Source organism: Schistocerca gregaria, chromosome 2, assembly GCF_023897955.1.
Source record: "Schistocerca gregaria isolate iqSchGreg1 chromosome 2, iqSchGreg1.2, whole genome shotgun sequence".
Classification (NCBI taxonomy): domain Eukaryota; kingdom Metazoa; phylum Arthropoda; class Insecta; order Orthoptera; family Acrididae; genus Schistocerca; species Schistocerca gregaria.
In genome coordinates this window covers 510,581,009-510,650,825 of record NC_064921.1, presented here as the reverse complement: position 1 = coordinate 510,650,825, position 69,817 = coordinate 510,581,009, and the positions used below count along the sequence as shown (strand labels likewise).

Genomic DNA, 69,817 nt, shown 5'->3' with positions numbered 1-69,817 from the left:
TAAAGTATGTGTAGGAACTGAAAACATTAAAAGAGGCGTTTGGATTAGAAGAATCTGAATTACTTTACAAATCCCCGCGCACAGATCTCGAAACAAATAAAAGCCACATTCTCAAAACATGCCCCATATTACAAAACGCAAAATACATGAGTATTTCCATCTACATTACGTTCTTGTGCTTTAACATTTCTTATAGAGGTAAAAGCGACCACATTGTACACATTCACTCCCTTTCATTTTTTCGCAGTTTATGTAATATGCATCAGAATACTTGAAACATGTCCATTATTTAATATAGGTTATCTGAATTTGCCCTGCAATTTTAACTGTGGCGACGAAAGGTTCGCCAAATACGGAAAAATGCGCTACATGTAGTGCAAACGTAAACATATTGACAGTAATCAACTTACATAGATACTGTGTTTCAAAAAATGGTTCAAATGCTCTAAGTACTCAACATCTGAGGTCATCACCCCCCTAGACTTAGCACCACTTGAATCTAACTAACCTAAGGACATCACACACATCCATGCCCAAGGCAAGATTCGAACGTGCGACCATAGCAGCCACGCGGTTCTGTACTGATGTGCATAGAACAGCGGCCGACCGATACTGCGTTTTAATTTTTACAAAGAAGAAGTTACCAGAAGCACAACACAGAGGAGATATATATTATTATGACACAAGAAGCAATAGATGTATTTATACTCCATATCACAGACCGTCAAAATCACTTAATAGCGATGAACTCAAGGGGCACAAATTATTTAATGAGCTTACCCAAACTGTACAAGATTTACCAGAACAAGCATTCGGAAGACACTGCAGGACTGGTTAGTAGCCAACCCATTCTACGATATAATGGAATTTTCGAACTGTTATATAAAACTGTAATGTTAATAACTAGGCTGTCGTTTCTTTTAACTTACCAACTTAATTGTATTATGTGTGTGACGTTGTGTATTGCTATAATGGCCTAATGACAATAAAATTATTTCAGCTATTAGGTAACGCAACAATCTGTTACCACAAAGTTTATTTAGCTTTCACATTCATTGGCTTCACCATCTCACAACCAAAACTATCACCTTCCACCCTATTCTATTGTTTGGCCTAGGCTACACATCAGCCTGTCTCCACAACCAAAACTTCAGTAGGAGGACCCATATCACACGCTAGCTCCTTTTAATTCATTGCACTTTTCTTTAAATCGGGAAACACGATTTTGTGTGATACACATTCCAACATATTCCTTTCAGCAATGGCATTCATTTCGAGTTGCGAGCTTTTCGAGTGAACATTCAAACTGTATGCATATATATTCTACAGAAAAAGACAGTACCAAATCATGCTGGCCATCATGTCAATTCATGTTATGTCATGTAAAGTCCTGTCGGTAAGAAAGCTTTGATGACCATCATCTGTCCGTTGCTGATCATGTGACACCCAAGCTCATTTTCTCCAGATACACCGCAATTCGCAAATCTCCATATTTCGTTTCGTCGTGCTTTTTGTGGTTGATATCAGTTGTTTGTTGTTCGTTATTTATTATAAATTGTTTCATTACATTATTTCTTTCGTTAAAATTTATAAAGAAGATGAAGGATTAATTGAAGCAGTGAGGCAACAGTCAGAATTGTACAACATGAGCATACTAAATTACTTGCTCTATACTACTTTTTATAGTGGATTTTTATACATACTGGTATAATATTTCATATTTAATAATGAAATGGACTGCAATATGTTAAAGTACTGTGGGTAGTATCAGACTGACTAGTAGGGGGAAATTATTTGTATGTTGTCAAGCATTTGTAGTGTTTCATAAAGAAATGGACTGAGACGTTCAGACACTGAAAGTTATTTGTTTATTATTAAGTAGCTCATTGGATAGTGTGTGAAACAGTTTTGAAAGCATCAGTGGTCAATATTTATGTGGTTTCAGTAACTAACTCCAACACAAAGAAGGTCCTTGGACTACTAAAGGCCAAATCCAAGATGTAAATAAAACCTATAAATCTTAAACGGAAAGGTACTGAGGGAGATATGACTTCACAAAAATTTGCACTGGACTAGCATCTAAATTTTACCTTAAAGAAACCAATTTTCCATAGGACGTGATGGCAGCTCGTAATACTGTGTTCTTTTTAGTAACTCTGTGTGCAGTTTCACGTAACAAATGCAAAAACTTGTGTTTGTCTCTCAAAAATATAAAAGGCAGATTCCTCTTCCTCGAGCTTCTTAAAGGTGTGTGAAATTCCCCTTCTGTACTACATAATGATACTTTTTGGACCCAAATTCTTTTTGGTCTTGATTTGCATGTCTGTTTTTTGTCTTAATATACAAGCTATCCCTGTATGTTGCAAACCATTTGAGCTAAATAAATGCTATCTCTGTAAACATTCGGACTCCAACATGCACATATAAACTACTGTATTGTGTATGTACACCTTGCACATAAAACACTTGAAAATCATCTTGTGAATATTGTAGTTCCCACGAAAAAAGAAACAGCTGAGAAAAGCCGTGCAAGTTGACATCATGTGACTTGAATTGACTTGACATGCCATGACATGATGGACAGTGTGAGTGCACCTTAGCATGACAATGTTGTGACAAGAAGGTGCCATGATGGCTAGTATGAATTGGCTTTATCAGGAAATTTGAAAGGTCTAACCTGTTTTGTAAGCTGATGCTTTAATTAATCAGTAAGGGCTCACTGTAGAGTGATAGTAGCAACATCTATCAGTTTACCTGGCAGTTGAGGGTCCTTTGCATGATGTTGGTTCCAGAGTTTTGGATAAAAATTAGCAAGGAATTCCCAATTCTGAGCTAAAATGCAGTTAAGATCCTGATACCTTTCGCAACAACATAGTCTATTTGTGCGAGATTGACTTTTCAGCTTGGCAGCTGCAAAGTCGAACTATTTCAAAGTTAAATGTAAGGAAAGAACATAAAGTGGCTGTTTCTACTATTACACTGTGTCTTGAGAAACTTTCCTCTCAAAAGCAAGCTCATCCATCACATTGAACTTTGAAATTTAAAATTATAATGATCTTGCCATTCTTATTTGCTGCATTGTAAATATTGTTCATTCCATAGTTTTTAAAAATGTGAATATGTGAAAAAATTTGTTCTGTAATTTCTTTATAATAAATCATGTAATTTTGTTTTCTGTTGTGAAAAACGGATTTTACATTCAATTTGGTAAAATAGAGAATAAGGCACACAAAATATAAAAACTTACTATTGTTCACATCATGTAAGAAAGCGGCATAATTTTCAGCCGTTCTGTGCATCCCCCTCCATTAGCCACTGGCGGCCAATAAAATTCATCATCTTTCTGAGTGGCTAGTAGAGAATTACAGCTAGAGAGCGAGAATCTCGCTCTACATGCTGCCCAGTTGCCGCACTTTGCGACATCCTAATTATTCATTCAACTATCAATTTCTTTGTTTCCTTTTTTTCTTGCAGCAGTATGTGTATGTTGTAAATGTTTAAGCGCAATTTAAAAAAAAAAGAGTTAGGTGATGGCAATAAACGTGAAGTGCTCTCCACAAGCACACGAGGCTGATTATTTACCACATTTGTAACTATTTCAGACGTGAATTTAAAAACAGGTCTCCTATTGCTGACATTGGAAAACACAAGAACGGCAAGAGCATTGTAAAGGAAAATGTCAGAGCTGTAGGAACCGTAGAAACAGTTGGTTTCGTGTCGGCTGGAAAGTATCGAAATCGCAAGGAAGCTGTAACACAACTGAATAGTTTTAGCAACGATGTTTAAAAGTCCCCATGTGAATGATGAATGTCGGACAAAATAAAAATGTGTTACAATTATGCAGTCTTCAATGATAAGCGCGTCGTCAAGGTAAAAAATTTTTAAAAGATGTTGGTTGCAGATATGTTAAGAAGAGATTGTCTAGGTCAAGCAAGTGACCTAGGTGCAGCATGAACTATATCCCAAGATTCACGATACAAGAGGTAGTTAAGCAGTGCATCATCTTGTTTAAACATGGGTAAATTAGAATCGTTCCAATAAGATCTCATGAAAAATGAGTGATGATTCTGGCGATTTTAAAGTTCTCATAGGGATAAGTTTTCAGATAATTATTCTGCATGCTGACTCGTCTTCTGGTTTTATTTCTGAGAATAAATTTGTATTCACGTGCATGATTACCATTCGGCAATAAATGCAGTCACTTCCGTGGTGTGATGTACAACTCTTGTCATACCAAGCTTCGAAGTTAGTCATGGCCAGTTATAATTATTGGTTTATTTATTTTGTTCCAACATCAACTGATTACAAAAAGGTTTTTTTTTGTTCCAGTCTTCTGGATAAGTCAGAGCCTTACTTACTAGAGCTACATATGATTGCCTGGCACTTTTATCTACACAACTTTTTCTAAATTCAATTGAGAGAACAATGTTACATATATGGGCTATACATAAAAACAATTTGTTATTGCAATACTTAGATTAAGGAATCTACAGTTTGTGACATAGTATTGAGATTCAAATATTTACAGTTTGTGACACAGTCTAAGATCTGAGATTACATAAATTTTTAGATAGCTGGTCTCCCATCATAAGTGTGTACTAAATCTAGAAACTCATCCATTGAATATACAGGATTGTTTAGGAGCCATAATTTTAATTTCTTTTTTAGTTTTGTAATGGGCAATTTGGAGATATTAGGATGGAAGCAATTCAGTAGTTTTATGACTGCATAGCGAGGGCTTTTCTCATAAAGTGTTGTTCTATGAGAGATGAGGTGGGGTCTCTCTGCCTCTAGTGTTGTGATTGTGTATTTCTTTATTAAGTGTTTTGTTACTGTTTACTGCCATAATGATTATCTTCAGTACATACAGGTTATGAAGTTAGTATTTTAAATTATTTAAACAAATTTCTGCAGGACTCCCTGGCACATTTCTTTCCCATAATTCTAAGAGCCTTTTATTGTAGGATAAGTACACTTTTCATATTACCTTTACTGCTGGATCCCCATGCCTCTATCCCATAGCTTAGATGGGATTCAAATAGTGCAAAATACATTTGCCTCAGAGTGGCGATGTTACAAACAGGTGTCAGTTTTCTTAGGACATATATGGTAGTACATAGCTTTTTGCAAATATCATTTACATGGTCAGATCAGCTTAACTCTACATCAAGTGTCAGGCCAAGAAATTTGGTCGAATACTGTTTTTTAATGTATTCGTCACCCATTAAAATTTGGTTTTCATGAGCTTTTTGCCTCCCAAGATCAAATTCAATATCGACAGATTTACTTGTGTTTAATTTTAGTTAGTTTTCATTAAAATACTGCAGAATTAAGCCTGCTGCAGTATTGGAGTCCACTTTGAGCTGTGAATAACTTGAATTGCGGCATATTAACATGTTATCATCTGCATATAAGATAGCTGTTGCATGGTTTGTTATGGACTGAATATCAGTAACATAAATAATAAAAAGAAGTGGTCCTAATATTGACCCCCGTGGAATACCAAAATTTATGTCTGTGTTTGATTTGTATGGTCCATCTGTAGTGCTAATAGACACAAACTGCTTCCTATTTGTCAAGTAGGACCTCATCAAATTATGGGCTGTGCATCGAATACCATAGTTCCACAGTTTGTCCAGTGATATGGTCGTATCAATACAGTCAAATACTTTTTGTAAGTCTAGAAAGATGCCATATACATGTTCTTTATTATCTATTGCTTGAGTGACACCTTTGATTAAGTTGGATGCTGCTGTAATGGTGGGTGACCTCTTGACAAACCCATACTGACACTTAGAAATAATATTTTTGCATACCAGGAAGTTCCAGATTCTTATGTATATTACTTTCTCAAAGATTTAGGACATTATTGGAAGAACAGAAATGGGTCGAAAGTTTTCTACTAGATTTCTGTTTCCTTTTTCAAAAATAGGCAAACTCGAGCAATTTTCAACTCCTCTGGAAATAGACCATCTTCCATATTAGAGTTGATAACTGTTGATAAAGGTGATGCAATTTCATGTATACATTTCTTGTGTGCCCAGACTAAGACCATCATATCCTGCTACATGGGTATTCTTTAAGCTACTCAGTACTTTAACTATTTCTTCTTTACTTGTTGGCATCAAAAATATACTTCTGGACACAGGTGTTCCTCTGAATTTGTATTTATGATTTTTAAGCTGATTGTTTATAATGGAGCCAACAGAATCAAAGTAACTGTTAAATAGATATATCTTATTCTGATCAGTTTCTATTGTGCCATTTATCACAAGTGATTTTCAGTCATAAGTTTCCCAGATTCACCTATTTCTCTATTTACTAGTGACCATGATGTTCTGGAGATATTATTTGTGAGTTCACTTGAGAATCTGCTGTAACTATGATGTGTCATTAGAATACTGTTTCAATCCACATTCTATAGCATATTATTCAAATGAGTTATATTTTTGTCTGTATTCATCCTAATATATCTACAGCAACTGTGTGTAGGAACCTTATTTATGTGGACACTTAGTTCTACTGCATGGTGGTCTGACAAAGCACTTATAATAACAGAAGATGTAAGATCATAAAGATGAATACCAGTGATCATGTTATCTATTGCAGACTGTCATGTTTCAGTCTCCCTGGTTGCACTGTTTATCAGGTATCTTTTATTATATTCAAGCACAGTATACTTGAATAGTCTAGTGTGTAACTTATCTGCTAATACATTTCTGTTGAAATCTCCTATAATTACTAAATTGTTCAGGTGTGAAATAAAAACATTTTCTATCATGTCACAAAACTTTGCTAAGAAAATTTAGAAGTTTCCACCTGGCAGTCTATCTAAATACATACAATTCCATCATTTGGTACCTTTATACATGCTGCACATAATTCAATTGTTCCTTCTAATGAATATTTACTTACATTTACAGAATTAAAATCAAATGTGCTTTTTACATACATTGACACACCCCCACCTCCGATAGAAGATCTGCAAAACTTACTAGCTAGTACCATGTTTAGAGGTTTAAAAAGTTCTTATTTGGCATCAAATAACCACTGTTCACTAATACCAAGCACATAAGGCATAGTTTCATTTACAAACATGTCTAATTGTTCATATTTCTTGCTCAAACCCTGTACATTCTTGGGGATTATTTTAAAGTTATAAACACCTTGTTGTAGATTTTTCATACCTCTGTTTCTCTTGTGGGCTTCCTCCTCTTTATGGTTTCTACTAAAAAATCATTTAGATGGGATGGAGGCACTAGCTTCTATCTGCTGTCTGAAGTTTTTTTTTTAGTTGACAATACTGGTTCAGCTAATGTTGGAGTTGATTCTGCTGCTGTTGTGGATGGTTCTGCTGTTGTTAATGATTGTTCTGTTGCTTTTGCTGTTGATTTTCCTGCTAGTATTAGGGCTGGCTCTGCATTTGTTGTTGTTAGTGGATTTGCCCTTGATGTTTTTACTACTTTTGGTGGAGCTGGTCCTGCTACCATTGATTCTGTTGCCGCTGCTGGTATCAGGTGGCTCTGCTGTTGATGTAGCTGCTGTTATTGTTGTTGTTGTTACTGTGATTGTTACTGATGCTTTTAGCATTTTTGCGGAAATACTTCTGCTGGTGCTTGCTTTAAAACTGAAGGAGGTAGGGTGCTCATCACAGTTTGTCCTTCACACACGATTTCTGGCCCTGCTTCTTTTGTGTCTTTAATGGGAGGAGTATTTGCTGAGAATTTATGCTTGGAAGAATGGGCTGCTGGAGCTAATGGTAATGACATGCTGTCACTGTTGTGGTTGTCAGGAGAGCCAACACCGTGTTACTAGAGGAGGCCGAAAGGCACACATTTTAGCTCAAGCAGGCTGGTTTGATGTCTGGAACAGGACAAGGAAATTAGAATTTAGAAAAACGGACGTAGGTGGTGGAATACCTAACTTTAATCCATTAATGATGAAAATTGCTCTTGACGGTACATAGTTCACAATATCAATAGTAACTAATGACGCCTTGCTAGGTCGTAGCAAATGGCGTAGCTGAAGGCTATGCTAAACTATCTTCTCGGCAAATGAGAACGTAGGTAGGCAGTGAACCATCGCTAGCAAAGTCGGTTGTACAACTGGGCAAGTGCTAAGAAGTCTCTCTAGACCTGCCGTGTGGCGGTGCTCGGTCTGCAATCATTGATAGTGGCGACACCCGGCTCCGACGTATACTACCGGACCGCGGCCGATTTAAAGGCCACCACCTAGCAAGTTTGGTGTCTGGCGGTGACACCACAGTATCGAGCGGATGGAATGAGACAACGTCATGAATCCATGGTCTCAGCAGGGGACTGTTCAAGCTGGTGGAGGCTTTGTAATGGCATAAGGCGTATGTACCTGGAGTGATATGGGACCGCTGATGTGGGTAGGTACGACTCTGACAGGTGACACAACTGGGGCGAGTGCTAGGAAGTCTCTCTAGGCCTTGCCATGTGGCGGCACTCGGTCTGCAATCACTGATAGTGGCGACACGCGGGTCCGACGTATACTACCGGACCGTGGCCGATTTAAAGGCTACTACCTAGCAAATGTGGTGTCTGGCGGTGACACCACAGTCACTATGTTTGTCGAGTGTGTCTAACATTTCACTGATTTTCCCACACAAAAGTTTCTTGCCTTTTTGCTCAGATGCATCCCATGTTCCGTGAAGCAGTCTCTCTTAAGAAAATATGTACAAAGAAAGGTTGTATCTGGATACATTTTGCAGATTTCCTAATTTCAGCGTTTACACACGAAGTGGGGATGAGGTCATGTCTACAAGCAATGCTAGTGACAATCACTTCCTGTTTCTTAGTACTGTCCAGAAAATTCCTTAAGTTGTGCACAGCATTCAGTAACTCATTCCTGTACACATCATTGGCACCTCCAATTAATAAAATAGAACGATTTGCGCTTTTTTGTTGTCTTATGATGTCCTTTATAATTTCCTGCATTGGAGCACCTGGTTTTACGCAACTGTGGACTTTTTAAGTCATGATGATTACTGAGAATTTCCGCAAGACTGCGTCCATGGCTATCAGAGTAAATACTTAGGCCTACCTCGTTTTCTGTGTTTTTGGCAGAGTACGACACTTTTGGCGTAAATATTGATGTTTCAGGAGAGAAAACATCGAGTATAAACAGCAAAGATGCTGTTATTTTTCCCCAGCTTAAAAATATAGTAAGCGCCGTATAAACCAGACTCGTGCTGATCTGCTGCAGCTCGTTAATTTGTACTGTACAATGCACGTGAAAGAACGTACAAACTTGACTTCCTTGCATGTGAATGGAATCTCTCAGTTTTGCTTTTACACACGTGTCACTGTCATTGTAGCCCCATAGAATTAATTTGAGCAAAGAGTTTTAAGGCTATGAGAGAGAGAGAGAGAGAGAGAGAGAGAGAGAGAGAGAGAGAGAGAGACCAGAACTATTTCAAGATTACAAAGTGAATCGGTTGTACATGAGGCAATGTGCAAAGACGCAACAGACAACAGCCCACCTGTAGTGTGAGCAGCTGGTGTGTGTGTGTGGCATGCTGAAAAGCTTCAGAAAGAATAATTTGAGCGGGAAATGATGATGGATGCGAGACTTGAACCTATCATCGTGAATCTAAAATCAGATTGTTCAGGAACAGACTCCAATAGAATGACAATGGTATTATGATGTAGACTTTGGAACAAAGTAATAATATTTCTTAGTTTTAATGACTCGTGGATTAAAAAATTTGTTTGTCAACATATCAGTTTCATACATAATAATGAGAATTTCCTAGCCTTTTTGATTAGGACTTTTTATCCTGTTGATTATGTTCAACTTATTGCCCAAGGAGAAGTTAAGCTTCTCGAGCACATTGTTGTAAGCCTCTGTCATTTTCAATCACGAACTGGATAAGGCCCTAAAATGACAGTAACTGTTACTTGTCGAGATTTCGGTAGTTTTCGATGTTATCGGTCAGATTCTCCTGAGTTATTCAAAGACGATGGTGAATTGTTTGTTTGTTCAATGGATTATAAATGCTGTCTCACACTGTAATGAACATATTAACACTCAATGCCCGTTAACACCGAAAACTACGACAACTTACAGACCATTTTTACGATAGTCTTTTACATTATTCTTTTCTACCACTATTTTTTTTTTTTTTACACACAGTGATTACACTTAACTATCGTCAAACACACACACTCAAAAATTCTATTGAGCAGAACCAGTTGTCAAGAAATAATGCTTTCGGTTTCTGCTTGAAGTTAATTTTGTTGTGTATTATAAAAATTGTACTTACGTCTTCACAAAGCGTGTCAGCTGCTCTTGGCTCCCGCCATCACGCAGGGTACGAGGTGCAACAGTAAAGTAATGAGACTGACGTGAAAAAATGTTACTTACCGTTTTAGTTAAGTTTAGTGTTGTCTCCTTCACAGTAGTTCCCTTCTGACTGCACACACTTTTTGAAGCGCTTCTGCCATTGATGGTAACATTTCTGGAACTCCTCTTCAGTAATATCCTCCAAGACCCTCGTCACAGCTTTTTGGACATCTTGTGTTGTTTGAAAATGGTGTCCCTTAACCGCCATTCTGACTCTTTGAAATAGAAAAAAGTCGCACGGAGCGATATCTGGTGAATAAGGTGGCTGTAGTACTGAAATTTGTTTTTACGTTAAAAATTGCTGTACTGACAGAGCAGTGTGGGATGGCGCATTATGGTGATGCAGAATCAAATTACAGTATCATCTATGTTGGCACGGACACAAAGAACTCTTTTATGAAGTCTTTCCAAGACACTAAGAACTCTTTTACAAAGTCTTTCCAAAACTTCGTTGTAGTAATATTGGTTAACTGTTTGTCCAGTAGGCACCCACTCTTTATGAACAATACCCTTGGAATCAAAGAAGCACACAAGCATGCATTTCACTTCTGGCTTTGACATGCGAGCTTCTTCTGGTCTAGGTGACCCCTTTGAGCACCAATGCTAACTTTGGCGTTTTGTCTCTGGATCGTACTGAAAAAACAACTTTGATCATCAGTGATAACACGGATCAACAATTCTGCATTGAATTCGGTTTGCTCTAACAGATGGGCTGCCACATTTTTCCGTGTTTCTCGCTGTTGTGGCGTAAGATTTTTTGAGGATAATTTTTGAACAAATCTTTCTCGTACCAAGATCTTCAGTTATTATTAGACGAACCGTTTCTCGATTGATGTTATCTTCTGCAATCATTTTCACAGATAATGTTCGATCAGATCGTACGAATTCATGCCACCCTGGCCAAGTTGACATCTGTCTGCGAGGTTGATGGTCGTCCATTGCAGTCTTCATCTTCAACATTTGTCCTGCCTTCACTAAACATTTTATGCCAACGAAAAACTTGAGCTCTTGACATAACCTCCCCTGAAGCTTACCGTAAGTTGTCGCATTTTCACCCAATTTAACGCAAAACGAAAAGGCATACCATTGCACAATATTATGCAGTTCCATTTCCATGAAAAGACACAAACACGTGTTAACTTATTGCAGCACAACTCACAACTGAGCAATTGCATTGATGTGCCACTTGGACTAGAAGCAGCTTATAGACCAAGGTCAAAGATACTGTGCCGACGAAAGACTGCTGGGTTGCCACATCTTGCAAAGAAAAATCAGTCTCATAACTTTGTCACACCTTGTAAATCTGTGGAGCAGTAGACGCAAATTTGTTTTCTCTCATGATTGTTGTTCACCCGCACTCTGCTGCCGCACATGCGCAGTTCTCACCCTCCCCCCCCCACCCCCATCCACCCGAAGCTTCCTTTTCACTCCACCTCTATGCACAGAACACCATCCTAGGTGAGGCAGGCTTGAATTTTGTTAATAAAATAGGTTGAGCAATTGGGCTGATACTGTTTTTCCTCATGAAAGGGGGGGGGGGGGGCATGAGGAAAAACGTTTGAGAACCACCATGCTAGTGAATAGCTATCTTTAGTTGTAAGTAATAGTAATGGCAATAGGTTATTGGCTTAACAGTAGAGCATTTTGAACTGTGTAAATGATATGGTGTTAAACTAATTTTTGCATGTGACTCTTATAATACTGCTGCACGAGTTTTGTTTTGGAGTTATTCTCCCACATATTGCCAGCCAGCCAAACTACCTAATCGTATCCAAGCAAGTGGCTCATGGGATGTAACCAAAATCACAGCACGTGCTGTTTATAGTTCACGAGTTTTCTAGGGGGTGGCGTGATAAGACATCCATGCTACGGCGATGGCCAGCACTGCACCTAACTGTGCAGCAGTTATCTCCCATCTCCTCCCTCTCTCTCTTGTAAGCATATTTGTGAGTGTTTCCTTGTCAACTCTTCCATATGCGTCAGAGCAGCGACGTGAATCTTTGAATCCATGTGACTCATTTATAGTGTTGGTAAGGTTTACAGAACGCTCACCAGTGCAATAAAAGTGTGCGATACAAAGCTACAATGCAAAGATGCAGATATTTAGATATATCAAACGTCAAGAAGCACTGCATGCCACCTGCCAAACGGTGCTCCCTTCTCATATTTTTTTCCAACACTTCTTTTATTAATAATTAACTCAAGTGTATTTTGATTGGAAATATTGACCTTTTTGTGCAGACCTATATTTGCCTATGTCAGCATTTCGTATTCTCGTACGACTGTAACAAGTATGAACATTTTGGGTCCTTCAGACAAAGCTAGTTCATTTTCATGAAGATTCTTTCATGAATAATTTCCAAAGTATAGTGAGATGTGCTAGTATCTTCAGCAAAAAAGAAAAGAAAAAAAATAAAAGAAAATTTAATCACAATTAATTAATACGTCACTGGTTGACATACATGTGATTGAGTCACAGTTGCTAATAAACATAAGAAGCTGAGCACTATAAATGTGCCTGTTAATTGAGTGAAATTTACGAGTTTACTGGTAAAGCCAGAGTCATTTCAACTTTAAAAATATTTGTGTGGCTAGAACCAACCCAAAGTGCATATTTTAAAAGTTTGTCAGTGTCCTGTTCTGTTGTTTCCTATATGCCGGGGATCAATTGAGAGCCGGGAACAGGTGGGGATCCTATATTAAAATAGAGTGTCATTTACTATCGTTTCCTACAGTTTAGAGTTAATTTTTCGATCTGTTTAATCACAGTGGATGTGTTACAGATACTACTGGTATGCCATGGTAGAATTTTAAAGTAATCTTTGCCAGCTAACAATGATCTTGAATACAGTGATTGTTGTTGCTGAGTGCCAGTGCTGGGGGACCGTTTACAGTCTGCAAGCAGACTTATGTCGCGCGAGACGAACTATCGATTTGAGAATATAAACGGGCTCGCACTATTTGGTTTAAGTTGCCAATCTCTTTGGTATGATGATTCACACGGCTTTAATTCATGCGATAATTTGTGTGGCAAGATCGATGTCGTATAGTAGCATAGGGAATATTAACCCGGCAGTACATGTAGGTGGTCTGTCGGACCAAGGAGAATATTTTCACATTAATGCAATGCCTGTAAGATGTTTCGAAGAAGCCATCCTCTCAATACATTTGAGTGAGTAATAGGAGTCGTTTGGTAAGGTGTATCTGGTATTTCAACAATAGCACTTCCGGTTAGCTCACAACAAAGAGGTCTAGGGTCTCTCAGGCCAACCGCGTGCACTGGTGTCAGTTTATTGTTAACTCCGCCAAGGTTATTCACACGCGCTCATGTTTGCGATATCTGCTTAGTGTAGTGGTAGAACATTTTTTTTCGTGCTTTGTACCTTATTTTAGTGTGTTTATTAGTGTGCATGCCACCTGCCAAACGGTGCTCCCTTCTCATCATGGCTTATTCTTACAAGGCACAGGAGAAGAGAATTAGGAACTTGGTTGACGAAGTAATGGCTGAAAGTGATGCTGGCGATTCTGAAGACGGAGAAACTGACTTTGAAGAAATCCAGGCCCCAGAGTGGAAAAGTGATTCCGGCCCCGAACAAAAAATGTCGAGTGATGAATCAGAAGACTGATTGTGGTGCTGACAGTGAAGTATTTGTCGGTAAAGACGGAACAGTATACTCGTTGACTGCAGTAACAGGTACATTCAAAGTATCCAGGAAAACTTTTCAAGGGAAAGAGATGCACAGCAAACTAATAAAGCTGAAATAAAGGCCTTATTGGGATTATTGTACTACACGGGTGTAATGCGTGCCCATCTACTAAGTCTACAAGATTTGTGGCGACAGATGGCACAGGAGTTGAAATATTTCATCTCACAATGGGCATAAACAGATTTCGTTTTCTCCTTCGATACCTCAGATTCGACGATAAACAAACAAGAATGGTAAGGGAGAAAACACATCACATGGAGGCGATTCCGTGGAAGATGCACATTTCAACAGTACATGCCAAATAAGCCAAAAAAGTATGGAGTAAAGATTTTTACATCAGTGGATGCCAAAATGTTTTACACATTCAACATGGAGGTGTATGTTGGCAACAGCCTGAAGGCCCTTACAGACAGGACAACAGACCAGTTGAACTTGTTCAGAGACTTTGCCAACTTATCCTGAATACAGGCCGCAACATAACTTGCGACAATTATTGTACAAGTTACGAGCTTGAAAACAATGATACGAAGAAGACAACCACTGTTGGTACCCTGAGGAAGAACAAGAGACAAGTCCCAAGAGGATTTATTAATACTAAAAACTGACAAGAAAAGTCATTGTATTTGGGTTTCAGAAAAATTGCACCGTAGTCTTATGTGGCGAAACGAATTACCACTGTCAACGATGCACCACAATGGAAATATTGACGAAAATACAGGGAATGATAAAACCAGAAATTATCACTTTCTATAACATTACTAAGGGGGGTGGAGTTGACGTTTTAGACGGAATGAGTGCAACATATAATGTAGCTAGAAACACAAGATGATGGCCAACGGTTGTTTTTTATAGCATCATGAACACAGCTGCAATAAATGCTGTTATTATTTTCAACTCAAATCAGAAAGAACTGATAAGGGGAGAATTTTTGAGCAGCTTTCTTTTGCGCTTCTGAACGATCATCTTCAACAAAGAGTGATGTCAAAAATACTGCCAAGGAAGATAACAGAGAATTGGAGAGCTTTGCAGTGTCAAAATTTCAGAAGTGGAATCAACTGCGACTTCACGAGGATGGTGTGTGGACTGCAGAAGCAAAAACCTAAAAATATATATTTCTAAGAACTGCAAGAAATACATTTGCCTTGAACATTCTGTTACTGTGTCGAAAAAATATCTGATTGAATACATAGTTTGATAACAGCTAAATTTTATGTATCTCTATTTGTGTATGTATTTTTGACCAAAATATTATATTTATGCCTTAACTATATTTACTAAACTGATTTTTAATTATATTACTTCATTTAATAACGCTTCCCTCCATAATATACATATATAAGCAAATTCAGAAAGATAGAAACTGCAAGGGGGCTGAGAGACCAGCTGCGTGTACTGCCGTGTTTCCAGGTGCGTGCACCGCCGGGTTAATTACTTGTGAATTTTTAAAAGTATTTGCTGTGTTGTGCTTTCCACAATAAAGAGTACTGTTCGTATCACCTAACAATAACTGTTCTTCGTAGTACCCGCTATTATCCGTTTCCCGAGATTAGCAATCATTAGATTATAGTTCTCTGTTAATTACTGAAGTTGGCTTCAACAGGCAGAAGACTTGCTTTGTTGGTGCTGCACATTTCAGGGATTTTCATCGATATGAGCTTAACGCTGGTGTTATGTCTGTTGGTCGATTTGGAATAACCGTGCAGCGAGGCAGCCCAAGAGCTAACACAAAGAGTATGAATCGGCACGAAATTTACGTAATGAGAGATAATTACTAGTTGCAGTACTGGAATTAAAGGATAAATTCTTGTTGTAACTGAAACAGTGCCATGAACAGTCTTCCACGCAGCGTAAGAAAAATGCAATGAAGCGTACCAATACTGAATTCACACAAACCTTATTTTGCAGCAAACTTGGTGCTTAACAAAAAGTCAATTGTTACTTCCAATCTTCTGTGGCTGCCGATCATATAATCCATCAACTAAATCTTGATTAGCACATATATATTTTAAGATGTCTTGCAAGATGGAAGAAATTACTGTCTTTTTCCTGATAGCAGGCAAAAGTCATGCTCGAGAACTAATACTGGCGTAACAAATAAAAATATTCTTGAGTCTGTACTAACAATATATGTACTTTCTTGTCTTGTTATCACACATCATTTACTACGCATTTTTGAAGCACAATTAAAAATTACACGTCCTTTTTGGGCGACATTTAAAAAAATGTATTGTTAAAAATTAAATATTCCCCGAACATTTCTCTTTTGTAACAAAGACAATTTTAAAAGGCCATCTTTGCCATCCTCTGCGCCTATGTGCAAATTTCTTATTCTTAATGAGGAAAAGAAACCATTCATACAAATTAATAACGAGAAAAAAGTTATGATATTGGGAGCTGCTAGTTTGGGTATTACACATGCTGCAGTGTTCTGCTTCGGCATGGTAATGTCTTGCTTCAGATCAAATACAGCTCACCGAAGATAGAGAGCAGCATTTGTCATCTCGAGACGTCGGAATCTGCGACTGCGGCCGACGCTGGAATTAGCGGCACTGCTGACACAGCTGTAATAAACTGGAGGTGCATTGACGCTGTGACAAGATGATAGCAGCTTACAGCCGACACGTACTTTGTTCTTCCCACTCATAGACTTATTTGCTCCTTTTAATGGGGCCAAATTTGAGGGATTCACCAATTTCCCTTCAACAAATTTACTTTTTGCAGAATTTGTTTATTCTCAGCGCAAAAGACAGTTCATACGATCCACTATTCCAAGTTGTTGCCTCAGTCGCAAGGGCCGAGGATGTCATGTTTTATTCTTTTATGCTATATTTGGATTTTAAATCAAACTTATTTCTTTGTCTCACTTAAATCCTCATGTTCACTGGTAGAGGTGCTTCCGCCTACCTGTTTCAAATGGTGCCAGAATGGAATTCAACGTTGTACCTTTGTGCATGCATCATATGGAACTGGACTGTGTAAAATTTTTTATGGTCACCACAACTAGCATGTATTAAATGTTTCACTATATCTGGATGCAATAGAATCCTATTTCTAAGATGCCAAGTCCACACCAGCTGGAAATCTCAAACACCCACTGCAAAATGAATTCACATGCTATTTTTCCATCATAGTGGATGTCTTTCACCTCCATTACATAATTCCATCTTAGATTATTACTGTAGCACACGACTACAACAAAGTTCACAATAAATACTAGCCTTTGTCATTTGTGCTTGTAACAAAACTGTTTGGTGCGTGCTATATTAGAACAATGATGCTGCCTCTCTACATCTACGTCTACATCTACACTCTGCAACCCACCATAAGGAGCATGGCATAGGGTACGTCCCATTGCACCAGTTATTGGGGTTCCTTCCTGTTCCATTGGCGCATAGAGCATGGGAAGAACGACGCATGGAGCATGGGAAGAACGACGCATGGAGCATGGGAAGAACGACGCATGGAGCATGGGAAGAACGACTGATTTAATGCCAAAGCGCATGCAATAATTATTCTAATCTTATGCTCACAATCCCTGCGTAATATTTAGGGGATTGTATAAGTAGTACATCACTAGAGGAATCATTTAATGCCAGTTCTTTAAACTTTTTAATAGACATTCTTGGGATAGCTTACATCTGTCTTCCAGTTAAGATTCTTCAGTATCTCTTACACTCGCCCACAGATTAAACAAACCTGTGACCATTTGTGCTGCCCTTCTCTGTATACGTCCAATATCTCCTATTAGTCCCATCTGGTATGGATGCCACAGACTTGAGCAATGTTCTAGGATGGGTCACACGACTGATTTGTAAGCAATCAGTCTGACTGCACTGCCCCAGTATTCTACCAATAAAATGAAGTCTATGACCTGCTTTACCCACGACTGAACCTATGTGATCATTCCATTTCATACAAAGTGTTACACGCAAATATTTGTATGAGTTGGCCGATTCCAACAGTGACTCATTGCTATTGCAGTCATAGAATACTACATTTTTTCCGTTTTATGAAGTTCATAATTTTGCATTTCTGAACAATTAGAATAAGTTGCCGATCTCTGCACCATGATAAAATCTTGTCAAGACCTGACTGAATATTTATGCAGCTTCTCTCAGTAATGCATTATAAATAACTGCATCATCTGCAAAAGGCCTGATTTTACTAGTAATATTGTCAGCAAGGTCATTAATATAAAACATGAACACCAAGGATCCTAACACACTTCCCTGGGCTACACTTGACGTTACTTCTACGTCTGACGATCTCCATCCAAAATAATATGCTGTATGCTCCCTACCAAAAAGACGTCCCTCCAGTCACAAATTTCACTTGATACCTCCACCCAATTGTACGATTGACAATAAGCTTAAGTGCGGTACCGAGTCAAATGCTTTTTGGAAATCAAGAACTGCTACATCTACCTGGTTGCTGGGATCCAAAGCCTTCAGTATGCCATGTGAGAAAAGTGGGAGTTGGGCTTCACATGATCAATGTTTTCGATAACCATACTGGTTGGCACCAAGAAGGTCATTCTGTTTAAGATACCTCATTATGTTTGAGCTCAGAATGTGTTCCAAATTCTACATCAAACTGAAGTCAAGGATATTGACAGTAATTTTGTGGATCACTTCCACTACCGATTTTGTAGATGGGTGTGATCTGTTCCGCTTTCCAATAATTGGGCTTTGTTTTCTTTCAAGCGATATATGACTGACTATAGTTAGAAGAGGGGCTAACTAAATATAAAATCTGACAGGGATTCCATCAGGCCCTGGGGCTTTGTTCAATTTTAGCGATGTCAGCTGTTTCTCAACACCACTGTCACTAATACTAATTTCACTGATCTTTTCAGTGGTACGAGGATTAAACTAGGGCAATTTTCCTGGTTTTCCTTAATAAAGGCACATGGAATTAAGCATTTCAGCTTTACTTTGCTATCCTCAATTTCAGTTCCTGTCTCACTCACTAGCGACTGAACACTAACTTTGGTGCCACTTTACATACGACCAGAATTTCTGTGAATTTTTAAAATGGTATTTGACAACACTCTGCTATGATTGTCACTGACGGCATAACACATTGCTCTCTTGACACCCAAACACATTTTATTCAGTATCTCTCCTTTTGCTTAGAGGTTTCTTTACAGGGACTGTATACCCTGGAGGTTCCCTCCCATTATGAATTGTTCTACTGGATACGTATCTATCCTTGCAAGGTCACATTTTTTTTTTTTTTGAACTTTTATGCTCCTGACCTGTGCTTAAAGTTTCAAGTTCCTCATTGAGATATGGAATTACTGACTGCTCTGTGTGTTTTAGTTTTGTCCTTTGCATTTTGGTAATCACTGTTGCGACAACCGCATCATGGCCACAAATACCAGTTTCGATGTTGACATCCTGAAAGTGGTCTTATCTATTTGTTGCCATTAAATCCAAAATCTTTCCGTCATGAGTGGCGTTCCTAAGTATTTGTTCTAGGTAGTTTACGGAAAAAGACATTTAATAAAGTTTTACAGGTTGTCTTATCACACCCACCACTAACAAAGCTGAAATTTTCCCAGTTAATTGTCGGACGATTACAGTCTCCACCTATGATTACAGTATGACTGGGGAACTTAGTACAAGTGAACTGAGTTTTCTCTGACATTTTCAGGTACATCAGATGTGTATAGTGGGCGGTAGAAAAACCCAGTTAGCATTTTATGCTCACCCCTAGTACTGAGTCCGGCCCAAACATCTCATGCAGCTTCAAAAATTTTATCTAGGCAGATTTGAGGTTTTTGTCTACTGCGACAAATACACCATCTCCATTTCCCATTTGCCTATCCTTTCAATATAAATTTAAATTTTTTCCAAAAATCTTCAATCAGGTTGCAACCAGCTATTTGTATCTAATATTACTTGAGCGTCACTGCTTTTCACGAGTGCTTCAAACTCTGACACTTTCTTGCAAATGTCTACTGTTACCATTAGGATTTTAATACTCTAACATTTGGGAGACATTTCTTTTGATCTTAAACTGATACTTTTGGGTTTCCTACAGCTGTTGTCATCTGGATTGGATGGAGAACCACCTAAAAAAAGGGTGTGTACCCCACACACAGTAGCAGCCTCTGATATGTAGTGCACACCTCATCTACTTAGGGGGAACCTACAGTTCTCAACCCTATGGCACAAGTCCAGCAAGTCACAGCCTAGCTTTTCACAGAACTTTCGAAGTTTCCAGTTCAATCCTTCCTCTTGACTCTGATACAAAGGGCCATTATCACTTCTAGGAAAATTACTACAAATTGTGAGCTCCATCAAAACTCCATGTGCAAGGCTGGCCTTCTCAACCATCTCTGCCAGTCATCGGAATGATCCGAGAATGACCTCAGTGCCCAAACAGCATCATTTGTTCCAACGTGTGCCACAATCTGCAGAGGGCGCACCCTGTTCTTTCAATGGCTGCTGGAATAGCCCCTTCAAAACATTGAATGAAACCCCCAGACGTACACTGTGAGTGCACCTGGTGGCCTTTGCTGTCCCTTGTTGCCATTCACCTAAGAGGTACCATCATTCACCATATGTTGGAACTGCTAATGATTAATAGACACCTACCCTTTCACATTTGTCTCCTCCTGACACTGGACAAAACAGGTTTCCCCAAAACAAGTGAATGTGTCCCACTGGCTCAGTTTCAGTGAAAGACAGCACCTCAACCTGGTTGGCGAGAGGGATCAGTGCAACACCTCGAGTCCTCCCTGGTCCCCATCCACCCTCTAGAAGACTTGTAGATCTACCATTACCACTCCACTTACAGTCAAGTGGGTGGGTATGACAGATTTTGTACTTGCTGCAGAGGAGGCAGGATCCGCAGGAGAGAATAGTACTTGAGGTACCTCTGATACAGGTAGTATAGGCCCGACTTTCAGGAGCCCTTCCAACATACCGATTCACAGCAGCTTTCAACTGCTTGACAGTAGTCAGGGTAATTTCCAGATGCTGCGTTTTGGCTGTTTCCAGATGCTGAGTTTTGACTGGTGCAATGTAGTACAAGGCAGTGAACAAATGACTTTAAATTACACCTGCTGAATATCTTAATCTGTTGAGCTAAAAAGTTGCTAATTCCCTACAAGAATTGAAGCGGATACACAAAATTTCTTAAGGCAACACAAAACCTGTGGTTAAAGTTACTAGTTTCCTAAAGTGTTTTGACGTTATTATACTTACTACCAAACTCGAAAACGGAGGTAATTTACGACAAATACAGATAATATCTAAGGCTATTCCACTTTACGGGAAAACTAGACGTAACACAAAATTTCAGTTGGAAAATCTGCTATAGTAATGATATTACACACCCCGATTTGTTACAAATTGCTTGTACATTATGCAATGAACAATGGCAGCTTCCGAAAATTCTTAAAGATATTTCTCAATTGTACAATGAAATTAGAGAAAGATTCTTTTACAAGGATAAGTCTCTAGTCTTTGAAAATTTTAGAAGAGCTCAATTTAATTTAAGACTAAAATTAACAATAAAAATACTAGTTTATCACTGCACTTGGGAATGTTTAAAATGTTACAATACATCACAATACAAATGTGTAAAGATACAATCAACGGAAGATTACGCAGAAGAAGCGATGCAAACAGTAAAATATGTGAACATAGAACTTTAAATCGATACATGATCTAGTACAAGCAGTCCCACACAAAGGAAAATTCCTAAGTCAGCTTTTATATATAAACAAACATGCTTATTGGGTGAATTTTTTCACTTAGCTGAGTCAGCAGTGCTGCTAACTCCAGCGTCAGCCGCAGTTGCAGACTTTGATGCATCGAGGTGACAGTGTGCAACTAGCAGTGGAGAAAAGGATTGGGGGGGGGGGGGGTAGAGGATTTGGGGGGGGGGGAGAGGACTGGCAGTGGAGAAAAGGATAGGGAGTGATAAGAGTCTGAAGGAAGCAGGATGTAGCAAAATTACTTATTCTACAGTTATTACCTGAAGATGTCGGCAAACTATGCTGTTGAAATATTGTGTTATCCAAGCGACTGCATCAGGTTCGACACTGAACAGTACAAACCTTCTAATATGTTAGAAGGTGTTCATCCAACTCACCCAATTAGAATCCTCTGGTAGTGTACTATTTTGTTAGTGCATGCCAGCAATAACCAAGCCAAGGCAACAAGTGTCCTTGGATAGTTATAGGATCTGAGTAAGAGTACAGCTGATTTAAAGAACAAAATGAAACTATCAAAACTGTTTAACATTCTGTATTACTAACTGAAGAACCAAATTTGGAAAGATGAAATCAAGTTGAAAGGCACGTATTAGGGAATCTTGGCAAGAGTAAAAATGAAATAAATGCTAAAATTACAGAGTTGCAATCAAGATGTTAACTGAGGAGTTACATGACAAGGCACATAAATAGTGCAATATAGTAAAAATATGGTCAATGAATAATTTCTTGATATAAATGACATAAATAAAATGTTAATTTACGAAAGAGTAATTTAAAATAGTAAAACGGCAAATCTCAGACACAAAACTGAGGTTGACTATACTACAGCAAACCAAAGAATCGGGTTTAACAGTTATTCCCATTTCCTGCCCACTCGGACAGACATGGGGAGAAATTCCATAAAATCTGGGGCAAGCTCAAGAAAGCTAATTATGAGATAAATAAGCAGCAACTAATGGGTGGTAGCAGATTGTAAGGTGAGGGATTGCAACTAGGAAATAGAACAAGTTTTTCCAAACAATTTTGTGAGTTCAAACCAGAGGAAGAAGCACACCTGACATTTTTTGAGTGTATTTTCTGAGCCATTGGCTAAACAATGGGATCATTCAAGAAAAATTCCCCTTATTGTGCCATGCATTCTACAGTCTATAGATGTGTTTTATTTACTATGAGTTGTTGAACAGCATGATAGGAAGTAAAGGCTTAAGACTAGCCTATTGCCCAAATCCTGGCAGTAGATATGTCGAGTGCACTGAATCATCAAAAATACGGTACACTTGAAATCCCAATTTTTGGACAGCTTAAAAAGTTGAAGCCACACTTGGAAAAGTGTACTGAGTTAAAACGTGACTATGCTAGAAAAACAGAAAAACTACCAAAATATGTTTTTCTAGCTTTTCTACAGACTTAATGAATGTCCCTTATAATGCCTGTATATTCATAAGTAAGAAAAAAAGGGTTGCTCTATGTGACTCTGTAAGTATGCTGGGACATACATTACGAAAGTCCATCACAGCCTTTCATAAAATGACCACCACCTTTAGTCAGCCTCTGACTATCCATCACCACCCACAGTAATTCTAAAGGGAACAGAAAGCGAGTGCACTAGTCATAATAAACAACTCACTCACCAGTCAAAATGCATCCACTGAGTACCTCTAGCTATCATGAAATGTGTAGGCATTGGATCTTTTAGATGCCTTCAACACAAGGATGTATTACAGGTACCTCAATTTAGGGAAAACTAGCACTGCAACAGTGAACTGCTGCTGGCAGATTGTAATAGCAGATACATCAGCATTAGACTACCGCAAATCAATTTAACTTCAATGCTGTGCTACAACAACAACAAAAACTGGAGATCAGCAAATCCATCTAGAATTACCTTGTTATGGGATATATGTCACCACCATCCCACGTATCTACACTCACTGAACAAAGACGAGTGTGTGTGTGTGTGTGTGTGTGTGTGTGTGTGTGTGTGTGTGTGTGTGTGAGTGAGTGTGTGTGTGAACACTGCCGTTGGGCAGTTTAAGCATGTGGAAAGGTCACTTGGACTGACAATTTGTGGTATACATCAGATACATGGCACAGTACAAAACATCAAAAACCATGAGGTGATTCCTCCGTTTGCCAACAGAATGTCATTCAGGTAGGCGGTGTAAGTATCCTCATATGGGAATGTTTGAAAGGGATAAAATGGGGCACCTGGTGCCTCTGCCAGTGTCTTTAATTGGAAAACAATACAGGAAATTCTGTGAAATAATGTGTATCTTTTTTTCTTACAGCAACCAATTAGTGTCCTGTACTTTCAGCAAAATAACGCCTCATCTCATTAACCACTATTGTAATCCATAAGGCACCCTGTTAATATTGTGTGTGTTTTGTGGCGAGTACTGTTTTAAGAGGTAATGGGGAACATCTGACATTCACACTCCAACAATGGTGTACATGAAGAGTGAAAATCTCCACTACATAATCATTTGCAGTAATGTTTTTTTAGGTGCACAGCAACTCTGGCAGATGTAATTGTGTTTGGACTATACCACTTTCCTATAGAAGCAACTTTAGGATACAAAGGATTTCTTGTTGAGAAAAATTTAACATGGAAGGCGCTATTAAAACATGTTGTTCAGAAATGTGAGGCTACTATCAAAATTGTGATGATGGAATCTGGATTGGGATTGAATATCAGCACAGCATATGCTTTATTGGGCTATGATACATCCAGTCACTTATTTCAGGTCTGATGCTACATACTTATCTGAGACAGCTGCCTTGACAAATGGCAACACGAAGTTCAGTGTGTTGCAGAGCTTCCCACCCCAATAATTAATTATTTGTCGAAACACTGATCTTTCAATTTATCTACCTCAGTACTAATTTTCCTAGTTTTCTTTCAATAAAGAGCTAAGGCAAATCATTCATCATATTTTAAATTTGTCCATAGAGCTACCAAGTCACAAGGCAACTATTCCTAAGTAAATGTTTAAAATTCCAAATCTTATAATTTTTGTGTAGGGCTTCATCAAAATAACTGTAAAATGCATTGGCATTACTCAGCAGCAGTTTAGACTTACGGAAAAAAAGTGCATATACTAAGTACATTTACTTAGGAATAGTTGCCTTGTGACTTGGTAGCTCACTCACATGTATTACTTTGGCAACTCATTCTTCTGTGTCTCCATTTCACCAATTTTTAGTTTACTATAAAAAGGGCAGGTTTGTTCAAAACAATTCTCATTTTTTTGTACCAGTAGTATTTTTAGTGACAAATCTTCATAATTAGTTCACCGACATCGTCTAAATGCTTCAGACAACTTACATTCTGAGCCTCTATAAGCCAGAAAGGTGTTGAGCAAGTTGCTGAAATAAATTAGTTCCTGGTGGTACATATTAATGGTGGTAAATTATACTAAATAGCTACAAAATTTAAAATTATTTTTATTTTTATCAACAAGTTTGTCTATTACTCAAAAACTGAGGAAAAACTGAACGAGAATGTATTTTGTGAGATTTCGAAAGAGCAGTCAAATGCAGAATGACAAAGAAACAATACAAACCGCCATTCACAGCTTGCTAATGACTCAGCTGTTCTGTCAATAAATACTGCATTTACTAAAAAAAGGTAATTTATGTGTAAAGGATATAAAACAGAGTATCTATAACATCTCAGAAGGCACAAGAACTTTCACCTACCCTGTTTTAAGAACAGGTTTAACAAATGTTAACACAGTCTGAAACCACGAAGAGGGATATAAAATTTGTTCCTCTCCTGTACTCAAACTCCAGTGACAAACACACACAGAGATTCACACACATTTGAATCTCACAGATATAACTGAGCACAAAAATGTTTAGAAAACTCTCACATGTTGATATGATCAGGAACTATACTCTCTGTTCACAATGTGTTAAAGGCAAATCATTCGTTGGGAACCGTTTTATGAATGTTATCTGTATCATCACTATTCCGGCAGCCACCATGAACAAACATATCAGGAATCTCTGATCCATAATAAATTTTGTTGTTATGACTTATAGAGTCGTATTTTTTCAGTTCTAGATATTCTTTCGTTAAGAGTAATTTATTGGCTTCTGCTTGCTTGTGCAGATTGTAAAATTCTGCATCTGCAATACTCTTCTGTTTTGCTAGATGCATTTCATCTGGAAAAAAGAAATAAAGGAAAATTTACTATTTGAGAATATATTACTCTTTAGAGACTATTTTGCTTCTTGCATCTGTAAAAACGAAGTAAATAATCTCATTATTAGAAACTGTGTGCCGTGATTGGTTTCCCATTATTGTTTGGAGTAATGTGAAGGACAGTCTACGCAATTTATTACTGAAAGAGCTTTTAACAGAAATACAATCTAATAATTGACAGTTTATAACAGAACATAGCAAACCTTCAATCTGCGACATTCTTTGAAGAGATTCTTTTTCCATGATTTTCTGTTCAAACTGAATTTTTGCTACAACAGCTTCTTTTTCTGCATCTATGATAGCTTTCTTCCGCTCTGTCTCTGCATCTTTTTCTACTACTTTTTGACGTTGAACAGCAATTAAAAGTTTAGTCTTTTCTGCTTCCCTGAAAATTAAGTATTTCACAAGCTATTTGTATACAATGAAAATTTAATAATTGAATGAATAAACATATCTTGTAGTTATAAACTACATTACTTTCATTTGACTGTCACATACGTACATGAGTTCATAATTTTTCCTAATTGCTTCTGGAATTTTTGGCTTGGTAACACGCACAGCTTGAATAAATAACCCAGGTGCCATTTCATTCAAATCTCTCTGTAGAGCAACTTTCAAGTTCTCATCAATTTGATCAAACAGATCAATATATACCTAAAAATGAAACAGAAGACATACTGCTGAGTAACTTTCATATTACGAAATGCACACAAATACTTCACTGAAGGTAAATTTCGTATTTATTCTTCCATTTGTCAGTTAATAAAAATCTTTCCTATGCCACTGTTTCTCCAAATATGAGACAGTGAGTGCATTAGGTACATTGCCATTTAACAACGATCAATAAGCAGCTTCATGGAATGTAAATACAAATGAATGACATATGATTTAGTATTAGTGTCTAAAATGTGTTCTCACATGATAATTTAAGTAGAACAGTACATGATAAATTGTGTTACTGTTACTGCCTTCAATCCGTAAACTGGTTTTACGCAATTTTCCACATTACTCTTCCCCGAGCAAGCCTCCTCGTCTCCGAATACCTACAGCAACCTACATCCTTGCTTTTGTTGATGTTCATCTTGTATCCTCCTTTCTAGACACTGCCCACTGCATTCAATGGCTCCTGCAAGTTCTTTGCTGTCTTTGACATAACTGTATTGTCATTGGAAAACCTCAAAGTTTTTGTATCTTCTCCCTGAACTTTACTTCCTTCTCCATTACTTTTTTTTCCTTTACTGCTTGTTTAATGTAGAAATTGATATACAAATAGAAAATCCATAAGAGTGCAATCCTTTCATAATCTCTTACTTCTTTCTTGCAGCTAAGTGTTAAGAGTGTTAAGTGTGTTAAGAATTGAGTTAGGTCACAAAAACTGAAGTTTACAAAGGAAAAGCAAACAATCAATAAAAACAAACCTCTTGTAAACTGTGAACACTGCAGAACTGATTCAGTTCATGATGTACTTTATTGAAGATTAACGTCTTATCATAATCAGCAGTGTAATTTTTTACAATATCATAGACTGAAAAAGAAAGACAGGAAGAAAACAGTTTAGTTTCATTATGCAAAACTTTTTAAAGGAGTAATGGCACATTTTAAAAGCACTAATCATTGCTATTCAAATTTAATAGATGTTATTCAGTCTGCTTAAACAAAGGACAAATCATTAGAAAAGGGAACTGGACTTAAACATCAAGATATTTAGTACAGCATAGTGGAACAGGTACAATATGGGACACCAGTGTTTCTGGGCCAAATATCCAGATGGACATTTAACTTACAGGTATAATTGCATACAAGAACTAGAACGCAGACAACTTGCCAAGTGGACACGTTTGAAGATTCAATAAATTTGTTCCATGATTATCTTATCTGTTTATTTTTTTATGCAATACAAATAACTGTCTGGAAAATTTATGTCATTACTGAATTTGAAGAGCAGGAAGAAAATAATTCGAAAAATTTTGATGAGAAGCGGGAAAATAATGTTAGCATTCTGCTAACACAGCATTCAAATTCGTAAAAAAAAACAAAGGATAACCATAGTCAGAGGATGTACTTACCACTAGAGGCACTTAGAATATTAACAACTTCTATTCGATCAAAATATATCATGACACCACCACTGGTACCACATGGTACATTTTTTACCTCATCAGTTTGAAGAGTAACCTGCAAAACATCATACTGAATTAACAATCATAACCAGTATAAAGGATTTCTTTCTTATCAGAAATGTTTACCTACATTAATAGCAAAATAGAAGTCAGCAAAATACACTAAACATCACACCAAAAAGCTGGCAAACTGCAGAGCTTCTACTAAAGCCACAAGCAGAGGTAGCTTGTGGGACTAAAACTTATCAGAATAGTAAATAGGAAAGAAAAAGTGCTACGATGAGGCAATTTTAAGAGTGGTATAAGGCATTTTTTAATACATCATTTCGGATCTGTTCCGTATCAGACTTACAACTGCTTTTAAACTAACTTACTGATGATCTAAAAACTTTTAACATAGCTGAGAACCAGATGACAATGCACATTAAAACCGTTTGGAGTGTGGCAGAGGATACTTTGTGTTCCACAGCCATTTCCTTCTTTTCCTGTTCCACTGGTGGATGTTTTGTAAGAAGAACGATTCTTGATAAGCCTCTGTGTGTGCTTGAATCTCTCCAGTTTTTACCTTCACAGTATTTTCACAAGATATATGTAATAGGAAGCACTATACTGGTTACCTCAAGTGAAAAAGGGGGGGGGGGGAGGGGGAAATCAAATTCACCCCACACCTGTCACAAAATCTTCAAAATGTTTGACATCAATGGACTGAACATTATAAAATTTCTCCTAGACCCACACAGATCCCTACCACCATATTGATAATCCTCAAAATTTGTGACTGAATTGTTATAGTTATGAAAATACTCTTAAGATTCAAAATATAAAAAGTGGGATACATACAATATACAACTGATGTCACGAATAGCTAACCGCCTCATTATCTCCCCGCCCCACATTTCTTGCTTTGAGTCTTTCAAGTACTTTCATAGCCATTGAAAATTCAGTCGCAAAGTTTTAGAACTGTCAGTACTGGGTCAGGAAACTATACGGGACTAGGAGAAACAGAGGTGTTCTCCGAAATAACAACTGAAATATACTCATACCAAACCACAGAGCATCAGAAGTTTTAAATATTTCAGCAACTAAAAATTACTGACCAATTTGGATTTCACTTAAGTCATTATACCAGAGAATGCCTCTATTATTTTATACTTTTTAGACCTATTTATAACATGGTATATTAAATCCAATTTTTATTTAAATAATTATTTGCCTTTAAAAAGCAATGTCATTATGTTGGTTCCTTTCCATAGTGTCATTTGGGTTAGTACACAAAGACATAAATTTAACCTTAGTACTTTTTCTCTGTGGAAAGATTTGTTATTGTCTCACAGCATAAATTAAATTTATTTTTTAAAGATGCAAATATGAGTGACACACTGTGTACACAGTGTATCTGTAGCATCTAGTCAGTAATAATAACGAAGAATGTAAGAAAATAAGAATGTGCTTTCTTTATTCATTTGTATTTGATTCAAATAGTCAGTAGGTTTCTGCACTGGGATGCAATGGATGACTAATACTACTGGTAACTAAAAGCAAAACAGTCACTATAATTTTCCCAATGAGGTATTATTGTAATATCTTTCAGTTACGTTGTTAATAACCATTACTCATGTCTTTCTGGAGAATACCTAATATAATCAAGACTGCTCTAAGACAAACTTAACAATGGTATTTTGTTTTTCATTTGTGCACATGTACAACAGGTATTACTGTATTGGAGTTTTCTAATGGCTGTAACCTCTGTGTATCAAACATAAATTTTTATTTTTAGGATGCACAATGTTTCAAGAACTGAACATTCATTTCACGTTTCACTGTCCACCAATACATTCTAATAAAAAAGAACTGCTCAAAAAACTGAATTATGCAACTAGAAATAAATTTTGCTTCGTGTGTTCATCTACTTGTAAGCAACTGCTGCTGCGCATGAGAAAGAAATTAACCTCTGCATTATTTGGAGTGTTCCTTGTGGCACAAGATAGCTAAAATGTTTGAGTAGCATAGAAATCTTTAACTGTTTCTGACCATTTATGCACAGAAGAACCAACTTGCAAATGTCAACCAATATCAGTGATTTGATGCTTGAATAAACCCTGTACTTTGAAGGTCATGGAATACACAGGAACAATTTGAGTGTAGCAGCCTACTGTAGATACATCAAGTGATAAGCACAAGTGACTTAGAATAGATGGTAAGCAACTTCAGCAACAAGGATGTCATAGAAGTGTGTACACATCTCCTGCCACATTTCTGAACTATTGTACAGTTTTCGGATATACCACAATTGACACGAAACGCTAATGACTGGCTGCAGGATTTTCTAACTGTAAAGTAAAGTGCACTGTGTTGAACTTCAAAAATAATTAGAACTCTGAAATATCTGTGAAGTAATTCCTTTATTAAGTGTCTTGTCTACTGTAAAAAACAATAGTTTTTTTGGCTGTCACAAATACAGCTACACAGCGTAATATGAAGATAATGATAAATTCAAACTGAAGTATCTGGTATTTATGTTTTGTCCAAATTAGGTAGGTTACCAAATCTTATAACAACTCAATTAGTAATTTATATACAGACTGAATGGGTAAGTATTAGAACATGTGCCAAGCTTTAAACATCTCAGAAGCAAGAAAGAAACTAGCTGGAAGAGCAGCACAGAAATTAAAAACAAACTAGCAATGGTGAAAGAGGTATTTTATAAGAAAAGGAGAAGTTCCTGCAGCAACATGGACAAAGATTTGAGGAAAAGGCTAATAAAATGTTTTGTATAGAGTGTCTTCCTGATGCTCAAATGTAGTTATTGAGGAAGAAAGATACAATATGGCTTGAGATTTCTGAAATATGGACGTGGCAGAGGATAGAAAGAATAAGTTGGATGGATAAAGTGAAAAATGAAGAGGTACTGAGAAGAGTGGGAAAGCAAACAATTACTGGATGTAATAAGAAGAAGGAAACAAAACTGGATTGGACATATATTAAGAAACAATGAGCTGTTTACAATTTTAAAAGAAGTCTTAGAAGTGTACGTGTAAGGAGGTGAGAGAGGAAGAGATTTCAGATCCTGGATGACGTGATGCATGGCAACACATATACTAACATTAGGGAGGAAGCAATAGATCGAAGGAAATTGAGATATAAGGACCTGCTAATATAGTTTCAACTGATAATGATGATATTATAATGACCTTTAAACATTTGAAAATGTGGTATAAATAAATGGGTAAACATACTGGAACAAATACATTACATGACAGACAAGACAAACTCTTAAGTTTTTCTTTTAATGTGGAGCTGGCAAGTTAGCTTTGAGAACTGCTGACAGGTGTGCTACTGGTCAGAATTGCTGAAATGGTGGTGAACCAGGCAGAGAAAGCACTATTGTAAATCATTAGTGAATGTCCCAAGAGCTTTCCACAGCAAGTTTCACATGATACTACCAGTTTACAACAGCACAGTGAAGTGGTGCATAAAATTCAAGGATAGTTGTTCAGGTGTTGCAAAACATGAGGGCTGACTGGTCATCAGAACCGGCAGTTGACTGTGTTAGGAACGTCAGTGTGGGAAGTCCCAAAATGTCTACCTACTGAGCTAGCACAAAACTGACCATCACTCAACCAACAACTTGAAAATCCTTTGAGGTGATTTTGAGTTAAGTTCACGAATTACGGTGGCATCTGTCTTGACCACTGCAGTTGTGGCTTATACCACAACTTAGAACTGATAGCAGGGCTTTCAAGTTTCAACACCACGATGAGTGTCCATATTTCTACTATTGCATACGAGATTATCTGGAGGATATGTTACCAGATCTCTGGATAGGTCGTGTTGCAGCTGCCGACTTGGTGCAGCTCAAGTGGGCACTATAGTTACTGGACTTTACATGGTTCAATATTTTCTAGCAATTTACATCAAGAATACTGTTTATGTTTCACCTGTGCCAAAAAACCTCCACAAATTGTGAAATTGTGTAACAGCAATTCTTAGCATCATTCCTGATATGTTGTGTTGAGTATGGGCAAAACTGCTCTACTGATTAAATGCATGCCATCTGACAAAGGGTGAACACACAGAATATTTAAGAACAGTGTAAAAAAAAAAAAAAAAACAGACAATATTATGAAAAGAAAAGTTGCTACTCACTGTACAGTAAAGATGCTGAGTCACAGATAGAAACAAACAAAGACTGTCACAAATAAGCTTTTGGAGAATGATGTCTGTCGAAAATAGGTGTATGCACACCCACGTGCAAGCACACCCACCCACGTGCACTCTCAGGAGCATGTGCACAAATGCAGGCAGACAGCTTGGTGGTGGTTATGCCCACATAGAATGCAGCACAGTGTTTCCAGCTTAGCTTTTAGATCACTACTAGTTTCACAGATAGCCCTGCATTTGGTGAAATAGCTGATATTTGTGACCAGAATGGAGTGTGTGTTGGTGGAAGAATGTATAAGACAGGTCTTGCATCTAGGTCTATTACAGGGGTATGAGCCAGGAGGTAAAGGGTTAGGAGTAAGGATTGCGTAGGGATGGAGGAATGCTCTGTGGCCAGAGAGACTTTGGGAGGTGGTGGGAGACCGAAAAGATAAGGCACAGGAGATTTATTGTTGTACAAGGTTGGGAAGATAATTACTGTCAGTAAAGGCTTCAGTGAGACCCTTGGTATATTTCTGAAGGGACTGCTCGTCACTGTAGATGCAAAGACCATGGATGCCTAGGCTGTATGAAAGGGACTTCTTGGTATGGAACAGGTGGAAGCTGTCAAAGTGGAGATATTGCTGGTGGTTAGGAGAGTTAATATGGACATAGGTACTAATGTAGCCATCTTTGAGGTCGAGATCATTGAGGAAGGTGGCTTGTTGGGTTGAGTAGGACCAGGTGAAGCAAATGGGGGAGAAGCTGTGGATAAGGTGTCCTCACCCTCAATCCATATCGCAAAAATGTGTAAATGAATTTGAACCAGGTGAAGGGTTAGAATTCTGGTTGTTCAGGAAGGCTTCCTATATATGGTCTGTGAATAGCTTGGCACAGGACAGTGCCATGCGGGTGCCCACAGCCATACCCTGGATTTGTTTGTAGGTAATGCCTTCAAAGGAGAAGTAACTGTGGCTGAGGATATAGCTGGTCATGGTAACTACAAAGGGAGTTTTCAGTTTGGATTCTGTCATGCACTGGGAAAGGTAGTGTTGAATAGTGGTAAGGCCATGGGCATTAGGGATGTTAGTGTAAAGAGAGATGGCATAAACTGTGACAAGCAGGGCACCATGTGGTAAATGGACAATAACTGCAGAGAGTCAGTAGAGGAAATGGTTGGTGTCTTTTATATAGTAGAGTAGGTTCTGAGTAATAAGTTGAGAGCAGAGATTCTCTCAGTAGGGGAACATTAACCAGCCAAATGGGGCATCGTGGGTGGTTGGGTTTATCGACTTGAGGAAGCACGTAGAAGGTAGGAGTGTGTGAAGTGGTAGGGGTGAGCAGAGCGATGGACTCTGAGGAGAGGTTCTGGGATGAGCCTAGGTTTTGGGGAGTGACTGGAGGTCCTGCTGAATTTCTAGAACAGGGTCGCTGTGACAATGTTATATACTTGTCCATCCCTACACAATCCCTGCTCCCAACCCCTTACCTCCTGGCTCATATTCCTGTAATATGACCTAGATGGAAGACGTGTCTCATACATCCTCCCACCACCACCACCATCTACTCCAGTTTGGTCACAAACATCACCTATCCCATCAAAGGCAGGGCTACCTGTGAAGCCAGTCATGTGATCTACAAGCTAAGCTGCAAACACTGTGGTGCATTCTATATGGGCATGACAACGAACAAGCTGGCTGTCCACATGAATGGCCAATGACAAACTGTGGCCAAAAAACAACTGGATCACCCAATTGCAATGCATGTCACCCACCATGACATTCTTCACATCTTCTGCCATCTGGGTCCTTCTCATCAATACCAGCTTTCCTGAATTGCGCGCACAGGACTCTCCCTGCAATATATCCTACATTTTACCGTAACCCTCCTGTCCTCAACCTTCGTTAGTCATTGTCTCACCCGTACACCCTCTTCTCATCCATGTTCCCATTCCAGCACTACAAGGCATTCATTCCACCAAGGTGCCCAGTCTTTCTACTTCTCTCTTTGCTATCCCCCCCCTCCCCTCCCCATCTCTACCCTGCCCTCCGTCTAACCTCCCTACAGCACCTAGATGCCCTATCCTCTTCACCTCGTCCCTACACACTCCCCAGCTGCTGCTCACAGTGTGGCTTTAGCAGCCAGAGACTGCAGGTGTGTGTGTGTGTGTGTGTGTGTGTGTGTGTGTGTGTGTGTGTGTGCATATTTTCAACAAAAGCTTGGCCGAAAGCTTATTTGTGACTCTCCTTTTGTTGTGCCTATCTGTTACTCAACATCTCCACTATATGGTGAGTAGCAACTTTTATTTTCAAAATATTTTTACATTCTATCCTGGATTTTCCGTTGTTCAAAAAACAGAGTTTGTCTTCCACATATTGTATCATTGTTCTCTGCTATTTATCTGTACTGATTTTTTTGAAATTTTTCATGGACTTTATAATTACCCTGTGTAATTCATGTAAGTGAATTTCATTTAACACAAAATTAATAAAAAAAATTGCTGTTTCCCCTGACGAGGTTTGCAGAAGTTGACTTCACGTTGAAATGGCGAGCCATTTTCTCTACTTAAACATGTGTAACAGCACAATAAACAAGAGTCGCTGACTCCTTTTAGCAACACGTTACTGAGTGTAGTATCTGGCTCTAGTGGTGGCCTGTTTTAAATGGATCGATGTACTCACAGTATAACTGTGACACAACAAGACATGAAATGCCCAGCAGCTGCATGACAGACATTTTTATATGTCTGGAAAAATTCCCTGTTTAAAGATGCAATACATAAAATGCTGATGACATAGAACAGTTACTCAGAATACTGCACTCTATTCCACAAACACCATGTTGGAGCCTCTATAGTGCTAATAACTTCAGAAACGGGGCTCTGTACTATTTCTAATAGCTCTGTTTTGTGGACTGCTATTTTAAATATATCCTCTTTTTCCTTCAGTGGGACTACTTCCTTATTTTTCTGCTACATTTAGAAAATCAATTTAAAAAATGTAGAATAACCATAACAATCATTCAGCTAGAGTGTGATATCATTGTATTCCTTGCTTGGCTATAGTGAGCTTCCTTTCATTAGTTCCATATACTCTGATCACAACACTAGTTGCCGTTATCAGTGTGGAAGAGGCAATGGGCAAGGTAACTAGCACTAACAGCAGTCCTCTCACTGTCAGTGTGGCAAGTAGGCTGATGTCTAGAGTTCAGACTATAGTGTTGGCACCAGCTGACATTCCAAAGGCTGCTTTAACTTCTCCTGATTGTATCCTAGCATTTAATATTTTTTTTTTTTTTTTACTAGAATTACTGATTTACCACGTGTCAAACAATAAGAGGAATTTTCTCTTTCTTACAGAATCTTTGTCCTCTTCAGAGTAACCCCTCCTCAGATATAATACACTTGTGCAAGCTCTTCCCACCTCAGCAGCACTTCTGGAGCATTATTTTAATTATGGTAATAGTGAGCAGGAGCACTGTCATATGAAATTTCCATGAGTAGTCTTGCTACAATTCTGGTTGTTTTCTTCAGAATGCTTCACGCATACCCTCATTTCATCACCTTCTTTGCAAGTTCTGGATCATTGACAATTTCATTCAGCAATTACCAAGCAATGTCGATGCAACGTCATATTTGGCCGAAATTCAACAATTTTGGAACATATTTTGCTGCTACATGTTTCATATTTAAAACATTTGGGGGAAAAAAATTGTTTGGCATGAGCCAAATGATATTCCAACATCAGCAACTTCTCTGGTGGTGATTCAGCAACTGTCCAGAACCACTTTTCTTTATTTCTTACACATTGTCATCAGTAACTGAGGTGCTAGGGAGTCCAAGGCATTCATCATCTTCAATGTCTTCTCGACCCTCTTTGAAATATTTATACCATTCACAAACACTTAGTTTTATTCACAGTAGTTTCGCCAATAGCCACAGTCACGATTTTGAATATGGTGCTGCACTGTATTCAATTTTCCAAGCAAAATTCAATGCAAAGTCTTTCATCCATGTTTTTTGACAGTAAATGTCCACAGAGCACTCGAAAACACACAGAACCTTTTCGACTGTCAACAATAAACTAGATATTCAAAAAAGTTGAAAATGCAAACATACATCATGAACATATGTACCAAGAAGATAAAAAATAAAATAATACGAATTGGATGTATAAAACTTGCAAAATTAAAACATACCTGTTAATTTTTAATTACATCTTTTATGTCATAGCTTCCACAATGAACCAGTCCACTAATAAAACAATGAAAACAATATACATTACTGTTCAGAGGTGAATTTAAAGAAAAACTAGAAACTGCTCAGATATACTGCACAAAAAATGCAGTTCACTCCTACACCTGAAAGAGTGCACAACAGCTCCAAATACCTTTTACGTTACAGTGCTCTATAGCGACTGCTCGATAAACAATAAATAGAAACTAATTTATTTTAAAAGCTTTTCAGGCAATTAATATTTATTATCCTTTGTTGAACTTCAAAAATGATATAGTTAAACAAAACTACTTATCTAAACTGAATGACAGAGTAAACCAACTTCAACAGTAATTTCAGGAATAGTTTCTATGGAAACAGAATGACCTTTTTCTTTCCCTGCCTCATCCCGTATCTGCACAGGATCAGCATGTTAATCTGGATATGGCAATGTTAGTGCTACACTGTGAAACACTGCCCGTGACTAGTGTTTCCCAGAAGGAAGTGTCAGAATGTTTTTGGAAATGTTTGTGTATCATGTACCAGAGGCGGACCATGTGTACCAGCCTAGTACAGTATTCCCTTTGTCAAATGTGGAAAACGGCCGAAAGACTGCATCCATGCTAACTGGCGCACCAGCCCTTGTTAATCTGTTGGACAGACTTAAGCTGGTCAGGGATACCTCCTTGAATCCCGGAAGTGACATGCTAACAAATGCAGCTATCTGAGTGGGTTATGGAACTACAATGACTACTTACTAAGACACTAAGTCACTTTTCCTTCAATACTGGTAACTGATCACCAACTACAACTAAAATGGGATTTTGAATTAAGAGTAAAATCTGAGCAGTAGAGTTCACTTCAAAATTAAGTTACCGTCTATCCTGACAAAAAGTTTAATACTCTACGGGCCCCAAGAGTGATTTTTGGTGATACTGCTGCAACTGTAAGAACCAATTTATCCTTGATTAATTATATTTGTCCAGCATTGGTTTAAGTTGTATATTACATAATTAGACCTCTGATCCATTTGTTAAAAGAAATAAAAACATTCTTGGATTGCTCGCAGGACCCACTTAGTATACTACATTACATATTTTGATTTCTCTTTTTGTTATTTTTCATAATGTTAATGTCATAAATTTTCAAAAATACCCCACAAGCGAATCTCAGACCATTACGTTCTTCATATGTTGGACGAATGTGATCTCAGGGACCTGAATGATGTCTCGAGTGAACCTGATGAGGACTTCATTTCAGAACAAGATGTGTCAGAACTGGAAGATAACCTTTAAGTGAATTCAGAAGAAGGTGATAAAGCTAATGAAAATTCTGATGAAGGAGGCGAGTTTACAGCAAAATCAGGAGGAAAATGAACATGTTCAGTTTTCCCAGTGACTCACTGTTTCCAATATGACACTGTCAAAGGACCTCCCAGGATTGTACACACAAGTGATCTTGCACTCACAATGTCCAACGATTTCAACAGTTCTTTGATGGCCTAACTGTAGATGCCAGATGTACGTTCACCAGTCCTGTACTGTTTGGCATTACAAATCAGATAATGCTCTCAACTGAATGATAATTTGGATGGATGTAAATTCTATCAAACTGAGAGCATCTTTTGGTTTTCTACTGACGGCTATGTTCTTTGCTGCTGCAAAGAATCAATTTCTGAAATGTGAAAAACATATTCAAACATTAGTCGTGCAGTTTTTAAAACATTTGTCTTTCCGTTTTACTGCTGCCAGGGTATGGAATCAATTTGCATGTGTTTTTCAGTTTATTAGGTTTGACAATAAAGCAATACACCCACTATGCTTATTTAATTTAAATACAATCTTAGGCATCCAAAGAACCTAACCTAAGTAAACTTCTACACCTCTATGTTCAGAAACGCAGGAAAAAGGGGGGAGGGGTGGCAGCAGCAAGAGGACACCAGCTTTGTAAACAATATTGACTACTTAGGCTTATATGTTAAGCGTTAAATATGAATTATCATGCAAATTTCACAGCTCAGACTGCACCTCTGACTGCCATACAGACATTTATGAAGCCATAAAAATTCGTTGTGTGTTTTCAACCAAGTTATTTCTCTCTAATAGTACAACATACTTGCAAAAATTAATCTTTCAAAATAATACAAAGAACAATGTGAGGGCTTAAGACTCATAACGACATATCTAGAAAGTTTTATATTTTTGACATATTGGCTTTACTACTGCCTTAATGTTAAAGCTGGAAACTGTTGATTGAAGGTAAACTCTCTCCAATAACCATGAGATATCACAATTATCAGCAATTTGGATTTGGTGGTAGTAGTGAGTGTTTCTAATGTACCAAATTTCTTTTGCCTTCATCTCAAAACATGGATTTTGTAGATGACTCTTAATCCCTGAATGTTAAGTACATGAATTACTTTTTTATACATGGTACTGAATGATACTCCTGCTACAACCATCTATTGCATGGTGTCTTCAGTCCTGAGACTGGTTTGATGCAGCTCTCCACGCTACTCTATCCTGTGCAAGCTGTTTCATCTCTCAGTACCTACTGCAGCCAACATCCTCCTGAATCTGCTTAGTGTATTTATCTCTGTCTCCCTCTACAATTTTTACCCTCCATGCTGCCCTCCAGTACTAAATTGGTGATCCCTCGATGCCTCGGAACATGTCCCACCAACCGATCCCTTCTTCTAGTCAAGTTGTGCCACAAACTCCTCTTCTCCCTAATTCTATTCAATACTTCCTCATTAGTTATGTGATCTACCCATCTAATCCAAACTATTTATCGTCCATGTTTCACTTCCATACATGGCTACACTCCATACAAATACTTTCAGAAACGACTTCCTGACACTTAAAACAATACTCAACGTTAACAAATTTCTCTTCTTCAGAAACACTTTCCTTGCCATTGCCAGTCTACATTTTATATCCTCTCTACTTCGACCATCATCAGTTATTTAGCTCCCCAAATAGCAAAACTCCTTTACTGCTTTAAGTGTCTCATTTCCTAATCTAATTCCCTCAGCATCACCCGACTTAATTTGACTGCATTCCATTATCCTCGTTTTGCTTTTGTTGATGTTCATCTTATATCCTCCTTTCGAGACACTGTCCATTCCGTTCAACTGCTCTTCCAAGTCCTTTGCTGTCTGACAGAATTACAATGTCATTGGCGAACCTAAACGTTTTATTTCTTCTCCGTGGATTTTAATACCTAATCTGAATTTTTCCTTTAGTTTCCTTTACTGCTTGCTCAATATACAGATTGAATAGCAACGAGGAGAGGATACAACCCTGTCTCACTCCCTTCCCAACCACTGCTACCCCTTCATGTCCCTCAACTCTTATAATTGTCATCTGATTTCTGTACAAATTATAAATAGCCTTTCCCTCCCTGTATTTTACCCCTGCCACCTTCAGAATTTGAAAGAGTATTCCAGTCAACATTGTCAAAAGCTTTCTCTAAGTCTACAAATGCTAGAAACGCAGGTTTGCCTTTCCTTAATCTATCTTCTAAGATAAGCTGTAGGGTCTGTATTGCCTCACGTGTTTCAACATTTCTAAGGAATCCAAACTGATCTTCCCCGAGGTCAGCTTCTACCACTTTTTCCATTCGTCTGTAAAGAATTCGCGTTAGTACTTTGCAGCTGTGACTTATTAAACTGATAGGTAATTTTCACATCTGTCAGCACCTGCTTTCTTTGGGATTGGAATTATTATATTCTTCTTGAAGTCTGAGGGAATTTCACCTGTCTCATACATATTGCTCACCAGATGGTAGAGTTCTCAGGACTGGCTCTCCCAAGGCTGCCAGCAGTTCTAATGGAATATTGTTTAATCTTGGGGCCTTGTTTCGGATTAGGCATTTCAGTGCTCTGTCAAACTCTTTGCGCAGTATCATATCTCCCATGTCATCTTCATCTACATCCTCTTCCATTTCCATAATATTGTCCTCAAGTACATTGCCCTTGTATAGACCCTCTATATACTCTTCCACCTTTCTGCTTTCCCTTCTTTGCTTAGAACTGGGTTTCCATCTGAGCTCTTAATATTCATACAAGTGGCTCTCTTTTCTCCAAAGGTCTCTCTAATTTTCCTGTAGGCAGTATCTATATTACCCCTCATGAGATAAGCCTCTACATCCTTACATTTGTCCTCTAGCCATCCCTGCTTAGCCATTTTGTACTTCCTGTTGATCTCATTTCTGAGACGTTTGTATTTCTTTTTGCCTGCTTCATTTACTGCATTTTTATATTTTCTCCTTTCATCATTTAAATTCAATATTTCTTCTGTTACCCAAGGATTTCTACTAGCCCTTGTCTTTTTACCTGCTTGATCCTCTGCTTCCTTCACTATTTCATTCCTCAAAGCTACCCATTCTTCTTCTACTGTATTTCTTTCCCCTATTACTGTCAATTGTTCCCTTATGCTCTCCCCAAAACCCTGTACAACCTCTGGTTCTTTCAGTTTATCCAGGTCACATCTCCTTAAATTTCCACCTTTTTGCAGTTTCTTCAGTTTTAATCTACAGTTGATAACCAATAGATTGTGGTCAGAATCCACATCTGCCTCTGGAAATGTCTTACAATTTAAAATCTGGTTCCTAAACCTATGTCTTACCATTATATGATCTATCTGAAACCTTTTAGTATCTCCAGGGTTCTTCCATGTACACAACCTTCTTTCACGATTCTTGAACCAAGTGTTAGCTATGATTATGTTCTGCTCTGTGCAAAATTCTACAAGAAGGCTTCCTCTCATTTCTTAGCCCCAATCCATATTCACCTACTGCATTTCCTTCTCTTCCTTTTCCTACTGTCAAATTCTAGTCCCCCATGACTATTAAATTTTCGTCTCCCATCACTACCTAAATAATTTTTTTTTCTCTTATCATACATTTCATCAATTTCTTCGTCACCTGCAGAGCTGGTTGGCATATAAACTTTTACTACTGTAGTAGGTTTGGGCTTCTTGTCTACCTTGGCCACAATAATGCGTTCACTATGCTGTTTGTAGTAGCTTACCTGCACTCCTGTTTTTTTATTCATTATTAAATCTACTCCTGCATTACCCCTATTTGATTTTGTATTTCTAACTCTGTATTCACCTGACCAAGATTCTTGTTCCTCCTGCCAACGAACTTCACTAATTTCCACTATAACTTTAACCTATCTATTTCTATTGCATATTATTTTGAATCAGTGGAAAATAACATAGTTGGGAAAAAAAGCGACAAGGTTTATCCACAAGTTAAGGTAGGGTTACAATGTTTCAAGTCTCTCTTATAATTAATTACCTGTAGACACGCTGTGCTTACTTGCAGGGGAAAAAAGTTTCATAACAAATCCACATGACTATTTTTTGTCAAGTTGGATAGAAGCATACAGTTCTGTGAATTCCTCAATTCAAATTGTATAGCGTGTGGAACAACACTTACACCAATACTCTGCATAAAGAAATGTGATTGACGACAGCTGGCAGTGCTATTTGCAATTTCCAAGCATGAGGTGCAGAAACCTGAAGCCAGTACTGTCCAAAATCCATGAATGCCGACAACAGCACCAACACTGAGGGAACATAACCAACAATTTTTTGTGGTATGCATGGGAAACAGATGTGCCAAGCCCATCCTACCTTTTAGGAGTGCAACTAACGCTTCCCTGTCAATTACAGTTGATTATCAGTAACGTTTAAAAGCCTCCTAATAAGAGACCCCTCTAGCCACAGAAAATAATTGTTCCTTTTGAATCTCTCTTCACATGATTCTACATGATCGATGTGTATGCATTCTTACAAGGGAACGTTATGGACTATCCCTATTATTTCAAATGAAATGTATTAATATTTGTTTTTAAAGCCTCTCATTTCAGTTTTGAATACAAAACTAAACATATACATATTTATGTACCATTTATGCCATTAGCAGCTGATAAAATCCATTAAAGACACAAATGCAAACAACCTTAAAGTATGTTTGATTAACTTATGTTTTATTAAATTACTTTTGCAGGTGTTGTGAAGATAATTATTTCAAGTGTGGACCATTAAAAAAATTAAACACTTCATAAATTATTGTTTGATGCTTCATGCCTACCTGTACTGCTCGAAACGATGTTATGAATGGTATCATCATATGAAATCCTGGCTGGCTTACATTGCTCAGCAATGCACCACCCTGCAAAATGATGGGTAACCTGCTTAAAATAACAACTACAAAATACTACAACCTAAGTAATGCAAAAGATACAATTAAATATGGTTTTAATCAGAAAATGTGCACTGAAGATAAAAATTTAGTTACAAAACAAACAAGAACATGAAAGGCATAAAAAACATGAAATTATTATGGTATATGCTACCTATGGGGGAAGGTAGAAATACAGAAGAAAGTATAAAAGTAAGAACAGAAGTTTTTAGCAGTAACTCATGAAAAGCATAAATAAATGCTGACTGAGCATGGCAAAGTAACAGAAGTGAGGAATGTGGCTGCAGGGTAACAACTGGAGACATTTCACACTGGTTTGGTTTGGTTTGTGGGGGTTAAAGGGACCAGACTGCTACGGTCATCGGTCCCTTTTTTTCAAATACTAAAAACACCCACAGAGAATAAAAACGATCAACAGACGATAAGACAGACGACACGGAACAAGAGAAACGTAGACAAAGACCAGACAAGACAAACTAAAATCACACAGAGTGTGACGGTGGAAAAGCCAACCACTGAGAAACATGAAAAAAAAAAAAAAACTGACATATCGTAGGCCATAGGCCAGAATCAATACAAAAACTCACACACTTACATTAAGCGATAAAATCCCCCTGCCCAAATAAAACGCAGAACTATGTCCGCTATGGAAGAGTCGTCAGATAAAAGCGCAGAGAGCCTATCAGGCAGCGCAAAAGTCTGCCTGAGCACAGTTAAAAGGGTGCACTCCAACAGAATATGGACCACCGTCAAGGACGCCCCACAACGACAAAGAGGGGGATCCTCACGACACAGTAAATAACTCTGCGTGAGTCGGGTGTGGCCAATGCGAAGCTGACAAAGGACGACTGATTCCCTGCGATTGGCTCGCATGGATGACCGCCACACAGTAGTCGTCTCCTTGATACGAGGGAGTTAGTTTCGCACGGGCAGGTTGCGCCAATCAGTGTCCCATAAATCGAAAACTTTGCGGCGTAATAGTGCCCGCAAATCAGTCGCGGGGAGGCCAATCTCCAGAGATGGTGTGCTAGTGGCCTCTTTCGCCAGGCGCTCAACAGTTTCATTTCCGGTTATCCCAACATGGTCCGGGGTCCAAACAAAGACCACACATCTGCCGCAACGGGCAAGAGTATGCACGGACTCCTGGATAGCCATCACCAGACAAGAACGAGGGGAACACTGGTCGAGAGTTCGTAAACCGCTCAGGGAATCGCTACAGATAACGAAGGACTCACCTGAGCAGGAGCGGATATACTCTAGGGCACGAAAGATAGCAACCAGCTAAGCAGTGTAAACACTGCAGCCAGCCGGCAACGAACGTTGTTCAGAATGGTCCCCTAGAGTTAGTGCATAACCGACACGACCAGCAACCATCGAATCATCGGTATAGACAACGCCAGAGCCCTGATATGTGGCTAGGATGGAATAAAAGCGGCGTCGCAAGGCCACCGGAGGGACTGAGTCCTTCGGGCCCTGTGCCAAGTCGAGCCGAAGGCAAGGGCGAGGCACACACCATGTGGGTGTACGCAGAGGGGCCTGGAAAGGAGGTGGTACAGGGAAACACCCAAGCCCGTAGAGAAGCTGTTTGACACGTACGGCAATCTGACAACCCGACCGGGGCCGACATTCTGGCAGACGGACGACTGACTGCGGGAACAGGACACGATAATTTGGATGCACGGGCAAACATGGGCAGCATAAACAGCCAGTAATTGTTGGCACCGTAACCGCAGTGGAGGGACACCTGCCTCCACAAGTATGCTGTCCACAGGGCTGGTCCAGAAGGCACCAGTGGCAAGGCATATCCCGCTGTGTAGTATTGGGTCCAGCACCCGCAACGCAGATGGGGATGCTGAGCCACAAGCCAGACTCCCATGGTCCAGACGGGACTGGATTAACGCCTGGTAAAGCCGTAAGAGAGTAGATCGGTCGGCGCCCCACTTGGTGTGACTCAGGCATCGCAGTGCATTTAGATGCCGCCAACACGCCTGTTTAAGCTGCCGAATATGAGGCAGCCAAGTCAACCGGGCATCAAAAACCATCCCCAAAAACCTATGTAACTCCACCACTGTAAGAAGCTCGCCGTCAAGATAAAGCCGCGGCTCCGGGTGAACAGTGCGTCGCCGGCAGAAATGCATAACGCAGGTCTTGGCTGCCGAAAACTGAAAACCATGCGCTACAGCCCAAGACTGCGCCTTGCTGATTGCGCCCTGTAGCTGACGTTCAGCAGCTGCAATGCCAATAGAGCTGTAGTAAAGGCAGAAGTCGTCAGCATACAGGGAAGCGGAGACAGAATTTCCCCACGGCTGCAGCGAGCCCGTTAATAGCTATTAAAAACAGACAGACACTTAGAACAGAACCCTGTGGCACACCGTTCTCCTGGACTTGGGAAGAACTATATGAGGCCGCGACGTGCACACGGAAGGTACGATATGACAGAAAATTGCGGATATAGATCGGTAGAGGGCCCCGAAGGCCCCATCCATGAAGCTTAGAAAGGATGTGATGACGCCATGTCGTACCATACACCTTCCGCATGTCGAAAAAGACAGCAATCAGATGCTGACGGCGGGCAAAGGCAGTACTCCAGGCTCATCAGACTGTCGGCGGCGGAGTGGCCTTTACGGAACCCACCCTGAGACGGAGCCGGAAGGCCCCGAGACTCCAGGACCCAATTCAAGTGCCGGCTCACCACCCGTTCAAGCAACTTGCAATGAACGTTGGTGAGGCTAATGGGACGGTAGCTGTCCACCTTCAAAGGGTTCTTCCCCGGTTTCAGAATGGGGACAAGACTTTCCCGCCATCGCGATGGAAACTCACCCTCGACCCAAATGCGGTTGTAAAGGTCGAGGAGGCGTCGCTGGCAGTCCACTGAAAGGTGTTTCAGCATCTGAGAGTGGATGCTATTTGGGCCAGGAGTGGTATCAGGACAGGCGGCGAGGGAACTGCGGAATTCCCACTCACTGAATGGAACACTGTACAATTCAGGACGGTGAGTGCGAAAAGAAAGTCTCCGACATTCTATCCGCTCTTTAATGGAGCGGAAGCCCAAGGAGTAGTTGGCAGAAGCGGAATTCAGAGCAAAGTGCTCTGCCAAGCGGTTTTGCAATGACGTCGGAGTCAGTACAAACTGCTCCATTCAGTGAGAGTGCAGGGACGCTGACAGGGGTCCGATAGCCATAGATGCGGCGAATCTTGGCCCAGACCTGTGATGGAGTAACATGGAGGACACATACCGCTCCCAGCACTCCTGCTTGCGTTGGCTGATAATGCGGCGGGCTCGCGCACGCAGCCGTTTGAAGGCGATAAGGTGTTCGATTGAGGGACGTCGCTTGTAACGCTGGAGCGCCCGCCGGCGAGCTTTAATCGCTTCAGCAATCTCAGGCAACCACCAAGGCACAGTCCGCTGCCGAGAGGACACAGAAGAACGGGGAATGGCAGATTCGGCGGCAGTAACGATGCCGGTGGTGACCGATTGAACCACTGCATCAATGTCATCATTAGAGAGAGGCTCAATAGCGGCAGTGTAGGAAAACAAGTCCCAGTCAGCCTTATTCAGAGCCCATCTGCTAGTGCGCCCAGAAGACTGACGCTGTGGTAATGACAGAAAGATCGGAAATTGGTCACTACCACAAAGTTCGTCATGCACTCTCCATTGGACAGACAGTACGAGGCTAGGGCTACAGATCGAAAGGTCAATGGCGGAGTATGTACCATGCGCCACGCTGAAGTGTGTGAAGGCACCATCATTTAATATCGAGAAATCGAGCTGCGCCAATAAATGCTCAACGATGGCGCCTCGACCTGTTGCCACAGACCCACCCCACAGATGGTTATGGGCATTAAAGTCGCCCAGTAACAAGAAAGGTGGCGGCAACTGGGCTATCAGAGCAGCCAGGACATGCTGTGCGACATCACCATCCGGTGGAAGGTAAAGACTGCAGACGGTAACAGACTGTGGCGTCCACACCTGAACAGCGACAGCCTCTAAAGGTGTGTGGAGAGGTACAGACTCGCTGTGAAGAGAGTTCAGGACATATATGCAGACGCCACCAGACACCCTTTCATAAGCTGCCCAGTTCTTATAATAACCCCGGTAGCCACGGATGGCGGGGGTTCGCATTGCCAGAAACCAAGTTTCCTGCAGAGCAATGCAGAGGAAAGGGTGAAGGCTGATAAGTTGGCGGAGCTCAGCTAGATGGTGGAAGAAACCGCTGCAGTTCCACTGGAGGATGGGCGCTTTCCATGGCGTCTGATGGACCGGCGAGATTGAGTACCTCAGCAGACGCCAGAATCTCCACTGCATTCTCAGACGCAGAGCTGGAAGGTTGCGGTGGGATGGCTGCCACCGCGTGTTCCTTGGGCTGAGAGCTCTTCTTTGGTTTCTCACTTACGCCACTGCCGGTAGTCAGCCTTCTTGCTGGTTGGAAACCTGGGAAGGGAAGAACCCAAGGGACCCCTTGCAAGCGTGAGAAGCCGAAGAAGTTGGACACTTCTCCGGCTTAGAAGTGGGGACGGACGTCCCCGATGGGTGGGATGGTGTTGCTCCTGAGGTAGGTGGCGCAGGAGCAACCCGGTGGGTAGAGGCCGCGCCCCCCCCCCCCCCCCTCACTGGTGAGGGGGCAGGGGGAGTTGTACTACTCGTCAATCCGGCCATAATTGGAGAAACAGAGGGGCTAGTACAGGTGTTGTAGCAGCAGCGTAGGAAGATGTCATTCTCACAGGATGGAGTCTGTCATATTTCCTTTTGGCCTCAGTATAGGCTAGTCGGTCCAGGGTCTTGTATTCCATGATTTTACGCTCGTTCTGGGAAATTCGGCAGTCTGGCGAGCAAGGTGAATGGTGCTCCCCGCAGTTGACACAGATGGGAGGCGGGGCACATGGAGTATTGGGATGTGATGGGCGTCCGCAATCTCGACATGTGAGGCTGGAAGTGCAGCGAGAAGACATATGGCCGAACTTCCAGCACTTAAAGCACCGCATTGGGGGAGGCATATAGGGCTTAACGTCACATCCGTAGACCATCACCTTGACCTTTTCCGGTAATGTATCCCCTTCTAAGGCCAAGATGAAGGCACCTGTAGCAATCTGATTTTCCTTCGGACCCCGATGAACGCGCTGGACGAAATGGACACCTCGGCGCTCTAAATTGGCGCGCAGCTGTTTCATCATCAGACTGCAAAAGAAGATCCCTATGGTAAGTAACTCCCTGGACCATATTCAAACTCTTATGGGGTGTGATCGTAACAGCAACATCCCCCAACTTGCCACAAGCGAGTAACCGTCGTGACTGGGCAGAGGATGCCGTTTGTATCAGGACTGACCCAGAGCGCATTTTTGACAAGCCCTCCCCTCCCCAAACTTGTCCTCTAAATGCTCAACGAAGAACTGAGGCTTTGTGGAGAGAAAAGACTCCCCATCAACCCTCGTACAAACTAAGAAGCGGGGCGAATAACTGCTACTGCCATTCTAAGACTTACGTTCCTCCCACGGTGTGGCCAGGGAGGGGAACGTTTTCGGATCGTACTTCTGAGCGTTAAACTGAGCCCGAGAACGCTTAGAGACTGCTGGCGGCTGGCCACCAGCGAGAGATGATGTACCACGCTTCATTGCGGGTCATCCGCCCTGATGCCACCTACTCTGACCAAGGGCCCTCCCCACGGGCGCCACCCAGCCATGGCAAGAGCCACCTGGCAAGATGGCCGTTGCCGGGAGTCCCGATACCCCAGGAGGATAGGCATCTACTCCTTGGCATACGTGGGGAGTTAACGGCGCAGGCATCAGTAGAGCGATCCCTGTGTTGTCAGCGGGCTACAACCAACAGGGTACATGGCGGCCCCACCGCAATGGACTGGCTACCGTGCTGGATGTTAGGTAACATGTGGTCCATGGTCGCCTTCGGTGCAGAAAGAGGCACTGCACAGTGCAACGTGCAATCTGCACGCAGAAACAGAGTCATGCCCAAGAGATGGAGAGCGGACAGGACTGGAATTCAATGGTGTATAAGCTGGCAAAGGTCTGATCGCAAGATGGACACAATGCACCAAGTAAGGTGCCCTTCCCCGATCGGCTTGCTCTTCAAAAAATTTTGAGAGATGGAGGTCGAACCCAACAGGGGACCATCATATAAGGCCAAAAAGTTTGAGATTCCTTTTAGTCGCCTCTTACGACAGGCAGGAATACTGCGGGCCTATTCTAACCCCTGAACCCGCAGGGGGGACGTTTCACACTCAGTGGTGATAGAAGAAGAGTGGCTAAATACCACTTCCCCACCAATGAAGCCCTCTTCATGGAAGAATTTACCTACATCATGGTAGCGTAACAACACATTATTAGCAGGGTAAAAAAGAAAAAAGGGATTACTCATATGCACAGTAGCCGCTTACAGGATTTACAAGTTGGAAACAGAAAGCAGCAAATCACTGTCTTTCACCCTAGCAGATGTGAACAAAGCATATTGTCGGCAAAGAAACAATACTGCGTAAATGACAAATTATTGATTTCGCATTTTTCAATCAGTTTGTGTCCTTGACTCCCTGCACATCTACTCTTACTGCCAGAATGCCAATTTTTTAAAATGATCTACATATAAAAAACTAAAACAATATCGTGTAAATGACACAGCAAGAAAATAGGTGGAAATACTGCACAAGAATGAAATACTGTGTAACAAGATTGTTTTGGACATAATAAATAATACCGTGTAAATTCAAAACTGTGTAGCCACATCACATTATTTGTTTTATTATAGGGTGCAAAAACAGCTAAGGTCATACATGCCCATGTTAGAAGCACAGAAAATGAAGATGAAACAAGTTAAAAGCAACTACACTTTAAGCACAATCTTCAGAACGAAAGAAAGCTAAAAACATGGACTAGGAGAAAGGTCCATAAAATGTGCTGTGCAGACAATGGATGTTCTGAACTAAAGATTAAATGTCCTTCGCCCTATTGCTACAAAGGATAATAAGTTGCTGACTTAGAGTCCCTGCGAGAGGCCCGCATGGAGGACTTCCACACATTCATAGTTTCCTTAATGACATGCAGTTTGTTGTGCATACCGACGTTACGCCACTCGATCTCCCAAAGCCGAAGAACCTTGTGGCGTAATAATGAATACAGGTCAGTTACGGGGTTGCCAATCTCCAGAAGCAGTTTCCATGTAGCCTGTTTGGACAGCCTGTCGGCAAGTTAATTTCCTGGGATTGCGACGTGACCTCGAGTCCAGAGAAACACCACTGAATGACTGGGCCGTTCCAGGGCATGGACTCCTGGATGGTCCCTACCAAAAGATGGCAAGGGTAGTACTGGTCGATAGCCTGTAGGCTGCTTAAGGACTCAGTAGAGAAAGGGAATGATTCGCCAGAGCATGAACGGAAGTGCTTAAGAGCACGAAATATGGCCACCAGCTCTGCAGTGAAAACACTGCAGCCATCTGGCCAGGAGTGCTGTTCAATATGTCCTCTATGAACATAGACAAAACCAACGTGACCAATAGCCATCGATGTAAAGCACTTCACAGTCCTGGGACATGTCAAGAATAGAAGTGACAACGGAGAGCTGCGAGATTAACTGAGTCCTTAGGGCCATGTGGAAGGTCCAGACAGAGCTTCGGCCTAGGTTTACACGATGAAGGTGTATGTGAATGGATCTCGAGTAGAGGTGGTAAAGGGAAGACTCCAGTTCAGACAGAAGGGATTGGATGCAAACCGCAATTTTAAGCCCTGATTTGGGTCGCCAATGTGGGAGATTAATCGCCATGGTTGGGACAAGGAGACAGTAATTTGGATGCTCAGGAGAGCTATGAATGTGTGCAATGTAGCTGGAGAGAAGTTTTGCATGTCTGATCTGCAATGGAGGGTCTCCAGCCTCCACCAGTATGCTGCTCACCAGAAATATCCTAAGAGCTCTGTCGCTAGTCCAACTCCATAGTAGTGCACTGGATTGAGTAAACATAATGCTGAGGGTACCGCCGAACCATAAGCCAGACTCCCATAGTCACGGCGGGATTTGACAAGGGCTCTGCACAGCTGCAGCCGCATAGAGTGATTTGCATCGCAGTTGGTGTTGCTCACACAGCGGAGGGCACTGAGGTGCTGCCAGTGCTTCCACTTATGCTGACGCAGATGAGGAAGCCAAGTCAATCGTGCGTTGAAAACCAGTTCTAAAAATCGATATGTCTCCACTAACGTGAGTGTATTGTCATTAAGGTAAAGTTTTGGTTCCAGATGAATGTTACGACATCGACAGAAGTGCATGACACGTGACTTTGCAGCTGAAAACGAACCCGTGAGCTAGAGCCCAGGACTGCGCTTTGTGGATGGCTCCCTATAGGCGCTGCTCAGCAACACCAGTACTGGAGGAGCAGCAAGGAATGCAGAAGTTGTCCGCATACAGAGAAGGTGAGACTGACGACCATACACCTGCTGGTAGACTATTAATAGCCACTAAAAGTGAGTGTGTGTGTGTGTGTGTGTGTGTGTGTGTGTGTGTGTGTGTGTGTGTGTGTGTGTGTGAGAGAGAGAGAGAGAGAGAGAGAGAGAGAGAGAGAGAGAGAGAGAGAGAGAGAGAGAGAGAGAGAGAGACTCAATACGGAGCCCTACAGGACTCCATTCTCCTGGATACAGGGGAACTATGGGATGCACCAACCTGGACACGGAAAGTACGGAGTGACAGGAAATTATGAATAAAAAAATCGAGAGCAGACCCCAGAAGGCAAACTCATATAAAGTGTCAAGGATATGATGTTGCCAGGTTGTGTAAATAAAAAAAGACAGCAGCCAGGTGTTTGCACCTGGAAAATGCTGTTCGGATGTCAGAATTGACGGACACAGGATTATAAGTGGTAGAGCGACCCTGGCGGAAGCTGCCCTGACATGGAGCCAGTAGGCCCCGTGACTTGCAGGAGCCAACAAATCTGCTGCCTTACCATACATTCTAACAGCTTACAAAGAATGTTGGTGACACTGATGGGCCAATAGCTATCCACATCAAGCAGGTTTTTACCAGGTTTGAGCACTGGAATGATAGTGCTCATCCACCATTGCAATGGAAAGATGCCATCGCACCAGATCTGGTTGAAGATGACAAGATGTCACTTGTAGTCCAATGAGAGATGATGAAACATCTAACTGTGGATCCAATCTGGCCTAGAGGCTGTGCTGGGGCAATGTGCAAGGGCGCTGAGGAGCTCCCACTCTATAAATGGAGTGTTATAGGGTTCACTGTGACATTCAGTGAACAGGAGGACTTTCCACTGTTTGAGGGTGCGAAAGGCTGGGGAGTAATTCTCTGATGCAGAGGGTCAAGCATAGAGCTCAGCAAAGTGCTTGGCAATTGCATTGGCGTCGGTAGATAACACGCCATTGATGTTAATGCCACGGACACCTGTCAGGGTCTGTCACCCAAAAACACATCTCGTCTTCGTCCAGACTTGGGAAGGGGACGTATGGCACCCAATAGTCGACACATACCTCTCCCAACACTCTTGTTTCCGTCTTTTTCTAAGCTTGCGAACGTGGGCATGGATCCATTTAAAAGCTATTAGATGCTCCAGGGACGGTTGCTACTTGTGTCGCTGTAGAGCCTGCCTACACTCTTTAATGGCCTCAGCAATTTCTGGCAACCACTAAGCTACTGTCTTTGGCCAGAGCAATTTCAGGCAACCACCAAGGTATTGCCTTTCGTCGGGGGAGGGGGGAACACGCGATCTAGTGTGCACCCTAAGGAACAAGGGATCGCATTTTCCGTCACAGAAACAATCGTCCTGTCGACTTGCTCAACCACCACATCGATGTTACCATGTGCGGGACATTCAACAGTGACAACATAGATGAAAGCTTCCCAGTCTGCTTTGTTTAAAGTCCATCTGTTTAGGCATCCATGAGCATGATGCCAGGGGAGTGACAGGAAGGTGGGAAAATGTCACTACTGTACAAGTCATTGTGGGCTCTCCACTCACTGGACAGATGGGTGAAGTCCTGGACTGAAAATTGATAAATCAATGGTCAAGTAAGTACCATGAGCCACACTGAAATGTGTGGAGGCCTCAGTATTTAAGAGGTAGAGGTCGAACTGAGACAGTAAAATTTCGAATTCTCTACCTCGGCCAGTAAGCATGGTGCCTCCCCACATGGGGTTATGGGCGTTAAAATCTCCCAAAAATACGAAAGGCTTAAGGAGTTGAATCGGTGTAGTCAATACATTCAGGGGTACTGTGCCATCTGGAGGAAGATATACGTTTCAGACTTATTTCCTGTGTTGTCTTTATCCCGACAGCCACAGCTTCAAACGGAGTTTGAAGGGGCACAGGTTCACTACATGCCGAGTTCAGGACATAGACGCAAACTCTACCTGACTCCCTATTATATTCTCTAAAGTTCTTGTAATATCCCCTACAGCCACAGAGGGCAAGGGGTCCTCACTGCCGGGAACCAGATTTCCTGGAAGGCAATGTAGAAAGCAGGCTTGAAGCTTAACAGTTGCCGCAGCTCAGCCAGGTGGTGGAAGAAACCGCAGAAATTCCACTAGAAGGCGATGGTATCGTGAGGTTGGAAAGGTATAAAGTGGACAAGGAGGCAGGTTATGCCTCAGTCACCTGCTGCCACCGACTGAGTATTTGTTTGCATTTCTATTGCGGATGAGGCATCAATGAGAGCCAGTTCCTCAGGGGAAGCTAAGATCTCCACCTCATCCTGAGACACAGAATTGGTAGGGAGTGGCAGTGTTGGTTCTACTGGAGGGTCCTGTTTCTTAGCAGTCTTCTTCTTGGCTTGCTTGCCCTCTTGCTTCTCTTTAGAGTCTTGCTGGAAGGGTTCCTCCAAAGTAGCTTAAGGCATGGAGGAAGACTGAAGCTCTTCACCCAGCAGTGCTTGGCTCCTTTAGGCACTGGCAAGTACCTGCTGTGGCATTAGTGGAGACCTTGGAAGAGAGGATTCCAAGGGACCCCTTCCACACGAGAAGCTGGAGGAGGCTGCTGCTTCTCCAACTGGGGGGAGGGGACCAATGTCCCCTGGGTTAGGGGGACATTGTTCGTGAAGTAGGTGCTGTGCTTTGCTTTGGGAGCAACTGAAGAAGATTTGACCCCTACCACTAAGGAGGAAAGGCACAATGGTTTACTATCTGAGAAATTATAAGAGAAAACATCTTGTATGCAAGAAAATGTTTCTCAATACTCTTGGCATTAAAAAATGGTCAGTGAGATACTGGCTGGATAATGCCACACATGGGAAAAGCCCACATTCCCAAATAAAACAAATGAAGAAGAAAGATGAGAAAAACTTTGTAAAAGAATTTCTGGACTGTCCTCCAAAACTGGCATCACATTACTGCAGGAACTTAGCTTATTTTCCCCCAAAAAAGACCAGTGCAATTTGTGTTGTAATTACAGGCTTAGAAACTTGAGTGAAGATATTTGAAAACAGGATCTTGTCCCAGTCATTTTGTATTCTGACGGCTGCACAAATCGGAACAGGAATGAGATATTATCAAAAGCTCTTAAGATCAGCAATTGATTCAAGAGTATTGATTACATAAAAGTTTTTGGAGAAAGGTCACACTCAGACGGAATGTGGCTCCCATGCAAACTCAAAGGACATGAAGCTTCTCTTCCTACCCAGTATGACTTGATATCTAAAGAGGTGAGAAGAAAGCCATGACTTTACAATTCCATTACCTAGATTACTCCTTTTTCACTAGCTATGCAAAAAGAAGTTTGTTCAATTAGACCCGAAAGAGCTGCAAAGAATGAGCCTACAGTTACGGACCTGAGGGCGATACAGTATTGTCCAAATGGTATTATTCACTGCAAGGGCACTTCAGTGAGGTGCGGCAAGAAATACCAAGACACATGAGAAAAATTTCTGGAAAAGTTTGCTTCCTGAAAGTACACAAAGAAAGACTGAAAATCAGGAAAGTCATATGGGATCATTTACAACAATTTACAGTCATTGTTTCTAAGGATTTCCATTGTTATGACAACATTCCTTACGAATGACCAACTTGGTTGATACTGTTTCAGGAGGGCCAGCGCAGTGTAGTTCTTTGTTCGGCAGTTTTTTCTTTAGGAAATCTACAGACATCATCATACCTACGTGAACTGTGTGTATATTTGAAGGTTTTTGCATTAAGTCTTTCAATGAAGTCTTTCCATAATGATGATGATACTGTTGTTTCAGCACCAAAAAAAACATAAAAGTGGCAAGTTGCACAGGAGACTGATAAACCAATACTGCGTAAATAACATTCCTGTTCCACAAATACTAAGACAATTTTGTGTATCTGCCATAATTAAGCTTTATAAGAGTATTTTCTTTATTTCACTTTTTGTTATGATCAGGAATATCAATGTAGTGTAACAAAACAAATTTCATGTCCATATGAAATGTGTATGGATTTCTAGACATTTTTTCATCTCTCCTGTAAAATACATGTTTTATTAGTTACAAGGTACTGTTTTTCAATGATGATGTCTTCTGGCAGGTACAACATTTGGCTTATTAAATTACATTACCTGTTGTATACTCCAAAACAGGGTTTCTGACAGAGTCCCAACATGGAGCAGGAGCATGGCACTGCTATGACTTGGAGAACATGTGGTGGGGGGTGCTACGAGAAGTTGGCGATCTTATATGACACAGCCAACATACCACAAGGCTCCACATACCAGGACATTTAACTGTTCACAGCAGGCAACAATGGCCATTTAACTGTTCATAGAGTAACAATGCTGTATGAGCAGGAGCACCCTGTTCTAGAATAATATTGCTGTCAAAACTGTTAAAAGTTTCTGTAGGCATTTAAAATATAACCATTATTTAATTTCATAATATTTCACATGTCTAAATTTGAAGTTAAATGTTCTTGTTTGGAATAGTAAAAATACTAAAAGTATATTGAGGGAGGTCTTTAAAATAAAAACTACAAGTAAAACTCAAATATTAAACATTTCTTCCATCTAATGCTCTTCCAAACACTGTAAGAAAAAGGTAAGAAATGAAAAATTTATCAATCATTGTGATAACGCAAAGAATAACAGTAGAATAAGAGAAGCTACTCATGAAGATAATACAGTCAAACGTCTGTGGCTTCAAAGACTTGGATCAGTTTTGCATTACTCGTCCTGCAATAGGGCACGCTGGGAAGCACTGTATGGCTTTATAGTTTATTTTTGAGAGATGCATATGGGCCCTGAAGATTTCCCTGGATTTTGTGAATTCAAACTGTTTCACAAGTGCTTCATTCAAAGACTTGATATCAACTCTTACCAAGTCTTCGAATGAAGCACTTGCAAAATGGTTCGAATTCACGAAATTCAGGGATACAAGGCACTGTATGGCATTATCGTTTATTTTGAGAGATGCACATTGGGCCTGAAGATGGCATAGTGCAATGCTGAAACTGGTAGTTGTCAAAATAAAATGAATTAGTTACACGACTATTGAGAATTTCATTGCTACTGACAATTACTTAACTAGCTGATGTCCCTACAGAGAAAGTTTGGATATGTGCTTTCACATCCTTGCCACAAGGCTTTCAGATGGCCTCCTTCCGCAGCTTGGGTATATACTGCTGATATACTTCGGAATAACATTGGGGCAACGGTGACGTCTCTTGCAGATTCATCTTCTGATGAATCCTCAAATTCACTGAAAAGTACAACAGGTTTCTGCTTCTTTGTAGGAACCTCAGAGACAATCTCTGTTTTTGAACTGTAGACACTTCCTTGCAACACAATTCCTAGCTTCTTTCATAATCTCATCTTCCTTGTCACTGCCAAGAAATTTTAAACACCCATACTTAGGATTCAAAAACATTGCAAGTTTGTGCATCATTATTTGAGACGTTGTGCTAAAAACATGATTTTGCTGCAGTCCTTAAAGATGTTATAAACTGAATTTCTCCCTCACTTTTTGAGCAGTTTCACCATCTACAATACACATAGATACAGTGTTGGTGCTTTGGAGGCTTTGAGGTCACAGGAGGCATTTTTAAATGGTGTTGGCAAACTTGTTTCATCTTCCAACATTTTTTGTCAATGGTGTCAATTAAATTGTCGTGATTTTTCTCGGACAAAATTATGAGAACAAGCTAACTGACTCATACATGTCTAGTTTGCTGTTCCATCGCGTGTCCACATCTCCATTCAACAACTTCTGCAGGTTGTTCTGAACATCAGATTTTTTTAAAAAGTTGTGACAACTTGACAACAATTTATTAATCATTGTACATCATTCTTATCATTGATAACTGCTCCAGTCGCATACTCTAGCGGAGTATTGAGGATGTGCGCTGAGCAAGTGGGTGTCATATTGATGAAGCGTTGCTCCAAAGGCTGGGTTTTTGTTGGCAACAAACATGACATTTTGCACAATGCTGAGTAAACCAAACAACTGTAATATCTTGATCAGTTCATGTTTAATGTTTTCTCCAGATTTTTTAAATATCACACTCAATTTGTTTCTGGTGCACATCACTAACCTCAAGCTTTCCTTATTCAGCTAATGTAATGTAATGTGCAGTCACTTGCATGTAGTTTATTTTATGCTATAAATTACTCCATAGATTGACTGAAAACATTCCCCACCTCCATAGAAACTGCTTTAACATATGGTCAGTGGTTGGTTTCCTTTAAATTTCTTGAAATGGTGGTTGGTTGTGGTAGCAATTCCTTGGCACTCAACACACCACAACTGGCCCTCACACCAAAAAGGAACTGTGCCATATTGAGAAATCCGTTTCCACAGGCAACTTCTAAAGTCAATGTGTCCTTGCTGATAAGATTGATGAGCTTTTTCTGCAGCAGTTATCTTCAAATTCAGAGGTTCGTAGCAGAACAAGTGAAAGCTTTGACTTTATAAAAGCTGTGAAGCAAGGTGATAAGTCTCTCCACTGTCCTATTCAATATAACCCGGAATAGTCTCAGTATAACACTGCATTGTGTAGTAAATAAAAACAACAAAAGAGGCACCAAACTAGCCAGATACAGGCATATGCTAATGACATTACTATAGCAGGAAGAAATGTCAACACACTCCAAGAAACATACAGGGTAATAGAAACAGAAGACTTAAAAACTGGCCTCATAGTATATGAAAACAAAACAAAATATATGGTAATGTAACAATCTGAGGCCAGAAGGACCCCTAAAGACACAAACATCAATTGGGAATGCTTCAAAGGAGTGTCCTATTTTAATTATTTGGGAACAAATAACGGCATTGGAAAGGCTATAAGGATAAAATAGAAGTAGGAAAGAGAGCTTACTTTGCAAATATCCAACTTTTGAGAAATAGCTTTGTTACACGAAAACAAAACTGCTGATATATTACCCCCTAATCTTCCCAGTTATCACACAAAAGGTCAGGGGTATAGGTGTTGACAGAACATGACAAACATGCACTAAGAACCTCTGAGTGGAAAATACTACTCCCCCCCCCCCCCCCCTCCAATAAGGAAAGAAGGCTGGAGAATACACCAATGCCAAGTTACACGATAGGAATACAGTAAAATTTGTGAACCCCAAAGAGGATATCCTGGCCAATAAATGCCATATGATCATTTCATTGTGAAATCACATTGAATACAATGGCTAGGATATGTGGAGAGAATGACAGAAGATAGAATTCCAAAGACAATGATGAAAGATGTGATTCATTCATCTAGGCCAAAACCGAGAACTAGAAGAATGGATTGATGACGTGATAGCAGATCTCGCCACTCGGGAGTCCGTTGTTTGAAAAGAGCAGCAAACAACAGAGAAATGTGGAAGAAGCTCGTTGGAGCCAAGGTTCATCCAGGGCAGTTGCAGTACTGAAGGAGAAGATGGTAATCTTTGGGTGTCAGTAACTCAGATTTCTTTTGAAAATGTTTTTACTAGAAAAATATCAGTGTTATGTTCATAAGCTGCTGAGGAGCTTTTTTAAGTAAAGAGAAAGTCCAAGCACATACCACATGGTCATTTTTATTTTGCCCTCCACAGTCATCTGCCAAAAGCCTCAAGCTATCATTCTCAACAGGGATTTCAAACTTTTCCAGAAAATCACAGGGACCTCAAGCAATCCCAACAGGACTTCTGCCAACTTTATTTTCTGTCCAGACATAGAAGGGTGAATTTTTATTATCTGTGTCTTTTACACAGAGAGTGTGATAGTTTATTTGATGTGAATGATATGCCTCACTGATCAACATTTTTTGGTAGGTCCTGTATCTGCTGCATATCAGGGCATAGGGTTGTTGAATTACAGAGCTACTCCTTCGTAAGTTGATGAAAAGTCTCTGCTCTTAATCTAGAAGCATCCAAGTTAGTCAGAATTTGTGACTTAATTTTGGGCAGCTGTAAAAAGTCTACGAGACATTTAGGCTGTAGCTACAAGTATCCGAGGCACATGTTCCAAAACAACAATATTTAACAACTTACTGATATTTAGTTCTGAAGGAAAAAAAACCTGCTCCCATACACACAATCGCAAGATAACTGTCATTATTGAACACAGCATTGTTGAGAAAAGTGCGCTAGTTGTCAGTACAGCCAACTGAGCTGCTTCATGTAGAATATATGTTGCACATAATATCATTTGAAGCACACACTATAGAATGCTAAATACGATCTGAAATAAATGTTAGTTTTCAGAGGCTATTTACACTGCCAGTGATTCTGATGTGTTACATTCCGACTCCACAGCACAAAAGAATGGTACAGAAACTATATGCAAATGAATCAAACTCAATTTTGTTCGCTGGTGGACATAATACGATTTCAAATGGTGCTCCTCAATTTAATAATAATAATAATAATAATAATAATAATCCCCGTGGAGGCCCGGGAAAAGAATAGGCCTCCGGTATGTTCTGCCAGATGTAAAAGGCGACGAAAAGAACAAACCACTAATAGGGCTAACCCCCCTTTTAGTGTGATTAGTTTGTTCAGGACACAAATAAAGAAGCCTCGAACAAGCGCCGTCATTGTCGGGGACGACGCTTTAACCCTATGCCCGCCCACAATGTAACAACACTGCTAGCCAACTGGAAAATGATTTAAATCCAAATAGAGGTGTTTTACAAGATATGCTTTCTGCAACCACCCTAGAAGGAAAACAAAGAGGACGAGATGGTCAGATGAAGTTAATCGACACCTCATGTTCTGTTATTACCAAGCAACAAACCTAGGAACCAACGCAACTGGATACAGATCACAAGTATACACAACATTTATTACCAGATACCCAGAATTAAAATTTTTAACAGAACAACGACTAGCTGATCAGATCCGCGTAATAATCAAAAATAACAGGATACCCCCAGTCAGAATTAGAAAACATCAAACAACAAGTGCAACAAATACTGGAACAAAATAATGTGCAATCAGAAGAAGAAGAAGAAAATACAGTGATGAACTCACACATCCCAGAGCAAACAAACAAAGAACACGCATCAATTAAACAATCAGAGGAAAACGAAATCTTAAGACTGCCACCAGAACAAGTACAAATAGAACATGAAGTGACATGTTAGATAAAGAAGAAAAATTTCAGCTGACATATATAGAATACAAAGACACAAATACAGACATTAGACCACTCTTGTCTAGACCGCCAAATAACCCGCAAGTTGAAACAACAATAAAAACTATCAACACAATCATACACAACAAAATAAATGAAAACAACTATGGAAGAGTTACAACTACTGGTTTATATAGGAGCACTCACTACTCTAAATATACACACTGGGCAGAGATCGAAACCAACAAACACACAGAAGAAACCCACAAAACCAGCATGGCAACACAGGCTACAGATCAGAATAGAAAAACTGAGAAAAGACATTTGACAGCTAACACAATTTATAAGACGTCAAATGCCAGGGGGGGGGGGGGGGGGGGAGAAGTAGTTAGGTAAAATCTCACAACAAGAAGCGATAGAGCGATTAGATGAAAAGAAGCAGAAATTAGAAGCATTGGCTAAACGACTTAAAAGATACAAAAAAGTGAAAATAGAGGGAAACAAAAGCAAACATTCAACACAAACCAAAAGAAATTCTACCAGACACACACATTAAAACAGACACTTCACCAAATATAACAGACATGGAACACTTCTGGAGCAACATATGGTCAAGCCCGGTACAACCTAACAGGCAAGCATGGTGGATAGAAGCAAATGCCTGAAGTGATAATTTTGCAACATGAAGTCCCCAAAGCAATTAATTCTACTCACAATTGGAAAGCCCCTGGAAAAGATAAAATAGCAAATTTCTGGCTAAAGAAGTTCACCTCAACACATTCACATCTAACTAAATTATTTAACAGTTACATTGCAGACCCATACACATTCCCTGATACACTTACACATGGAATAACTTATATGAAACCTAAAGATCAAGCAGACACAGCAAACCCAGCTAAATACTGCCCCATAACATGCCTACCAACAATATACAAAATTGTAACTTCAGTCATTACACAAAAATTAATGATACATACAACACAGAACAAAATTATAAATGAAGAACCAAAAGGCTGCTGCAAAGGAGCATGAGGATGTAAAGAGCAACTGATAATAGATGCAGAGGTAACATATCAAGCTAAAACTAAACAAAGGTCGCTATACTACGCATACATTGATTACTGAAAAGCTTTTGATAGTGTACCCCACTCACGGTTACTACAAATATTGGAAATATACAAAGTAGATGCTAAATTGATACAGTTCCTAAACATAGTAATGACAAATTGGAAAACCATACTTAATATCCAAACAAATTCAAATAATATCATATCACAGCCAATACAGATTAAGCGTGGAATATACCAAGGAGATTCATTAAGTCCTTTCTGGTTCTGCCTTGCTCTGAACCCACTGTCCAACATGCTAAATAATACAAATTATGGATACAATATTACTGGAACATACCCAAACAAAATCACATTTGCTATACATGGATGATCTAAAACTACTGGCAGCAACAAATCAACCAATTACTTAAGATAACGGAAGTATTCAGCAATGATATAAATATGGCTCTTGGAACAGACAAATGTAAGAAAAATAGCATAGTCAATGGAAAACACACTAAACAAGAAGATTACATATTGGATAACCAAAGAGACTGCATAGATGCGATGGAAGAAACAGATGCCTATAAATATCTAGGATACAGACAAAAAATAGGAATAGATAATACAAATATTAAAGAAGAACTAAAAGAAAATATAGACAAAGACTAACAAAAATACTGGAAACAGAATTGACAGCAAGAAACAAAACAAAAGCTATAAATACTTATGCTATACCAATATTGACCTACTCATTTGGAGTAGTGAAATTGAGTAACACAGACCTAGAAGCACTCAATACACTTACACGATCACAATGCCACAAATATAGAATACATCAAACAGTCAGCAACAGAAAGGAAGGAGGAAGGGGATTTATCGACATAAAAAAACCTACATTATGGACAGGTAGACAATTTAAGAAAATTCTTTCTAGAACGAGCAGAAACTAGCAAAATACACAAAGCAATCACTCAAATAAATACATCGGCTACACCACTGCAATTTCATAACCACTTCTACACCCCTTTAGACCACACATCAACAGAGACGAAGAAAGTAAATTGGAAAAAGAAAACACTTCATGGCAAGCACCCGTATCATCTAACACAGCCACACATCGATCAAGATGCATCCAACACATGGCTAAGAGAAGGCAATATATACAGTGAGACAGAATGATTCATGATTGCAATACAGGATCAAAAAATAAACACCAGATATTACAGCAAGCATATTATTAAAGATCCCAATGCCACAACAGATAAATGCAGACTTTGCAAACAACAAATAGAAACAGTAGATCACAAGCAGATGTACAATACTAGCAAATACAGAATACTCCAGAAGACTTGACAATGTAGCAAAAATAATACAAGTATGCACCACAAAATGTACTGGAGAATGATGAATACAAATTATACTGGAACAGAACCATAACAGATAAAACACCACCACATAAACCTGACATCATACTCACCAATAAAAAGAAGAAATTAACACAACTACTCGAAATATCCATACCCAATACAACAAATATACAAAAGAAAACAGGAGAAAAAAAATGAAAAATACACCCAACTGGCTGAGGAAGTCAAGGATATGTGGCATCAGGATAAAGTTGACATTATACCAATTATACTATCAACTACAGGAGTCATACCACACAATATCCACCAGTACATCAATGCAATACAGCTACGTCCAAACTTATATATACAACTACAGAAATCCGTAATTATTGATGCATGTTCAATTACCCGAAAGTTCCTAAATGCAATATAACATGTACCGTACAGTTAAAAGGAAGTCACGCTTTATCAAGGTTCGCGTCACTTTCTACTTTATACCAGACATAACGTCTGAGGTAAGAAAGAAATAATAATAACTATTTTTAATTACTGGTCATGTGACAAAATTCTGTACAGACATTTGAAATGGTTCATTGTCAAATGACTATATATATATATATATATATATATATATAAACAGAAAGAAACTTCCACATGGGAAAAATATATTAAAAATAAAGATTCCAAGACTTACCAAGCGGGAAAGCGCCGGCAGACAGGCACATGAACAAAACACACAGACACACACACAGAATTACAAGCTTTCGCAACTGGCAGTTGCTTCGTCAGGAAGGAAGGAAGGAGAGGGAAAAATGAAAGGGTGTGGGTTTTAAGGGAGAGGGTAAGGAGTCATTCCAATCCCGGGAGCGGAAAGACTTCCCTTAGGGGAAAAAAAGGACAGGTGTACACTCGCACACACACACACACATATCCATCCGCACATACACAGACACAAGCAGACATCTTGTCTGCTTGTGTCTGTGTATGTGCGGATGGATATGTGTGTGTGTGTGTGTGTGTGTGTGTGTGTGTGTGTGTGTGTGTGTGTGTGTGTGTGTGCGCGCGAGTGTACACCTGTCCTTTTTTTCCCCTAAGGGAAGTCTTTCCGCTCCCGGGATTGGAATGACTCCTTACCCTCTCCCTTAAAACCCACACCCTTTCATTTTTCCCTCTCCTTCCTTCCTTCCTGACGAAGCAACTGCCAGTTGCGAAAGCTTGTAATTCTGTGTGTGTGTGTGTGTGTGTGTCTGTGTGTTTTGTTCATGTGCCTGTCTGCCGGCGCTTTCCCGCTTGGTAAGTCTTGGAATCTTTATTTTTAAAATATATATATATATATATATATATATATATATATATATATATATATATATATATATATGTGTGTGTGTGTGTGTGTGTGTGTGTGTAAATCAATAATACAGTTCAGTCTCTAAAAACTTAGAAAGCACTTCCTTTTCTATCTTTCACATTTTTGTACCAAAGTTTTCACCGATTGTGAATTTGTTTTCATGCAATTGGTAATTAAAAATGAAAACGTGTCATCTTTTATTAAAATAAAATTCAATATACATTAATTTCTATTGGCTAAGAAATATCGAATTAAAAAAAGGGTGCTACCAGTGAGGTTTGAATGACCAGCTATACAATTACAAGATTTCTACAATACCTATCCAGGCCGTGGCTGATTATTTTTATAAGGTGAAAATGTTTTGTACTTAGTTCAGAAGTCTTCTGATTTTTTCTCAGAGTGTGCGTTGCACTGCTCTAGAAAACTGAAGTCCAGGTGCTGAGTTTCAAACCTTTTGGAACACATCTAACACGTGTTACCTTCTTATGAGGAAATTAATGTGCATTTTCTTCAATGGTTTATTCATTATGTCTCTTACCCATGTTCTTACAAATGTTTCCATAAAGTTTTACTGTTGTACGATCATGCATTTGTCTCAGGCAGCAAAAATTTAATTATAACCACATTGTATGTACAAAGCTCACTACTACTCTTGTTCCAAAAATAATGTTCAATGGTAATACTTTAACAACATAGTTACTCTGGATAGATTAAAAATATCTTATTTATTTTTGAAAATGCCACACGAGATATACAATCTGCATTAGCTTATCGGGCACCAGCATTCTCTATCAATTTTAAAAATTTCAAAATAAATGTGTGGCTCATAGCAATACCAAACCAGCACTGAATGTGACATGAATTTGCTTCTTGTTGCAATACTAAAGGAAGCAAAGGGAAAAGCAGACCCTCATTTTTTCACAGCCGAGGAAAGAGCTGGCAACTATGCATACACACTCGGAAACATGCAGCCACAATGACAAACATTCCTCCGTTACGTATGTTTATCAAAGTAATTTAGTGGCTGCTCCTAATTCTTCTGTAAACATTAGTTTACTAACAGTTTCATCAGCAAATCTGTAACTTATCAGCTATTGTTCCTTTTAGAAATTCCATCATTATCATCATCCATCACTGTTCCATGCCATAGTGCAATAACCTCAAGTACATAAGAAATCATCATAGGAACAACCTTTGAACTTTCGTCACAGAAATTATTAATCCATTTTGACAGCAACTTCAAGCACGATACTGTGAGAAAGTCAGCGAAGTACTACTTTACACTGAAATTAGTAGAAAGGAACTGAAGCTTCAATATTCAACACTGATCTCTAACACGCACGTATTCAAATATGGATCAGTATTTATATATTTTCTTAAAACCTGATTTGAGCAACTGGCGAATGCACACTTATGCGACATATTATTGTGTGTATGTTACACTCCATCATCACACATGCAGTGGCAAACAGGGATGCCTGAAAACCCATCTACAATAAAGAAGATTCTTGTGTCCACCAGCGTGCTCGAGGTGGTTGTTATCAAACAGCAAATGATACAATAATGGAACAGATTTTTGCAAATTTCCTTATGCAACTCCACACCGACAGTTTCCAAAGCAGACTATAACGAGTGATTTGTAACAATGACTCAGCAAATTCTTTCAATGAAAAAGTCGAACTCTTATTTCTTTAGTCTCTCACATTTCTCAAAGCTTTCCCCAACTTCTTCAGTAAACTCAATTCGAGACTTTAGATTTTCCAGGTACATTGCCAACCTACAGAATAAGGAAATAAAATACAACAGAGCTTGATTACTGTAAAGAACACATGTCAAAGTACTGGAAACGTGAATTACCTTTTTACCAAGCAAGTGTGAAAAACAAACGAAAGGGAAATCTGAAAAAAATAAGAAAGGTACAAACAGGTCACTTACACCATTTTATATGTTGCTGTTCTTTCCCGACATTTGACAGTGGAAGAATCAACAATTTTCTATATCATTTGATATCACTCATCAGCACTCATTCCAATTCATCTTCCAGACACTCAAGAGCAGTTACAAAGTGAGGACTAAACTTTCTTTCAACCATTACTTTATCTGTATTGTATAGCACTTATTTACATGTATGAAACTTGTGTTGATTGTTTCATAATGGCGGCAATTGTATACAGATTTCTCATTTGGAAGACATGTACAAGATATTTGTAAAATAAATTATAATTGCCACAACTGCTCACATTTAACCAAGAGTCATTGTGTCCAGGGCCAGTTTAAGGCCCAAGTGACATAACTCGCTAGTGGAAGCAGCACACACTGAGGAGTGCCAGAGGTGGCACAATTATACAACTGCTTTACAGTATGTATCACAATTAGTGGCAATATTTTGGGCCACCAAGCTGAGAGGCATCAGGGCCACCTACATGCAAAAAATACATGATTTATCACAATTGGAAAGAAAACTGACACGTGTGAAAGTGTATGAGGGGGAAGTGGGGAGAACGTGTCAAAGATAAAATGCTTATACAGAAAAATGTTCAAGCCAACCCTGAATGTACTAAAAATATACTAGAATTGGATACTTTATCTGCCATGAAAACAAAGAATCTACATCAAGTGGAAGCTAGGATGAAAGTAAATGCTGTGGAAATAAGTTGTAAGTAGCTTCCAAGTTTAGTAAATACAGTGCACAGGTTTCACAGTAATAAAAGACAGACTTACCCTGTAGTAAACACCAACATGACCTTCTTCCAGCTTATGCAGGGAGAAATTCACAATAATTATAAGCAGGATCACAAGCCCAGCAACAAATCCTACAGTTTCTGCCATGTCTTCATATGTTCTAGAAACAAATACGAAAAATATAAAGTAGTATAACAGAGGTATTACAGAAAACGTCACTCAAGAATCTAGTAAGATTAGAACTCTAAATTTAACAAAAACAGTTAATTTTGATATAAATGGAAATAAGTAAGGTTTTTATAGCACACTCCTTCATTCACCAAGGGAGGGTTGAGAGTTTTGCACATTTTATAACAAAGAACTGAGCAGTTATCACATGTAAAAAAACAGTAGAAACTACCAATGTCATTAAATACCTTGAACTGTGGATACCAGGTAACATAAAATGGATCGAACATGTGAACTATACACGTAATAAATTTAATATTGTGTGTTGCTGTGTCAAAATTCTAACTTTTGTGCGCAAAAACAGCAATTTATAAAAAAAAATGTGTACTGTGGCTAGATGGAATCATCATTAAGATTGTTTAAATATGTCAGACCACATAAATTAATGAGGGAAGAAATCTGCTTAATTTAACATAAATCAGGATGAGCACACAAGCAACACTAGATACATGGAGAAAGAGAGGAAAAAGTGCAAAAATGACAATTGCAAGCACGAATAATGCTTTGCAACAAATTACTTGCCCATATTAAAACAATACAAAATATTCCGAATTCCAAAACAACTCAAACTATATAAAGTTCCATAAATTGATGACCTTCCATGAATTATGATATTTTAAATTTTTTGAAATTTTAGTATTGATAGCTATTCAATTAACAGATCTTTGTAGATCTTCAGAAATCACTCTGTCAAAATACATTCTGTAAGTTACTAGGAAACTTACACCCATATATACATTTTATCATATTTCACTGCAGCTATGTAGGGCTATAAAAATATGAACGAGGCACATGTCATACCAAAATGTGAAGTAGAAACTACATTCCTTTACGATAAGGTGATGGATACAGATGCCTATAATTTTTTTCCAATTGTTGGTCCGTTTATTAGTGTTACTGGATACATCATGGTATAAATAGAAGTTTTGTAAAAACGTCTGTTTAACGGGCTATACAAACAAAGTGCTGTGTCAGACAGTTATGACAGAAACATGTAATACTGTGTATATACGAATTGCTTTCCTGATTCACACAAATTAAATTCATAGAGTTGTACACACGTAAAATAAAGAGCATTGTGATATTCCAAAAAACATTACTAGCTGCTTCTGATACGAATGCTGGCACCACAATTGTGAATACTAAAAGCACAATATGTTTGCCATGTATATAGCTGATGGTCATTAACTCAACCTGACTTTATTTAGGTTGTGAAACGTTTGTTGTGCAACACAATCCGGATGATGTACAAATCTTCGTCCTTAGAACGGAACTGATTACACATCGGTTTCATTTAACATTTCCAAAGCTATTTCCATTTTACTACCGGCATATCTGCACTCCACTGGTCTACTGGATCAACTGATTACGAGTTACGTGAATTTAACTTTCAACCAGTGACGACTGCAATAGCAGCAATTCTTTGCTGTGTCACTCACCACATAATCTTCCTTATACAGGAAAATTGTAATTACTTGATGTTTACATATACTTACCAGTACAAGGATTAGTCACAGCAGGTATGGCACTGAAGCAGGTTTTTGGCTGTGTCACACACATACAAATTTATCAGGTACTTGATTTTATTTTGGAATTACGATTCGTGCACGACCTCCAACCTGCCAGCATTCTTGTGGCTGGCAGCAAAAACAACGCTGAAGGCCGATTAACCAATCGATTGTAATTACAGATAACTTAATTGAACCGGCACTGCGCTTGTAAGTACCTGTAACCTGTCTATAATACCCCCACCCAAAGATGTTAACCTGCCACTCCCACGGTGTACTCCCCTCCCCCACTTCTGATAACATTACAGCACAGATGGTAATCTGAATAGTATACCATAGTGTATACTGTTAAGGATGCCAAAGTTGTTGCTCATTAAATTTTAATGCCTGCGGAAACGCGGCAATAGAGCACGGTATAACATTCGGCAAATACTACTTTAAGTGCATTTATGTGTGGAAACAATCGTTTTCAAAAAGGATTAAATGATTATCATGACTCGCTGCGCCACAAAATTTCTACCGAAGCTCTACAGTTTTTTGGTGTATATTGATCCTGAAACAGATCGACAAACAACTGTTCTCTCGATCCCGCATATTAGCAGAACGGGTAACAACTACTGGAAAATCAGCCACTGAACTTAGCGGACATTTAAGAAGGAACAGTGCAAATACGCCAATGACTACGTGAATATTGGTGACATGATCCGCCCCAAAGAGTTACGATGTACCTTACTTTCAAATGGTGTTTGATTCTGTAAGTAACAAATTTCTCCAGCAGATTTCAGAAACAAATGCATCAGAAGACTTTCATCTGACACACTGACTGAAGCGTCTTATCTTGAAGAAAGAGTACCGGTAAGAAAAAGCCGCAAAAAATTAGCGGTAATTCGCGTCAATAGTTATCTGAAGTATTAATTAGTATTGCGAGATGTTACTTAACATTCTGGTCGTATATCTATAGCAGCCTCTAAAGGAGATTGCTTACAAAACACCTGTGGAACCTATTCTATGATATTGCTTAAGCGTGTCATACCAATATACTGTAAGATATTGACCTCATACGATGAAGCTCGAGCGTGTCGTACGGTCGAATGTTTGTCTGACTCACGGAAGTGTTAAAAACTTGAATTGTCTAAGCCTTGAGGCCAGAAGCAATCTATTTCAGGAAAGCCTACTTGCAAAGTTTCAAGAACCTATATTGACAAATGTAGATACATATGCCTACTGCTGCCTCTGCGGATCATTCTCGCCACGATGGCTACATCGACCGTGGTTTTACCGATCCTTTTGCAAGTGCGGCCAAGAAGCGTGGGTTTTCCAACCAGAACTTTCCTCATTGCTAATTTACGCCAGTCGTACACCAGCAACGGATGTGTTGTCACCCGTCAATCGTTCAGTGCCGACAGCGTAGACGCCTCGTAAAATTGTAAGACATTCCAGGCAGCAGTT

At 39.7% G+C, this 69,817-nt stretch overlaps 1 protein-coding gene across 2 annotated transcripts; it reads right to left on the bottom strand.

The window, feature by feature from the left end:
- Positions 1 to 25,228: 25,228 nt before the first annotated feature.
- LOC126329290 (erlin-1-like) lies at positions 25,229 to 68,981 on the bottom strand. Of its 2 annotated transcripts, none has more exons than XM_049996142.1 (8): positions 68,357 to 68,981; positions 66,672 to 66,792; positions 42,587 to 42,667; positions 28,078 to 28,186; positions 27,430 to 27,536; positions 26,514 to 26,665; positions 26,215 to 26,396; positions 25,229 to 25,971 (listed from the first exon to the last, which is right to left on the bottom strand). In XM_049996142.1, the coding sequence occupies exons 2-8, from the start codon at positions 66,777 to 66,779 to the stop codon at positions 25,730 to 25,732; spliced, it is 981 nt and encodes a 326-aa protein (XP_049852099.1). In that variant the 5' UTR covers positions 66,780 to 66,792; positions 68,357 to 68,981; the 3' UTR covers positions 25,229 to 25,729. The 2 variants fall into 2 exon arrangements, with proteins under 2 accessions (XP_049852099.1, XP_049852097.1); XM_049996140.1 differs by lacking the exon at positions 68,357 to 68,981 and adding an exon at positions 68,055 to 68,219.
- Between the last annotated feature and the right edge of the window lie 836 nt (positions 68,982 to 69,817).

What these genes read in the sequence shown, in the direction of transcription:
- LOC126329290 (XM_049996142.1), bottom strand. Translation starts at nt 66,779, where the DNA reads ATGGCAGAAACTGTAGGATTTGTTGCTGGGCTTGTGATCCTGCTTATA. An exon ending in ATGTTGGTGTTTACTACAGG is followed by an intron (nt 42,668 to 66,671) that starts GTAAGTCTGTCT and finishes ATCATTTTGCAG; the next exon opens with GGTGGTGCATTGCTGAGCAA. An exon ending in AGGAAAAATTATGAACTCAT is followed by an intron (nt 26,397 to 26,513) that starts GTACGTATGTGA and finishes CTTAATTTTCAG; the next exon opens with GGAAGCAGAAAAGACTAAAC.